General features: G+C 45.5%; 1 protein-coding gene across 2 annotated transcripts; it reads left to right on the forward strand.

The window, feature by feature from the left end:
- The first annotated feature begins 12,788 nt into the window (after positions 1 to 12,788).
- On the forward strand, positions 12,789 to 44,212 carry LOC120921737 (alpha-1,4-N-acetylglucosaminyltransferase-like). 2 transcript variants are annotated; one of them, XM_040334273.1, is made up of 3 exons: positions 12,789 to 13,126; positions 14,187 to 14,686; positions 43,220 to 44,212. In XM_040334273.1, exons 2-3 carry the CDS (start codon positions 14,216 to 14,218, stop codon positions 43,805 to 43,807), a joined length of 1,059 nt encoding a protein of 352 aa, XP_040190207.1. In that variant the 5' UTR covers positions 12,789 to 13,126; positions 14,187 to 14,215; the 3' UTR covers positions 43,808 to 44,212. The 2 variants fall into 2 exon arrangements, with proteins under 2 accessions (XP_040190207.1, XP_040190206.1); XM_040334272.1 differs by lacking the exon at positions 12,789 to 13,126 and having other exon boundaries at positions 13,813 to 14,686.
- Positions 44,213 to 72,089: the final 27,877 nt, after the last annotated feature.

Genomic DNA, 72,089 nt, shown 5'->3' on the forward strand with positions numbered 1-72,089 from the left:
CACCGGGTTTAGGAGGTCCACAGTTAGGGGTGGATGGCCTGGTATGGCGTCCGTATGGTAGGTGCTAAGGCGCACCATTCACTCAAACCTGGGCAGCTTTCTCGATGTTTATTCGAATCCTCAAAGCCCCGTGCTTAGCTTCGTCGTTCCTCGGCGTTCCCCTCACACACAGAGGACGTCACGTGACAAGGCCGGGTGGTGACGCCAACGCATTTCGCTTGGCAGATAGCGTAGCTTCATCTCGGACGTTATACTGGCCCCCAGTGGTCATACGTATATATGCACACTGAACGGCCAGTAATTGTCACCAGGGAGAAAGATGAGTGGGTGATCTAAAAAAGTAAATTGAGTCCCGTTGTAGGAGTAACATGGGTACTCCATGGTAGAGGTTCTTTTACCCTCCTCTTTTTAAGTTCAAAGTAATTGTAGATCCATTTAAGGCAGGGAGAGAGTCCAGGAGGAGGAAGAAAAGAGGTAGTCCGCCGAATTCAAAGCTGGCTCTGCTAATTTCAACAGTGCCATTATATCTATATAGCAAAGACATTTAAAGTTCATTCCTATTAGTTTAAATAAGGGAATGTGGCACATGCTGGGAATACAGAGGAATACAGAGGTAAATAACAGAGGGGAATGACAGGGGGAACACACATCCAGTGGCCATTGCAATCAATACAGGTATAGCCAGTAGATCATAGGTGTGCGCAGCCTTTGGCATTAGGGTGTGCACCCCAAAGCTCAAACACACTCTACCGATCACTCATGAAGTTGATTCAGAAAGGGAAGGGGTCAGTAAATGGCATATTTACTTGCCCCTTCCCCCACTCATCCTAAACAATCCACAGCAACACAACCAGTGGGAGAGGAGTGAAGCTGGCAGTGCTGTGGGGGGGAGCCAGGTCAGTAGGGGGGATCTGTTCTGCACAGGATGATTAGGGTGTGCCTGGGCACACCTGGCACACCCTGTGCACACGCCTATGCAGTGGATACTATGCATCAAGGAAACAGGAACAGAAAGGTCGGCATATTTTAATTATGATGTACGGTATTAGTTCAGGTGTATCAGTACTTATCGTACTGTTCATGACATGCTACAGCTGATCAGACAGAAAACCAGAGAGGAGCACACACAGTAAGGCAATAACGCAAAAAGCGCAATTAATGTAAAAACGGGGGGGGGGGGGAAATATGTGTGTAGATCTAAATAGATAGAGATATCAGGGATCAAGGAAAATCTGTAAATTGAGCTTAGTATTGAGGCCGGTGGGCACTGGTGCAAGGGACTGTACTTTGGGACATAGGTCCCCTTGCAACGACATCCTCGATCTGTCCGTCATGACAGCCGGGGACAGAGAAGATTTCCTTCCTCAATTGAAGAAACAGCAACCCGCAGAAGATCACAGCAATGGCGGTGCATCGATAGTGGGCACAGGAGCGCTGCCCCCTCTCTCCTGCACCGCCACTGAAACAATACATAGATTCATGCATTGCATGAATCTATGTATTGTCGCCGGCACCGCTGCCGTTGATGCCCAATATTCAGATGGCCGCCCCTCTGGTGAGCACCGACCATCTGAATAACAGCAGTTGGTTGGAGTTTGGAATTGTATATCAGAGCCAGCAATTGATGGGCACAGTGGCGACAATTGATGGCACAGTGGCTGCGTTTGATGGCATGGCACAGTGGCGACAATTGATGGCATGGCACAGTGGCGACAATTGATGGCATGGCACAGTGGCGACAGTTGATGACATGGCACAGTGGTGACAATTGATGGCACAGTGGCGACAATTGATGGCATGGCACAGTGGTGACAATTGATGGCACAGTGGCGACAATTGATGACATGGCACAGTGGTGACAATTGATGGTACAGTGGCGACAATTGATGGCATGGCACAGTGGTGACAATTGATGGTACAGTGGCGACAATTGATGGCATGGCACAGTGGCGACAATTGATGGGCACAGTGGCTGCGTTTGATGGGCACAGTGGCTGCAATTGATAGGCACAGTGGTGGCAATTGATGGGCATAGTATCTGCGTTTGATGGGCGAAGCACCCGACAACTTCAAACACTAGCCAACATGGCTCAGGTGGGCACTCCCTGTATCTCCTGGCAGCATACAGTCCAGCACAATCCTGGCAGTACAGCCTTCAGGAATGGTCTCCACTAGCAACAACTTGTATATGAGTATGAAGTGGCTCTCAGCATAGTGTCCTCACATCTTATTACAGGGGCAGAATGGCACCGTTGCAGGAAATGCATGATTTCTTGCCTGGACCTGCTGATCAGTTCAGCTGAATGAAATCCTTCCCCTGTCTGTAAATGAAAACACAGGAAGGGGAAGTGATGTCATCTCCCCTTGTGGAACTCTTTTCCGTTCCATTGAGAGGAGAGAGGACATCTAGCTGTAAGTCACACCAATACTACACTAACACCAGTATAGGTAGGTACACTTGTCACCCCCTGACCCCCCCCCCCAGTTAACCCCTTCACTCCCTGTCACTGTGTCACCAATGGCAGTTTTCAGATTTTTCACTGATCACTGCATTGTGACATTTGTGACTGTAATAAGTGGTAGGCCCAATTAGGACTAGGGCACCTCCTAAACCCCCTAATGAAGGTTTAACCCCTTGATTGCCCCCCAGTTAAATCATTTACCCCCTGTCACCAGTGTCACTAATAGATCTTTTTTCTGATCGCCGTATTAGTGTCAGGGTGACCCTAATTAGCCAGTTAGTTGACTAGTTTCACCATCAGGTTTTTAAAGCATCAGGGTACCCCTATATATTACCTAATAAAGTTTTTAACCCCCTGATTGCCCCCTAGTTAACCCTTTCAACCCTGTCACCAGTGATCATTGTATTAGTGTCATGGGTGACACTGGTTCGTTTTTTTATAGCGTCAGGGTACCCACCATATAATAAAGGTTTAACCCCCTGATCACCTGATGTGTTTAACCCCCTGATCACCTGATGGGTTTAACCCCCTGATCACCTGATGGGTTTAACCCCCTGATCACCTGATGGGTTTAACCCCTGATCAGTTTTAGCATCAGTTAGGGTCTGCGTCAGCCCCAGGCAGCATCAGATTAGTGCCAGTAGCGCTAAAACCCCCCCACACACACCATACACCTCCCTTAGTAGTATAGTGTCTGAATGGATCAATATCTTTGATCTGATCAGATCTATACTAGCATCCTCAGTAGTTTAGGTTTCCCAAAAATGTGGCGTTAGCGAGATCAGTCCAGACACCTACTAGCACTTCCCTCAGCAGACGGGGTAGCCTCGGGCAGGGGGGGGGGAATGTCTGGTTCGGGGGTCAGGTCATCACGTAGGTCAATCTCCAGGCCCTTTCTCACGGCGAAGTTGTGCAGCATGCAACATGCACCGATGATCTGGCACACAAAGTTTGGGGAATACAATAGGGTCCCCCGACTTATCCAGGCATCGGAAACGGGACTTCAGGAGGCCAAATGTACGTTCCACCACTGCACGGGTACGTGTGTGTGCATCATTGTATCTTCTCTCTCCTGTGGTTTCAGGAGTCATCGTATGGGGTCCCAGTGCATATGCAGAGTCACCTGGAAGGGAAAAGACAGGAGGATGTTAGTCGTGCATGTGCCCCTCGTGATGTCTGCATCATGGGGGGGAACAGTCATGCCTGACTCCCATGTCACTCACCAACCAGCCAGCTGTCCCCATACACGTTCTGTTCGAATTCTGTTGGGATGGGGCTTTGACGTTGATGGAATGCCAATGCTTCCGATTGCGGTATATGTGCTCTGTGTCACGGGGGGGCCGTAGTGCCACATGTGTGCAATCAATGGCCCCCACGGTGCGTGGCAATCCTGCATTTCTGACAAAATCCGCCATTGCCTTATTCCGCAGGTGCTCCTGGGTGGGTCTGATGATGTGGTGGGACATGCGTCTGAGGATTGCGGGGACAACCTGGTGCACACATCTGCAAATGGAGGATTGTGACATCCCAGCCACCAATCTACTTGTACGCTGGAATGAGCCACTGGCAAGGAAATGGAGTGTTGCCAGTACCTTGACCAGTGGCTCCACTGCTTGGGAGCGATGTGTTTGGCTGGTGATGTCATCTTTCAGGGTTGTGGTTAATTCCAGGATGGCAGCAGGGCTGAATCTGAAGATGCGATACACCTCCGAAGCCCCCATGCCAAAGACGTTTAGGCGCGGTCGGTATATCCTCTCCCGCGCCCTCCTCCTACGTGCCTGTGAAGCCAGTAGTATAGCTATGACCATGGCTGCCCCTGACATGCTGGCACACAGATTGTTGTCCTGCAAGTGTGGATGCTCAGCTCGTCCCTAACGGTGCTGCTGAAGCTGCTCTCTGGCTGACCTGTGCATGTCTGCTGCTGAGTTACAGCTGCTTTTATGAGGGGTAACTTTAGGCCGGACGTACAACTTAGGTGCGGCGCGCGTAGCCCGCGTCGGGCGCACGTACATTTGTGGATCGCCGTATCTCCCTCATTTGCATATTTGAATAGCAAATCAATGGTGCGTCCAGCGTATATATGCGCCCACGATGCGCCGGCGTAGAAAAGTTACATCGGTCGGAAAAAGACGCTTTTCAGGCGTATCTAGTTTTGTGGATACGGCGCATAGTTACACCGGCGTATATATACACTTACGCCGCGCATCTCGAGATACGCCGGCGTAAGTGCTTTGTGGATCTGCCCCTATATGTCTATATATACCTACCATTAGGAAGTGACCTTGGTGTCCTTCTCTTCAAAATATATTGGACCTCTTTTTGGTTTGTAGGTGGTGTGTCACCATATTTGTTTGTGTTCCTAGGCCCCTTTTATTAGCGGCCAATATGTTATATACGTTTTGAATTATTCTGTATGTTTTTTCTAAATAAATTTACATATCTTTTTAAATTTGTGTTATGCCTATAAAGTCCATCATCTGCCAACTTATTCTTACATAACCTAATTTATCGGGACGTGACACTGTCTTATCTTGTCCTCATATCCACAGTCCACTCTGTGATGATATGCTTTTTAGATAACATTGGCCCAGATTCAGCATAGCTTGCGCTATATTTGCGGGGGAGCAGGGCAACGATATTGCCCTGCGCCCCCGCAAATATTTTGCGCTGCCCTCGATTCACGTAGCTCCGTGAACTGCGAGGGCGCGCCGGCAAATTTGCCCGGCGTAAGCGCGCGCAAGTTAAATGATCCCGCCGAGCGTACAGCGCATTTCCCGACGTGCATTGCGGAAAATGATGTCGCAAGGACGTCATTTGCTTCAAAGTGAACGTGAATGGCGTCCAGCGCCATTCACGAATCACTTACGCAAACGCTGTGAAATTCAAATTTCACGGCGCGGGAAGGCCGGCTATACTTTAGCATTGGCCGGCTATACTTTAGCTATACTTTAGCATTGGCTAAACCTTGCGCTAAAGTTGCCGTACGGAAACTCCGTACCTGGCTTGCGCGGGGCCCGCGCAAGCTTGTGAATCAGTGGTAGTATGCAATTTGCATACTACACGCTGATCACAATGGGAGCGCCCCCTAGCGGCAAGCACAAGAATGCAGCCTAAAATCTGCGAGGCATAAGTGCCTTATGCCGCGCAGATTTTAGGCTGCAGTCGGTGTAACGAGGTTCCTGAATCAGGAGCACTCGTTACACCGGAGCAAGTAAGCAATTGCGCCGTGTAACTTATGGTTACACGGGCGCAATTGCTTCTTGAATCTGGGCCAGTGTATACTTGGCAGTCTGCAAAAGAAAACACATTTATTCCACAGAAAAACATGACATGCTCATAAATGTAAAAGATGATTATAAATATATAATAATTGTTATAGAATATGTGATTTCCAAAGAGTCTTCCTATAGCCAACACTTTTTAAATATTGGATAAAGTAAAAAAGGATCAGAAACTCTGTCAAGTTTTACTGCTATCTACGGCTCTATTAGAAAGATTTCTCCATACTAAGGCCGCGTACACACTATAGGATCGCCAGAGGACAATGGTCTGAAGGACCGTTTTCATCAGTCCAAACCGATCGTGTGTAGGCCCCATAGAACTTGCTTTAAAATTGAACCAATGGACGCTTAACCGATAGGTCAAAACCGATCGTTAGTATGCAAAAGCATCGGTTAAAAACCCGTGCATGCTCCGAATCAACTCGATGCATGCTTGGAAGCATTGAACTTTGTTTTTTTCAGCACATCGTTGTGTTTTTCGTCACCTCGTTCTGACACGATCGGTTTTTTAACTGATGGTGTGTAGGCGCGACAGACCATCAGTCAGCTTCAGCGGTTAACCGATGAGAACGGTCCTTCGTGTGTACGAGGCTTTAGTGTCCCCAGCAACCTTTTTGTTTTTTACTTTTATGTTTATTTAAGTATTTTGGTGGTACAGAGTCAGTAAAGCTTTTCATGGCAACAGGTAGTTAGAAAGCAGGTACACACGAAGCAAGCAGGTATACAAGGCATGTTATGGTAGTTTATGCTATTAAACAAATAAAGTAATACAACAAGAAAGTTGTAAAAAACGTGCAGAAATGTGTACTGCCTACAGGGTGTAGGACTGTTCACATGATGATGAGGGTAGAGGATCCTGGTAGGTTTTGAGGTTTGGCAGTAAAGAAAATAGAGAGTGAATCAAAGCAAGGGTGAACATTTAGGATGGGCAAGCCTGGAGTTCCACTTTTTTAGGAATGCATGGATTTGCAAGTGAACACTGGCATACATATATTCCATTAAACAGTTGTTGTTTAGTGATAGTATTACTTCCATGACAGATGGAGGTTTTAGGGATTTCCAGCTTCTGGCAATAGCCAGACGTATGGCAATGAAGATGTGTGATAGAATGGTGTGTGCCCGAGGGGGCCAGTGGTCTAAGTCTAGACGTAAAAGGAAGAAAATAGAGGGAGATAAGGAAATAGAGGTTGAAAGGATGAAAGGATAGAGGAGGTAAATCCAGTTAGGATAGACCAGAAGGCCTTTAATTGGGGGAAAGTCCACCAGATATGTAGAGGGGGTTCCACGATGTCCACAATCCCTCCAGCAGGTAGGTAATGTAGAGGGGTAGATCCTTGCCAGTTTTGTTGGTGTCATGTACCAATTATTTATTGTAACAGGAGTCACTTTTGGGCACAGATTGAGCCAGGAGATAAGGGACATATGTTGGATTGTTTAGCATGGACAGTAATCCACCATACATTCCTTAATGTCTGCAAAGAATATTTTGACCCAACCGGTCAATAGTGACTCATTTCTCTGTGTAGACTGTTGACATGCTAATTGAGCCTGCTTCTGAAAGAACTCTCAGGCCTCGCACACACGGCCGAGGAACTCGACGTGCCAAACACGTCGAGTTCCTCGGCGAGTTCAGCCCTGAAGCCGCCGAGGAGCTCGGCGGGCCGAGTTCTCCCATAGAACAACGAGAAAATAGAGAACATGTTCTCTATTTTCTCGACGAGTTCCTCGGCGGCTCCATCGGGCCGAAAGTGTACACACGACAGAGTTTCTCGGCAGAATCCGGCTCTGACCGAGTTTCTCGCTGAATTCTGCCGAGAAACTCTGTCGTGTGTACGAGGCCTCATTGTGTGATGCTGCTTTGTGTGAATTCTATTGACATAAGATGTGGAATGGAACTTGTCAAGCTGTATGCGGACACAGAACGTCTGTCTAAGATGTGGAATGTGACTTCTCAGGTGTAGTGATTAGGTCATGTTAATTATAGACCGGCGCCAAAATGTCTGGAATGTTTAGTAATTAGCCCATCTGAAGGTGTATTGAAGCCCCCCCCCCCCAGTGTGTGATGTGTGGGTGGAGAGTTTGATTGTTCCTGTGATTACTGTAACCTGTTGTACTGTATATAAGACTGAAAGTTACCATTAAATGTGTTCATACATTTGAAACCAGTAACAGAGCAAGTCTTGTTATTCTGGGAAATGGGATGTCTGATGTCTGTTGGATGGTTGGAGTGTCAGATAAGCTGTCGTGGTTGATGGAAGGTCGTAAACGGTGGTGACCGTTACATTTAGAATCTTATGTATGATTGACAAGTGCAGTATACATCTGGAGACTTTATGTTTTTTGAAGGGTTTGACGCCATTGTTGTGGTGCAAAGTTGTGGTTTATAAGGCTTTCCCAGTGTAGCATTGCAGAAGTTTTAGATTTGACTGCAGGGTCAGTGATGCACTTGTATATATAGGATATGCCTCTCTGGTGGGGGTTCTCCATGTCATAAAATTTCAGAAGGTGCCAGAAAAAGAGGTTCTCTGACCACGATGTGTGGGAGAGGGCAGAGCGAATTCTGAGGTCTTTTGAAGGGATGTGATGGCTCTTTTGCAGGTGTTAGAAAGAAAGAAGCATGGAATTCTGATAGAGCTCTCCAATTGTTTGGAGGCCAGCTGACAGCCAGTTTGATATTGGAATATCAGGCGTGATAGCCTGCATTGTGTTGAGGTGTATAAAGTTCAGAAGTTGGAATGGTATGCCTCCATATTGTTGGTAAGCTGCTCACCATGTTCTGGTGGTAGCATTGATAGTGCTGAAATAAGATTGTGGTCCATGTTGTTGCATAAGTAGAGCACTGAGGAGCCTCTTGGGGCAAGTAGCTAACGCAGTTGCTTCTATTTGGAGCCAGGTATGTTGTAGATCAGGCTTCCACCAGAATTTAGCTTAGTCAAGAATGGTTGTCTTAAAGTATGTTGAAAGTGTTTGGTGGACCCATTCCACCAATAGATGTTGGTGAGCACTCTTGGGTGTTTCCCTTTCCAGATAAAAGAGGTCAGTATGGCTTGTAAATTGTTTGAGGTGGGATTGCAGGAAGGTGATAGGTAACGTTCGAAATACGTATAGTACATGTGGTAGTAGGTACATTTTGGTTAGTGCAATGCACCAAGCACACGAGGCTTGGCTATTTTGCAAATTCAAAGTTATTTTTTGAAGTTTAGAGATTTAATGTGTGAATTAAGTAGGAGTAAATAAGAGGTAGGAGTAATCAGGTGTATGCCTAAATAGAAAAGGGTAGAGTCAGAAGCCCACGAAAAAAAGGTGTGTTGAGAAATGCTATGTTTAGTATTTATGTCTATAGTTGCTCCTATCATAGAGTACTAGGGATGAGCCAAATACACCCCAGTTTGGTTTGCAGCAGAACATGCGAACAGGCAAAAAAATTGTTCGAACATTCGAACACCGTTAAAGTCTATGGGACACGAACATGAAAAATCAAAAGTGCTAATTTTAAAGGTTAATGTGCAAGTTATTGTCATAAAAAGTGTTTGGGGACCCGGGTCCTGCTCCAGGGGACATGTATCAATGCAAAAAAAGTTATTAATGCTTAAAGTGAAACAATAAAAGTTAAATATTCCTTTAAATTTCGTACCTAGGGGGTGTCTATAGTATGCCTGTAAAGTAGCGCATGTTTCCCGTGTTTAGAACAGTCCCTGCACAAAATGACAATTCTAATGCCGCGTACACATGGCCGGAAAAACTCTGTCAGAATTTCAGACGGAAAAATAGAGAACCAGCTCTCTATCTAAGTCTGTCGGAAATTCCCACAGAAAAAGTCAGATGGGGCATATACACGGTTGGAATATTCGACGAAAAGCTCCCATCTGATTTTTTTTTATGGAAATTCCGACCGTGAGTACGCGGCATAAAGGAAAAAAAGTAATTTAAAACTGCCTGCGGCTATAATGAATTGTCGGGTTCCGGCAATACAGATAAAAGTCATTGAAAAAAATGGCATTGGTTCCCCCCCCCCAGTCCATTACCATGCCCTTTGGGTCTGGTATGAATATTAAGGGGAACCCCAAACCAAAATAAAAAAAAATGTTTGGGGGTCCCTCCTAATTCCATATCAGGCCCTTCAGGTCTGGTATGGATATTAAGGGTAACCCTGCGCCAATTTTTTAACAAAACATGGTGTAGGGGTCCCCCTCAAAATCCATACCAGACCTGAAGGGTTTTAAGAGAAACCCCACGCCAAAATGAAAAAAATGGCATGGGGTTCCCCCCAAAAATCCATACCAGACCCTTATCTGAGCAAGCAACCTGGCAGGCCGCAGGAAAAGAGGGGGGACGAGAGAGCACCACCCCTCCTGAACCATACCAGGCCACATGCCCTCAACATGTTGATGGGGACGAGGGCCGTTGCATCAGAGGGGGGCAGAGTCACCCAAGAACTGACGGGTGGCCCCACACTCAGCTATATAAGAGCTTTCAGGCTGGAGCGTGTCATTCGTCGGGTGCCTCCGTGGAGATATTAACATGAAACTTGGCACACATGTTACTTATATGTCAGCAACAAACATAGGATAGGTGGTTTAACCCTTACCCACCCCCATTTGCCATGGTCAGGGTTTTTCTTTAAAGTCCCATTCAACTCTATGGGAAATACATGTTACTTCATAACTTCCAAACGGCTGTACATATTTCGATAACACTTGGTCACATGTTACTTATATGTCCACTTAAACTATAGGATAGTTAATTTATCCCTTAACTACCCCCATTTGTGAGGGTCGGGTTTTTGTTTAAAGTCCCATGCAAATCAATGGGAAATGTATGTTCCCACATAACTTCTGTACGCCTGGAGATATTTCAATAATACCTGGTACACATATTACTTATATGCCAAATAAAAATATATGACAGTTAAATTAACCCTTACCTACACCCTTATAAAAAAGATGGGTATATTTATATTACTATGATTTTCCTCCCCAAAAGGTTAAGATAGGAAGACCGGGCAACGCCGGGTATTCAGCTAGTGTATATATGAAAAACGAACTATAAAGTGTTAACTAGATGGTACCTGGTGCCTGCCAAGATAGCTAAATATGTACCAAACTACTCAGGACATTGCTACAGGGGATGCCCTGAAATAGGTACATATTATCATACTTGGTGGACGTGTCCGAAAGCGCAAACGTTCTGGACAGGGATTTTTAACATAGCAAATAAATTGATCAAATTAAAAATCCCTCTGGACCCTAAATTAGCCCTATTGAATCTGAAACCCAATAATATATCACGCACACAATTCAAACTACTAATGCAACTCTTTACAGCTGCAAAACAGACCCTTGCAAAAGCGTGGAAAACCCCAAACCTTTCAGTCAAAGAAGTAAAGAATAGAATGAGCAATGCGATGACACATGCCAAAATGGAGGCGCCAGACTCAGACACGATCACCAACTTTGAGAAACTTTGGAAACCGTGGATTTCGTATACTGTACCGGATAGCTTTAATGACTGGGTGATGATGCCATGGTAGCTTGCCCATTATACACAACCATTGCACAATACAACTAGTGACAATGGACCCATCCCTGCAGACCCTTTTATTTTACCCCCCTTCCCCTTCCTTTTTCATCCCTTCCCCCTGTCAGTTAATATGTGCGATTTATTTTTCTCACCATATCTTTCATGATCAACATAGACAAGGTAGCATATATTAGATCCTTTATCCTCATATGTTTAAAAAGTGTATTAAACAAGAAACTTGAAGTTGTTAATATACTGTTAATTTGAATACGTGGCAACACAGGTAGATCTCCTGCATTACAAGTTTGAGCAATGAAAGTCCCCCCTGCTGTTGCCAAAATACTTTGGTCAAGTTCTTTTCTCTTTAATCTTGAATGTTAGAGCAAATACAATGTGACAAGAATACAAAATGTTAATCCTTTTTAAAAAATTGTATCAACCATATGCTACTTGTATAATTTCATGTTGCAATTACTAAATAAAATAATTTTGACAAGGAAAATTGTATTTATTTAAATACCATATCCCCCTAGGGGTTGTCCATAATATGAAAAAGATTGCAAACATTTAATTATATACCATAACATAATAAATAGGCAATCATACAAGATTTACAAAATAATCATGGTACTAAATGTTATACAAAACAATCAAAGGATATAATTTAACAATTTAATACACATATATACACAAGGAAATAAAACAAAACACAAATTCATGACAAAAAACAGCCGTTGTTAATAATTTTTATTTAAAATCTTAAATTATATAAAATTACACATCATACCCCTGATGATTGGTAGAAGCCAAGACATGCGTTGGGTTTACAACTCATGATGTTTGATCCAGTTTCTTTTCTTTAATATTTGGTTCTCAACCTATGATGTTCAGCTCAGTTTCCGTCCTTTTAATCATGAATTGTTATTATTCAGGTGTTTTTTGTCCTGAATTTGTGTTTTTTTTATTTCCTTGTGTATATATGTGTATAACATTGTTTAATTATGTCCTTTGATTGTTTTGTATAACATTTAGTACCATGATTATTTTGTAAATCTTGTATGATTGCCTATTTATTATGTTATGGTATATAATTAAATGTTTGCAATCTTTTTAATATTATGGACAACCCCTAGGGGGATATGGTATTTAAATAAATTACATTTTCATTAATAGTTCATTAATAGTTTGTTCACAGCGACATGCTTCATTTAAAGTCCCGTTTGCTCCCCCCCCCCCCCCCTATTTTCAGAGAAAAACCTCCAGACATGTCAGTACAGAGTTATCAGACTGGCTACAATTTTCCCTGGGGTGGCACCCCTCCCTGCCAGCTGGCATCACACACCACTGAAAAGTTTTAGACCTGAAACGTTTAGGAACTTTTCATTAGTGTGATGCCAACTGGCAGGGAGGGGCGCCACCCCAGGGAAGAGTTTCATTGTAACCAGTCTGATAACTCTGTACTGACATTTCTGGATGTTTTGGTGAATTGGGTTTTAAAGTCAACGTTTAATGGAGACACTGCACCTCTGAATCACATTATATGAGGCTAAATCCTGGACAGAATGATTGATTTCACCTTTAATTACAAACTTACCTGCCCCGTTCCACCCATCATGCATTCCTATTGACACCTCCCATTGATTTTATCCTGATTAGCTGATCTATAAAAGACTAAACAGATGGGACATCAGCTTTGACTAGTGTTCCTTCTGGGGCAGGAAGATAAACCCCCATCCTCAAGTTCTAAGAAAGCATGCAAGTATATCCCACAAGGAGAAACATCAATATAGAATACTAATTCACAGAATTGACTGTAAAAGTGGAAATAATAGCTTTCTAGTGATAGATGGTCAACAGGATTGGGTAAGCGCCCCTGTCATCTGAGGTGGTGGGTGTCACTGAAGGAGCTTCTACAGATTTTGTTGTTGGAATCCCTAATGAACAATATTTTTTGAAGAATTTCTACACTATTATTTTTTTCCACTTTTTTTATATTTTACTTTCTATTTATCTCTTATCACAATATTTGTACTGTTGTTTGGTCAATGTATATTGAGGTTTGTTCATTTTATTTTTAGTGAGCGTGGCTTTTTTTGCTATGATGGATTTGGGACTGTGGTGATCTATCACATGGTTTAGTTGCTGCTGTTACTCATGTATACTTAAAGACCCTAGCACGTTTTTTAAATTATTTTCAATATTTGATGCACATCTCCTACCGAACAGTAGGCAAAATGGGCTAAGAACCCATTGGCTCATCTCAAGTGCAGACATGGAGATCATGTTACTGTAGACCACTAGCTGGAGGTTCCACCATGTGAAGCAGCCAGGAAGTACCTACACCCTACCTAACTAATTAAAAAAATGTTTTACTTCTACCTGTGTTGCAGTTTGAGAGATCCCTCACGTTCTGTCTGGTTAAAAGGTTGCCGGGGACAGTAACAGGGGCGGCACGACTTCGGGGGCGACTCGGCAAGGCGACCCGAAGATGACTTCAGAGGCAACTTGCAAAATGACTTCTGTATAGAAGTCAATGCAAGTTGCCCGAGTTGCCCCCAAAGTCGTACAAGAACCTTTTTCTAAGTCGGAGCAACTTGCGTCGCTCATATTAGAACAATTCTATTGAACAAAGCGGGACGTGACTTGTGAGGCGGCTGTCGCCCCTCTGACGAGTCGCCCCTGACGAGTCACCCCTGTGTGAATGGGCTCTAAATATGGAAAAATCTTTCTAAAGGATCCGTAAATAGCAGTAAAATCTAAAAGAGGTTCTGATCCTTTTCCACTTTATCCAGCACTTAAAAAGTGTTGGCCATAGAGAGACTCTTTGGACAGCACATATTCTATAACAACTATGTACATACAAACAATTTGTAATCATCTTTTACGTTTATGAGCAGAAGAATAATCATGTTTTCTTTTGCAGACTGCCAAGCATACTTTTACTTTACAACAATGAAAAACACACAGAAGGTAGTGATCTTCCTCCTTCTTTTTTTAGCCGTTGGTTTCTTATACAAAGCCAACTTTCAAAATACATCTTTGTACCCTGTATCTTATTTGTATGAAAATTATATCAACAAAACTTTAAAGTCAAAATTGGTACCGCCCCAGAACAATTCTGAACCTGCAGAAAAAGATTTAAGCCCCTCTGATGTTTTAAACGGCGGTGATTCTATCATATATTTGGAGACTACCGATAAATTGCCGCCAACATCACTGGTGCTGTGTGCCATTGAGTCCGCAGCTCACCACTATCCTACCAGATCGGTGGTGTTTTTCATGAAAGGACTGACTGAAATAAATGCAGAGGAAGTTCAAAAGAAACACCTTTCAGTATTTTCATCTCTTCCGAATGTCTACTTCTTTCCCCTGCAAATGGAGATGATTTTATCGGACACACCACTTCTTTCCTGGTACCAAAAGGTCAGTTGTTTAGAACGTTGTTTCTACTGAATGGATAATATTTTATATGTTTATAGTTTTTTTTTCCAAAAGATTTTATTAGAGATTTACAATAACAGAAGCATGAATAGCCAGGTTACATTGTTGCAGGTACAATGAATCGATATTGTACAACAAAGCAGTAATAATAAAGCAGTGAAACAAAGTACTTGTATGTTGTAAATACTTATACACGTACCGTTTGTGTTTGTAACGCTCTGTAGACTTTTTTGCGTCCCTAAGGACAACTGTAACTGTATAGGGGGACAATTGTAAATGGGTGAGACTCCAATATCTCCAAGCCTACTGTGGTATGAGGGCTTTCCTGTATTTTTATGTACCAACGAGGCAATACAAGTTATATAGAGACAAACCCTAACCAGCCACCCCAGAACCTGCACATCCCTAAATGGAACTATCTGTGAGCGGGCAGGGGGCAATGAGATGCATTAAGTCTTTGGCTCACGTGGGGTTTGTGTGTAGTCAGGCAATGGCCCCTATGTAATGGATTTCTTCCCAAATCTGGGTGGTTATAGATAGGACCTTTGCAAGTCAGGATGGTGCAAAGCACCTTGTAGGATGGGTGGTGTGGACCTCAGACCTGTGGCCTCATTGTGGTGTATCAGGTTGGAGAGAAATATTGGGTAAGTGGGTATGACAGGGGGTGGTGGATTGTGTGCATGACCCAATAGGGTGTTGGTTATCCCTCCGTATGTAAGAAGTCAAGTGTCGATCTGGGTGTTTCCTGCGCTTGTAGTTAGTTTAAAATTCGTCCAACATGACCATGTGGTTAGAAATTTAGTGGGGTTTTCTTTGGCTTGGTGAATGAGTTTTTCCATTTCGGCCGTTTTATCAACACGGCTAATCCATTCGGCGAATGTAGGTATGTCAGTGTTTCAAAAAAGTTTTAACTGGACCTACTATTCTTCATGTTAATCTACAGCAGGGGTGTCCAAACTTTTTAACTTCCTGGGCCACATTGAAAGAAGAGGAATTGTCTTGGGCTACACATAAAAAACAATAAGGAGAGCTGATGTGCAGAAAAGTCGGGCAGATCACAAGTTCACAATCACTGATATAGATAAATATACCCATCTGAGTAATAAAACTTAATTTTTTTATAATTTTTTTTATCACAAAAGTAAAAGAGGGCAACATAAAAGGAGTGCGATATTTGGCACATCAATATGTGGTTTTGTGGATGTGGTGGAAATCCTCAATGAATTCTCAAGCTCATCAGATATTCTGGTTCTAATTTTGCCCTTCATGCCCTTCATCCTAAAGCCCTGTACACACGATCAGTCCATCCGATGAGAACGGTCCGAAGGAGCGTTCTCATCGGTTAACCGATGAAGCTGACTGATGGTCTGATGTGCCTACACACCATCAGTTAAAAAAACAATCGAGTCCAACGCGGTGACGTAAAACACAACGACGTGCTCAGAAAAATGAAGTTCAATGCTTTCAAGCATGCGTCGACTTGATTATGAGCATGCGCGGGTTTTTAACCGATGCTTTTGGATACTAACCAGTGTGGGTACCTGCCGGAGCATGATGGGACGGTGATGCCTATATAAATGGGATGCAAGGCGCGCTTCCATCATTGCAGTGACAAGATGCGACGAGTCAACATCGGAAGAGGGGAGAAGAACAGAAGAGAAGAACCTGACGTCACAGAAGACCGCGATGGCTGCCTGCTAGTAATTGAGCTAACACACGAAGATAGCAGGCAGCCAGCGCTGAAGGAGAAGGCACCGGACATCTGCAGAAGAACCGGGGTGCGCCGAGTCAACAGCGGAGAGCGGAGAAGATAGAAGAAGACCCCCGGAGAGCGGAGAAGCCCCCCCCCGGAGAGCGGAAGAAGAAACCCCCCCCGAAGAGCGGAGAAGACCCCCGGAGAGCGGAAGAAGAAGCCCCCCCTGGTATTAGAGCTAATAAAGAAGACAGGGGGGCCTCCGGAGCAGAATAATAAATTATTTTAAAAACCCTTGTGTTGTGTGTTTACTAACTTTTACTTTTTGCCTCCAGGTGAATGGGTAGGGGTACGATGTACCCCATATCCATTCACTTAGGGTGGGGGGCCGGTATCTGGGGGCCCCCTTATTAAAGGGGACTCCCAGATTCCGATAAGCCCCCGCCCGCAGACCCCGACAACCAACGGCAAGGGTTGTCGGGAAGAGGTCCTGTCCTCATCAACATGGGGACAGGGTGCTCTGGGGTGGGGGGGCCCGCAGTGCGCCCCCCTGCCCCAGAGCACCCAACCCCCCCATGTTGAGGGCATGCGGCCTGGCACGGCTCAGGAGGGGGGGGCGCTCGCTCGTCCCCACTCCCTTCCTGACCGGCCGGGTAGCGTGCTTTGGATACGGGTCTGGTATGGATTGTAGGGGGACCCCCTACGTCGATTTTTCGGCGTGGGGGGGTCTCCTTACAACCCATACCAGACCTAAGGGCCTGGTATGCTCCTGGGGGGGGGAACCCATGCCGGTTTTGAATTTAAAAATTGCCGTGGAGTTCTCCCTCGGGAATGCATACCAAATGCCGTCGCTTGAATGGGCCTTTACAAGGTGTGACTAACTTTCCACATTGTAAAACCAGCCCTAATTTTGCGCAGGCAAAATCGGAACTTACGCAGAAATCACAGTGCTGAAAAGCGTTGTGGATCTGCTTAAGTCCTCATTTGCATACTCAAAGCGGCATTTCAATGAGAAATGCCCCCAGCGGCAGATGCGGTACTGCATCCTAAGATCTGACCGTGTAAGTGTCTTACACATGTCAGATTTTCTGCCTAACTTTGGAAAAAGCCTTTTGAGGATCGTTTCCAAAGTTAGGCACAGACTGAACAGCAGTTAAGTCTGCGTATCTCTTTTGGGAATCAGGCCCTATGTTCTTTGATATTATTAAGTTTAATTTGAATATTTATAAGTTGTGCCCTTATATGTTATTTCTGTATATGTAGTGAGTCGTGTATTTAGAATTTTATAAGTAGCAGCATCTTTTAGCACATACTTTTTTTTGGTAGAGGGTAAGCGCAAATTTTTTTTTATATATATATGTAAATTGTATATGCACTGACATGTACCGCATTTAAAGTGGAATTAAAGCCTTACTATACCTATTCTTAAAAATGTACCCCCCCTCTTCCTACCTATCCTACCTAACCTGTTCAAAGCATACCTGTGTACTTATCTGTTTTCAATACGCTCAGCTCTGGCTGTGTCAATGAGTGGCTGCTGCCATCGAAAGGAGGGAGCGTTGACAATAGCCGCGTCATGGGAGCCTATGGGTGGTGACACAGCTCTTGGAATTTTAAAACTCATTTTGCAGTAATGTGGTCACACCAAACAGCCATAGGATCTTTAAGAAGAATAAAAGCTAATGACACTGGACTAAGGCAGTGTTTCTCAAACCTTTTTCCGTCAAGGCACGCTTTAAAATTATGAATAATCTCGAGGCACCCTTTAAAGTTATGGACAATCTCGAGACATACTAAAAATTATGGTCAATTTCGAGGCACCCTTTAAAATTATGGACAGCCTTGAGGCACTCTTTAAAGTTATGGACAATCTCGGGGCACCCTTTAAAGTTATGGACAATCTTTTTTTTTTTTTCAATACTTTTTATTGAACTTTTTCTCAATTTTACAAGAAAAGTAAAATACTGAAACAATAAAGAAAGAGATATACACAGCATCAGATATACATCCTTTCAATAAGTCATAGGTGTTTGGGCCAAATAGACCAACATTCATCAAATTTTTGGCATGTGAGTGAGTTAAAAGTCAGTAGTCGTTCAAACGAGTAGTTCCTATGAACTGCCTTTGTGACGTCAGATAAGTTAAGGGCTTTGTCGCTTTTCCAGTTGCGCAGTATCAACGCGCGTGTTTCCAAGAGAATATGGGATATGACCTGTCTGAAGTCGTGGTGGAATTTGTCAATGTTTAAATGGAGGAGTGCTAGCGCAGGGTCTGGCGAGGTGGGTATGCCTGTCAGTGAGGAGATTAGTCGGAAAACCTGTTTCCATAAACTGTTGACAGTAGGGCAGTGCCAAAACACGTTGTAACGGACCTATGAACTATTCTGCCTGGACATCTATAATCCTCATGCAGTGAGGCCTACAATGGACTGCATGACTTGTTACAATTGGATTTACCACATTATATTCTGAGCTCAAAGGGTTAATTATAGAAGGGACTCTTTCACTGCTAAATGCTAATATTCCCTTTCTCCAGCTAATTGACTCTCCTTTGTGTAGTAAACAGCCTCCTGTCAGGTGTATGCTGATGGGATTATGTGTGAGTGTGTAATTGTTCTAAAGGTTAATTGAATTATATTGATAAAGGAAGGTGTCTGATCAGGTCATGTTAAATGTAAGCTCGGAGCCGAACCGTCTAGAGACCGATTAGCTCAAGGGGATGTCATTATTTCAAAGTATCTGTATTGAAGCCCCCCCTGTGTGAGGGGGGGGCGGAGATTGTCATTGTTCCTGTACAGTTTGTAACCACATATAAGCTAGGTGAAATGTGCCATTAACCACTAGCCGACCGCCCACCGCCGTTCTACATCGGCAAGTTGGCTCGGCTGGGCGAGAGCACGTAGTATAACGTCCTCTCTCCCAGCCGCCACTAGGGGCGCGCGCGCGCCCCCCGCTCGCCCCCGACTCCCGTGCGTGTGCCCGGCGGGCGCGATCGCCGCCGGGCACACGCGATCGCTCGTTACAGAGCGGGGACCGGGAGCTGTGTGTGTAAACACACAGCTCCCGGTCCTGTCAGCAGGGGAAATGCTGATTTCGGTTCATACAATGTATGAACAGAGGATCAGTGTTTCCCCTAGTGAGGCCACCCCCCCCCACAGTAAGAACACACCCAGGCATACTTAACCCCTTCCCCGCCCCCTAGTGTTAACCCCTTCACTGCCAGTGGCATTTTTATAGTAATCCAATGCATTTTTATAGCACTGATCGCTATAAAAATGCCAATGGTCCCAAAAATTTGTCAAAAGTGTCCGAAGTGTCCGCCATAATGTCGCAATACCGAAAAAAAAATCGCTGATCGCCGCCATTACTAGTAAAAAAAATATAATAAAAATTACATAAAAATACCCCCTATTTTGTAAACGCTATAACTTTTGCGCAAACCAATCAATAAACGCTTATTGCGATTTTTTTTTACGAAAAATATGTAGAAGAAAACGTATCGGCCTAAACTGAGGGAAAAAAAAGTTTTTTTATATATTTTTGGGGGATATTTATTATAGCAAAATGTAAAAAATATTCATTTTTTTCAAAATTGTCTCTCTATTTTTGTTTATAGCGCAAAAACTAAAAACCGCAGAGGTGATCAAATACCACCAAAAGAAAGCTTTATTTGTAGGGAAAAAAAGGACGCCAATTTTGTTTGGGAGCCACGTCGCACGACCGCGCAATTGTCTGTTAAAGCGACGAAGTCCCGAATCGCAAAAAGTACTCTGGTCTTTGGGCAGCAATATGGTCCGGGGGTTAAGTGGTTAAACAGTCTACTTGACCCTTCAAATGTAGCCTCGTCTCGTTTTTGAAAGGGCGTTCGATGGGATATACCGGCTGTACCTGCATATCACAACTTGCCAGGGAAAAGGACGTCTCCAATGGCTGATACTCCCTCACTACCAGTGGGTAGCCGTTACATTGGTGGCAGCAGCGGGATGGTCCTTTTATCCAGACAGCAAGTTCTGAATGGAGTCTCACTACGCCAGGCTGAAAAGATCCACACTAAAAGATCTATTGGAGAGTCGTGGTAGGAGTGCCAGCAACAGACCACGGAGGGAGCTGATAGCTGACCTGCTGGAGCTGGACGAAATGGATGGATCCATGGAAGGAACTGAGCCCCTTGCACCTGTCAGCGAGGAAGATGTAATTACTGGGATTGTACAGCGGAGATTATCCTTGTATCCAGAAACGGCTGTGGAACTAATCAACCAGCTGTTCCGGGAAGCAAGGGAAGAGATACAAACTAAGAGGGGATAAGAACTGGAACAGGTAAGAGCGAGACAGCCCATTACACATGCAGCTCCTACCCCCCCATCAGCGGCTACAGGAAAGAAAATACCGTTCACTGCATTTAAAGCTTTTGTAGAAAGTGAGGAGGAAATCGATGGATATTTGGCGGACTTTGAGAGGCAGTGCTCACTACACCAGGTACCACCAGACCAATGGATCACTATTTTGTCTGGGAAATTGTCGGGCAAAGCCAATGAAGCCTTTCGGGCTCTCGCTCCAGAGGATATTTTACAATATCAGCAAGTTAAAAAGGCGCTGCTAACCCGATATGCCGTAACGCCAGAAGCCTACCGCCGTCGCTTCCGGGAGTCCAAGAAGAAGGCTGTGGACTCCCACATGGAATGGGCCAACCGGTTACAAAGGGTGGCATCCCTTTTGGTCCAAGGGTGCAAGGCCAACACCGGGGAGGAAGTATTGCAGCTGTTCCTAATGGAACATTTCTTCCAAGACCTGGTCGCAGACATACAAGACTGGATACGAGATCGCCGTCCCGCTAACTTAAACGAGGCGGCTCGGCTAGCAGATCAGTACGCGGAGACAAGGAAAGTAAGCCAGGGTACTACACGGCTGGCTCATAAGGTAGAACCGCGCACTCCAACCGTCACCCCACGCCCAGAGTTTCGGGCTCCAGTCCCACCACGCCCTCAGGGGCCTAACGACTACCCCCGGGATTTGTCGAGGGTGACGTGCCATCACTGCAGCAACACGGGACATATTGCTCGTTATTGCCCTTTGAGAGCTACAAATAACAACTGGAGACGCACAACACCCAACACAGAGGTCACTCCATCACGTCCCTCTGCGGCCCACTGCCTAGAGACCGAGGTGGGCCCTGAGGAATGTCTGGGGATTTTGTATGAGGCAGACCCAATACAAGCTGCCTCTCCAGATAACCGTCAGCATCACCGTCAGGAGGTACGGGTGAATGGACAAGTAGCACAAGGCCTAAGAGATACTGGGACTACTATTACTTTGATTCAAAAACATCTGGTAAAGCCAGAGAACGTGTCCACTCGCACAGTTGCCGTCCGGGTCGCAGGGGGTGCTGTATTTTGTGTACCCACCGCCCGGGTGCACTTAGACTGGGGAGCCGGGTCAGGAAAGACCACAGTTGGTATCATGGACAACCTACCTGCCGAGGTTGTGCTGGGCAATGACATTGGCCCTCTGACTTCGGCTTATTTACCTACACCTGCTGCTGCTTGTCCCGTGACCACCCACGTTGCTGCAATCAACCCGCTTGCTGCTGAGACCCGGGTAAGACTACCTTTCCCGACATGTACTGTAGATCCGGCACAATATCACAGTCTAAAATGGGAATGTGACAAGTTGGCCAGTGAGAAATCAGAGATGCAACGACACTACGTCATGTATTATGAGATGTCCCGTGGCTTGAACATTGAAATGCACAAACAGGCGGAAATTGTCAAAAGATTAAATGGGATTTGCATCCAGGTGGTGCCTTATCTGTCCCAAGAGCATCAGCAACAGGTTTTGGGAGCCATTGAGAGAGCAAAGCAAGTGACTGTTCCAGAACTGAATTGCATTATTCACCTTCACCCTCAGCTACCGACCTGGTAAGCCAATGTGAATGCCGACGGACTGTCCAGGCAAACGGAACTTTTACCCGACCGGACATCCCCAAGTTGACCCGAAAAGGATCAATCCGGGTCTGCCGGAGTGTTCCACAAAAGGGGAGCAGTGTAACAGACCTATGAACTATTCTGCCTGGACATCTATAATCCTCATGCAGTGAGGCCTACAAAGGACTGCATGACTTGTTGTTACAATTGGATTTACCACATTATATTCTGAGCTCAAAGGGTTAATTATAGAAGGGACTCTTTCACTGCTAAATGCTAATATTCCCTTTATCCAGCTAATTGACTCTCCTTTGTGTAGTTAAGAGCCTCCTGTCAGGTGTATGCTGATGGTATTATGTGTGAGTGTGTAATTGTTCTAAAGGTTAATTGAATTCTATTGATAAAGGAAGGTGTCTGATCAGGTCATGTTAAATGTAAGCTCGGAGCCAAACCGTCTAGAGACTGATTAGCTCAAGGGGATGTCATTATTTAAAAGTATCTGTATTGAAGCCCCCCCTGTGTGAGGGGGGGCGGAGATTGTCATTGTTCCTGTACAGTTTGTAACCACATATAAGCTAGGTGAAATGTGCCATTAAACAGTCTACTTGACCCCTCAAATGTAGCCTCGTCTCGCTTTTGAAAGGGCGTTCGATGGAATATACCGGCTGTACCTGCATATCACAACTTGCCAGGGAAAAGGATGTCTCCAACGGCTGATACCCCCTCACTACGAGTGGGTAGCCGTTACACACGTGTAGTAGGTTCCTCACTTGTCCACATTGTCTCCAACAATTAGATGATGTCCCAGGGAAGTATGTCGATAACCTAAAAGGGGTACAATGCCATCTGTTTGCCATCTTAATCCCCAACTCCCAGTGCTTGACACAGTGCGAAACCCCATGTAATGCCCTGAATGCACGTTTCCATTGGTCATCGGAAAAAGATGACCCTAAGTCCCCTCCCACTTGAGCATGGCTGCCGTTTTGGAAAACTTCAGCTTATCCTGGAACAAATTATAAAAGAACGAAGTGCCTTTCGTATTCTGCGTAGCTGTGGTATAGAAATGCCATACTGTACCCGGAAGGTCAACGTGAGGTGGGGGCCTCTGCCTAGTAAGATGTGTAATTTGCAGACACTTGAAGAAATGTGTAGTCTGTAGTCGGTATTGCGTCATAAGTGTTTGTGCAGATTTGTGTCGAACACCCTCATAAAGATCCGATAGGCGATAGATACCCCGTTCAGTCAAGTCCTGTACTTTTAGAGCAGGAATCTCGGCTTCCAAGAGTTGCAGGGGTAGTTCGAGGCCAGTGAGTTGTGTGTCGTGTTGTGTTCGTTCCAGAAGTAGCCTCCAAGTCTTGATGGAGGTTTGCATTGGTGGTGACAGTCCAGCTACATCCCAATGAGCCCAACCATCTCCTGAGAGTAACAGTGTTAGGTCTTTCAGCGGTGATATCTCCCTTTCAACATCTACCCACAGAGGAGCGTCTGCGTCTCTAAACCAGTATTTTATTTGGTCCAACCGAGTCGCCCACAGATAGTCATGGATGTCAACTACACCCGCTCCCCCCGCTGTTTTGTGGGAGATTAAATTGTTCCGCGAACACCTAGGTTTTTTACCATTCCAGATATACTTCCACCCAATTTCTGACAGACTCTTAATGTAAAAGTGAGGGATGTGGACTGTAAGAGGCCGGAACACATATAACGTTTGTGGCAGAATCATCATCTTGTAGGCCGCAATCCTACCCATCCAAGACACTTCCTTTTTGGCCATGTCCCTGAACTGGGCTTCCAGCTTGGCTATTAGAGGAGGCAAGTTAGCTCTGGCAAGTGTGGCGATCCTATTCGTGAGGACTAAACCTAAATAAGTAATGCTGCCCTTGCTCCATGTATAAGGGAGTTGGTTTTGCAATGCCACTCTAGTGTGTGTTTGGACTCCTAGGTCCAGTATCAGGGACTTAGAGAAATTAATTTTGTAGTCGGAGATCTCCTCAAATTCAGTGAGGACATCGTGTGCCGCTTTCAGTGAAACGATTGGATTAGACAAGATTAAGATAACATCGTCTGCGAATAAGTTGATGGAATGCTCGCGAGAGCCAAACTGGAAGCCCGAGACCAGAGGGTGAGAGCGGATAGCCTCCGCTAGAGGTTCTATAATGCCTGGTACCGTTCGAGATCGGGAAGGATGAAGACAGAAACCCAGCAGCATAGACTTGTGCGGATGGAGAAGAATAAAGGGCCAGGATAGCATGTAGTATATTCCCTTGGAAACCAAACTTACTTAAGACATGGCCCATATAATTCCAGTGAACTCTATCAAACGCCTTCTCTGCGTCTATGGAGAGCAGCAGAGAAGGCGTTCGGGTTACCTCAGCTCGGTGGATCACATTTATGATACGTCTTGTGGCGTCTGAGGTTTGTCTCCCCCTCACAAACCCCATTTGGTCGCGTCGGATGAGTGTAGGTATAATGTTAGTAAGCCTTTTAGCCAATAGTTTAGCATATATTTTGGTATCTGTGTTGAGAAGGGATATAGGCCTAAAGTTTGCAGGGGTGTTGGGGTCTTTACCCAGTTTTGGCAGTGTCACTATGTGTGCTCTTAACATCTCATGGGGAAGGGTTGCAGATTCTGTAGCCTTGTTGAAAACACCTGACATGTGGGGCAATAGGACAGATCGAAATACTTTGAAGTATTCGTTCGTGAACCCATCCGGGCCTGGTGATTTTCCATTAGGGAGGGAGATAATAATTTTTTCTATTTCCTGGAGAGTGACTGGGGCATTGAGTTCTCTAAGCTGCTCTTCCGAGAGAGAGGGAAGTTGTATGTTCTTCAAGAACTTTTGGATTTTGTCAGTATTTGGTTGTGGCGTGTCGGGATCTGAGTGCAGATTGTACAGTGAACTATAATAGTCAGCAAATTGGTTCGCAATCTCTTGGGGGTTGATAACCTTATGCTGTGAAGTAGGGTGTTTCAGGTAAGCTATCCTTACTTTGGTACGGGCAGCTTTAAGCCTGTTCGCTAGGTACTTTCCTGCCCTATTGGCGTTAGAATAGTAATTTAGTTTTAGACGGCTGAAATGTCTGTCGTATTGCTGGGTCAATAGCTCCCTAAGGTCTTCTCTAAGAGAGCACAGTTTAGTGGCTAAGGAAGGTGATGGTGAGTTTTTGTTTTGCGATTCGAGGTCTCTCAAATCCAGAAGGATTTTATTGAACCGTTGGGCCTTCTTTTTCTTTTCTGTGGCGCCCAGTTGAATTAGTATGCCCCTCACATAGGCTTTGTGTGCATTCCACACTACATAAGGGTCAATAACCGAGGTAGCGTTATCTAAGAAGTAGTTTTGGATGTGTAGGGAGATATGTTTTTGACAATGTTGTTCTTGTAGAAGTGTTGTGTTACAACGCCAGATGGGTGGTGAGGAAGAGACTCCCCTTTCCACTACCGACATGGATATGGCAGCGTGGTCTGACCACGCAATGTCATGAATTGTCACTGTGTCCACATTTTGCAGAAGCCACTTGTCCATCAGGAACATGTCTATACGAGAGTAAGAGTTGTGTCTACTCGAGAAATAGGTATAGTCTCTCTCAGTAGGGTGTAGACACCTCCACACATCAAACAGTTCTTCAGCGTGTGTCAGAGCCTGAAGTGATTGCACTCTCTTGGATGTGCCAGAGGTCGTGTCCATTCTAGGGTCTGAAGTAATGTTAAAATCGCCACACATCACAAGATTTCCATGCTTCATGGGATGCACTTTTTTTAGAACTTTTTTCAGGAAACTAAGTTGGTGCCCATTGGGTGCGTACACCGATACGATCGTGTAAGGTTTAGAGTTTATGTCCCCAGTGACGATAATAAATCTGCCGCCTTCGTCAATAAATGTGTCTTTAGGCTGGAAGGAGAGGGAATTCTTGAGGGCAAGCAGTACACCCCCTTTCTTGCCATCTGGAGTGCAGGCCGTGTATACAAACGGAAAGTCCCTATGGGAGCAAGGAGGGGATTTATGCAATTGGAAATGTGTTTCTTGAACACAGAGAATGTCTGCACCCTGTTTTGTGGCTTCCGACCACATAGAAAAACGCTTCGCAGGGTGATTCAAACCCCGGGCATTAAGAGATAAAAATGTGATCGTCATTGCATACGGGGTATGAACGAGTTCGCATAAGTGCCGTGCTTCTATTCACTGTTCCCCAGGGGGCCTTCCGGGCATGTTGACGTACCGTGCAGGAACAGGCACCGGGTATAACGTCCTCCACATCGGCGGTTCTGACAACGTCTCTGGATCTGTGTACATCAAAAAAACTGAAAAAAGAAACGAGAACAAAAAACAAATTCAATCAAAAAATGGTAAGAAACGGATCCATGAACGGATCCCCGTGCAGACGTAGCTGCTATAGGTAGAAGAGGGGTGAACAAGAGAATTGAACTGAAACTCTCTTCTCCGGAGATCCTTAAGAACTGTGGTGGGACGAGATTAGGCGATACCACCGGTTTTCTTCTTAGAGGAGCGCTTGTGAGACACCACCTGCCAATCATTCTGCATGGGTCGCACGCGCGGACGGAGTGAATGTGGAGCCGGTTGGTCAGGGAGAATGCCCCATTGCTGCAAGATACCCAATCCGTCTTCCAGTTTGGACACAGACACCGAGGTCCCATTATGAGTAATGACAAGTGTGGCAGGATACTTCCACTTGTGGAGGATATTATGGTTCCTCAGCGCCTTAGTGATAGTAAGCAGGTTGCAAAGGCGTTGCAAAGTGTGCCTGGACAAGTCAGCATCCGAAGTGTAGCGTACTGCTGAGGGAGCCCCCCTGGTTTGCGGGAAGCCTGGAGGATTTGGTCCTTGATGTGATAGAAATGGACCTTCAGCAGGACATCTCTGGGTGTATCATCAGGGAGGAAGGATGGTTTAGGGAGCCTATGGATCCTATCCACAAGCAGATCATATGCTGTCGCCTCAGGAAGCAGTGAGGAGAACAGGGTTTGGGCATACTGCAGGAGCTGGTTGGGAGGGACTGATTCAGGGATGCCCAGCAACTTGAGATTGTTCCTCCTGGACCTGTCCTCGAGGTCCGAGAGCTTGTCCTTAATCCATTCTATGTCTTCACCCTGAGCTGTATGTGCTTCCACCATTGTGTTGTAGGATGAGGTGAAGTCCTCCATTTTGGATTCTACTGTGTGCACCCTGTGTCCCAGTCCCTGCACTTCTCTGTGCATTCATTCAGCCCCTTAATCAGATCAGACTGCAGAGAGGATCTTAGGGAGAGCAGCATCTCCTTCAACATGGTATCAGAGACTGGGCCATCTGCAGTGGGAAATTCTGCTATGGGATCCCTTCCCTGCTTGTGCGTGTCAGCTGAGGAGATGTGAGGGCCTGTAACGTCCATACCTTCATTAGTTTGGCTCGGGTGGACTGTGATGTGAGCCGGATCGCCGCCGTGAAGCTGGATATTGTCCTGCCTGGCATTCCCCGCGCCGCCGCCATTTTGCTGCTGTGTGCGCCGTGCGTGGATGAAGAAGCCATCCAGCTTTTGCGGCTGCTGGGGCTTCTTCCTGCTTCTCCCCATGGTCGATCGATGCCTCCATAGGTCAGCGGTCGAATGCCTGCAAGTGGAGCTATGAGTGGCACCGGCGGTCGCTGCTGTGCGCTGATATCTCCGGTGAACGAGCGGAGCTCCTGGGCTAAGCGTCCATGTTAGAGCCCGGTCGCCACGCCCCCAAGTTATGGACAATCTTGAGGCACCCTTTAAAGTTATGGACAATCTCAGGGGAACCCTTTAAAGTTCTGGACAATCTCGGGGCACCCTATAAAGTTATGGAAAATCTTGAGGCACCCTTTAAAATTAAGGACAATCTCAAGACACCCTTTAAAGCTATGGACAATCTCGGGGGACCCTTTGAAGTTATGGACAATCTTGAGGCACCCTTTAAAATTAAGCACAATCTCAAGACACCCTTTAAAGTTATAGACAATCTCGGGGCACCCTTTAAAATTATTGACTGCCTCGGGGCATGCTTTAAAATTATGGGCAATCTCGAGGCACCCTTTAAAATTATGGACAAATTTAAGGCACCCTTTAAATTATGGACAAATTCAAGGCACCCTTTATAATTATGGACAAATTAAAGGCACCCTTTAAAATTATGGGCAATCTTGATGCACCCTTTAAAATTATGGGCAATCTTGATGCACCCTTTAAAATTATGGACAATCTTGAGGCACCCTTTAAAATTATTGACTGCCTCGGGGCATGCTTTAAAATTATGGGCAATCTCGAGGGACCCTTTATAATTATGGACAAATTCAAGGCACCCCATTCTAAAATGTAAAAACTATTCTAATAGTTTTACATAATGCGGAAACATCCACACAGGTAGGACACCCAATGTTAGAGGTGATTTATTCTTCCAAATCAAATAGACTTTTGTAAACTGGTACAGACTAGTATTCCAATGTTTCTCTTCTCCCTCAGTTTTTCTCTATCACTCAGTAAATGTGACCTCAGCACTGATGGAGAGGGGCAGGAGAGACTCAAACATGGGTGCTATGCAGGTGACGGACATCCTCCTTATCAAATGATGATGTCATTGGTTGGTTGGATGATGATGGCTAGAAGGTTGTAATGGCGACAATGAAAACCAGAGGCTTTGTGTAACTAAAAGGCTTCATCCACCCTGCGGCTTGTATATGGTTTTTGGGGAATTTTTAGGCATTTTGCCACGGCAGACCTGAAAAAAACTCAAGGCACCCCTTTGTGTCTTGGCACCCTTGTAGAAAGAGGCTGGTCTAAGGCTTAGGGGCCTAAATGTTAAATGTGTTTTGCCAAATAAAGAATGAAAAATGTTGGTGTTGCAAGGGTTAATGTTGATTGCTGTGGTGTCCCTTCCCCTGAATGTGTCACTTTCTGTATCTGAGGTGATATATGCAGCAGGAGATCAGACCTCATGACCTGTCCATGTATGGGAGGTGATCAGTGAGGACGATTTGTGTCAGGATTAAGGATGGGCTTGTGTGGGATTGCAGCTCCACGTGCCCGATCCCACCAGGAAACTGACAGCATACAGCGCCAATCACAGGCAGTGAGATATTTCCTGATCTCTGCAGCTGCGGACCGAGAAAATGTCTCGCTGCCTGTGATTGGCGCTGCACGCTGTCAGCTTCCTGGAAAGGATCGAACACGCTCAAGCCCGTCCTTAGTCAGGATGTGATCCGGAGTAATGGCGATAAGTCTACCCGTACAGTAAGACCTTGGATTGTGAGCATAATTTGTTCCAGAAACATGCTTGTAATCCAAAGTACTTGTATATCAAAGCAAATTTCCCCATAAGAAATGATGGAAACTCAAATGATTTGTTCCACAACTATTTATTCATAGGTCCCTCAGTTTATAGTCTTTATAAAAAGATTATAGCGATGTGACAGGTTGTGTAACCATAAAATGTTCCTCCACAAAGGGGATTAGAAGCAAAATCCAACAGGAGCTACAGAGTATAAAAGAGAAGAGAGGCGCCTCTAAGTGTAGCAATATGGTTACATTTAATGAAGGTGCAACATTTCGCAACTCACATGGTTGATGATTAAAAGAGGCACATCTAAGTATGAAGGCATCCGGGGTAAGGCTGACCACATAGACCGTCCCCCGCACCGCCGGCTCTCACCACTATCAGTCTGCATTCATGACCGGGAAGACTACCCTGCAGTAGAGCGATCTGAAAGCGAGGCTTGAAGTGCTCGTGGAGTGCAGCATGGAAGAGACAATGTGAATGGTGGTGAGGAGGACGGTCTATGTGGACATCTTTACCCCGGATCCCTGCATTTATATGTGTCTGTTTTAATCATCAACCATGTGAGTTACTAAATGTTGTACCTTCATTAAATGTAATCATATTGCTACACTTAGGCCCCGTACAGAGGACCAAACATGTCTGCTGAAACTGGTCTGCGGGCCAGTTTCAGCAGACATGTTCGGTCGTGTGTAGGCCCGAGCGTGCAGAATTCCAGCAAACATTTGCCCGCCGGGCCTTTTCCCAGCAGACAAATATTCCTGGACGTGTTTTAAAACCGTCCGCTGGAATCCTGCCCGCTCGGACATGTTCGGTCGTCAGTACAGACCTACCGTACATGTCCGAGCGCCCGCCATCCCTCGCATGCGTCGAATGACTTCGACGCATGCGTGGAAGCATTTAACTGGCAGGCCCGCCCACGTCGTCGCGGCGACACCGCGGACACGCCCCGCGTATTGTTTACGCGCAGATTTCTGTACGATGGTTAGTACAGCCACCGTACAGAAATCCCCGGCCAGACATGTACGGTGAAAACGGTCCGGCGGACCGGTTTCATCGTACATGTTTGCTCGTGTGTACACGGCCTTAGAGGCGCCTCTCTTCTCTTTTATACGCTACTTGTATATCAAGACATCGCTAGTATATCAAGTAAATTTTTATTTAAACATTTTGCTTGTCTTGCAAAACGCTCTCAAACCAAGTTATTCTCAAACCAAGGTTTTACTGTATACACATCAATCCTTTGGGTTGTAGAGTGAAGAGAGTAAGAAGGAGGAGCAGCCAGTTTGGGAGACGGAGCGATGGTGGCCGGTGATGAAGGTTGCTTAGGAAGGGGTATAGCCTGGCACTTGGCATACCCTACTCTGTGGCTGGGTCCCTATCTTAGGGCCTTCTGTGGGATGGAACCCTCCTAGGGACTGGGATTGGAATCATCTGCATACAAAGCCTTATAAATGAAGCTGGTGGCTCCACTCTTTGCCTTGGGGACGGACACAATGGAGGTAAGATAAGATTTATTGTCATTGCAGAAAATATCGTCACAATGAAATTACATTTCTACGCCACACATTATTCATACGTCACAATTATTAACAATGAATTTACCACACAGGATCATACCAAAAATATAAAAAGTGACCACAGATTAAAAACTAGACAATAAAATACGACTATGTGACCTCTTTCATTTCATTCCTGCATTGATGGCCACTAATAGTCCTGGGAAAGAAGTTCTCTTTAAAGTGGAGGTCCATCGGGGAAAAAAAAAACATTTAAAGTCAGTAGCTACAAACACTATAGCTGCTGACATTTAATAAGCACACTTACCTGTCCAGGGTGCCCGCGATGTCGACCGCGCCAAGGCCGATCCATCCTCCGGATCATGTGGCGGAGCTGCCATTCTCACTAAGGGAAACAGGCATTGAAGCCACCCGTTTCCTACTGCGCATGTGCGAGTCGCGTGGCGCTCTGTGAATGGACGGCTGTCCTCGGGGACACACACAGTTCCCAGAAGACAGCGCGCCCCATTTCCCAGGAGGCAATGCGAGGGGGAGAAGTGAGAAGATCACCGCGGAAGAGGAAGTGGCAGATTAGGAAGTTTTGCCTAGCTACAGCCATTCTGGTGGTAAGTATAATTTATTTTATATTTTTATTAATTTTTGGAGTCTTTTTGGCTATTTTTTTTAGGGTGGACCTCCACTTTAAATCTATGTGTCCTTGTTTCAATTACCCTAGAATGTCTCCCAGATGGCAATAATTCAAAGAAATGACAACCAGGATGAGTCTGGTCTCTCACTATTTTTCCTGCCTTACAACAAGTCTCATATATTTCTTCTAGAGAGACAAGTTCACACCTTACAATTTTCTGCGCTTTTCAAACTTTTTACTTGCCTGTGCACAGTGTACAGAGTGAGAAGAGCAGGTAGAGGGACATCAGCGATCAACGCTATTCCCCTCCAAATGGCTCTGTGCTCAGCATCAGGACAGGTTTCACTGGTGTGTGTATAATCAGTGCCGGGACAAGGTCATCCAGTGCCGGGACAAGTTCATCCAGTGCCGGGACAAGGTCATCCAGTGTCCAGGGCTCCCACTCGGATAGGGATAATAATCAGTGCCAGGACAAGGTCATCCAGTGTAGGGACAAGGTCATCCAGTGCCGGGACAAGGTCATCCAGTGCCCAGGGCTCCCACTCGGATAGGGATAATAATCAGTGCCAGGACAAGGTCATCCAGTGTCGGGACAAGGTCATCCAGTGCCGGGACAAGGTCATCCAGTGCCCAGGGCTCCCACTCGGATAGGGATAATAATCAGTGCCAGGACAAGGTCATCCAGTGTCGGGACAAGGTCATCCAGTGCCCAGGGCTCCCACTCAGATAGGGATAATAATCAGTGCCGGGACAAGGTCATCCAGTGCCGGGACAAGGTCATCCAGTGCCAGGACAAGGTCATCCAGTGCCCAGGGCTCCCACTCGGATAGGGATAATAATCAGTGCCAGGACGAGGTCATCCAGTGTCGGGACAAGGTCATCCAGTGTCCAGGGCTCCCACTCGGATAGGGATAATAATCAGTTCCAGGACAAGGTCATCCAGTGTCGGGACAAGGTCATCCAGTGCCGGGACAAAGGTCATCCAGTGCCCAGGGCCCCCATTTGAATAGGTCTAATAATCAGTGCCGGGACAAGGCCATCCAGTGCCAGGACAAGGTCATCCAGTGCCCAGGGCCCCCACTCGGATAGGGCTAATAATCAGTGCCAGGACCAGGTCATCCAGTCCCAGGAAAAGGTCATCCAGTTCTGGGACAAGGTTATCCAGTGCCCAGGGCCCCCATTCAGATAGGGCTAATAATCAGTGCCAAGACAAGGTCATCTAGTGCCAGGACAAGTTCATCCAGTGCCAGGACAAGGTCATCCAGTGTCGGGACAAGGTCATCCAGTGCCCCCATTCAGATAGGGCTAATAATCAGTGCCAAGACAAGGTCATCCAGTGCCAGGACAAGGTCATCCACTGCCCAAGGCCCCCACTCAGATAGGGCTAATAATCAGTGGCAGGACAAGGTCATACAGTGCCCAGTGCTCCCACTCGGATAGGGATAATAATCAGTGCCAGAACAAGGTCATCAAGTGTCGGGACAAGGTCATCCAGTGCCGGGACAAGGTCATCCTTTCCCCCCATTTGAATAGGGCTAATAATCAGTGCCGGGACAAGGTCATCAAGTGTCGGGACAAGGTCATCCAGTGCCCCCATTTGAATAGGGCTAATAATCAGTGCCGGGACAAGGTCATCCAATGCCGGGACAAGGTCATCCAGGGCCCCCATTCAGATAGGGCTAATAATCAGTGCCAAGACAAGGTCATCCAGTGCCAGGACAAGGTCATCCAGTGCCAGGACAGGGTCATCCAGTGCCCAGGGCTCCCACTCGGATAGGGATAATAATCAGTGCCGGGACAAGGTCATCCAGTGTCGGGACAAGGTCATCCAGTGACGGGACAAGGTCATCCAGTGCCAGGACAAGGTCATCCAGTGCCCAGGGCTCCCACTCGGATAGGGATAATAATCAGTGCCAGGACGAGGTCATCCAGTGCCGGGACAAGGTCATCCAGTGCCGGGACAAGGTCATCCAGTGCCAGGACAGGGTCATCCAGTGCCCAGGGCCCCCACTCGGATAGGGATAATAATCAGTGCCAGGACAAGGTCATCCAGTGCCGGGACAAGGTCATCCAGTGCCGGGACAAGGTCATCCAGTGCCGGGACAAGGTCATCCAGTGCCAGGACAAGGTCATCCAGTGCCCAGGGCTCCCACTCGGATAGGGATAATAATCAGTGCCAGGACGAGGTCATCCAGTGTCGGGACAAGGTCATCCAGTGCCCAGGGCGAACATGGAAAACTGTGCCCCCCACACAGATAGGACTAATAATGGTGGAAGTATTGTCATGCATGTAATGTTGGGGACATGCATTGAAATAGTACTAACATATCATCCAACTTTTGAAGTTGAAATGAGGAACATTTCAGGGAGAACGTGGCATGTGACATGCGTAGCGCTGCAGTGATGAGTGGGTGTGGTTACATTATGATGGCCAGGAGGGGGCAAACTGGCACCCCCTGGGTGCCTCAACCTCTAAACCCTTTAGCTGCAGAGGGAGTGTCTGGGGATACACACATCCTGTGGCTGAGATGTTTTCCTTCACTGCTGCAGTATAAATGATATCCCTGGGTGCAGCATGCTAGGGCAGGGTTGGAGGGGTTAAAGCAGGCAGTAAGGAGGCAATACAATACCACCTACCAAATGCTCTCTGAAGAGCAATCTGAGTGCTGATCGCTCTTTATAGACCAAAACATGTGAACAAGCCCATAAATATTTATTTTTAAAAACATTTGTTATATTGTTTTGAGAATTAGATTATTTTATTTCAGCTTTGGTGAAATATCAGGGCTCTACTCTATCAGACCCCTGATGTTTAACTTCTGAGACAGGGACACCTTGTGGTTTGGTGTGTGTGATAATGCATGTTAGTAGATGTGTGGGGGTACCATTAACAATGAATGGCACTGCCACACATCTACTAATGGACAGGAAGACCTCCTTCACATTGAATGTGGCTTTAACCACTTGCCGCCCGCCAATGACAGATTGACGTCGGCAAAGTGGTTTCAATATCCTGACTGGATGTCATATGACGTCCTCAGGATATCGCCCCGGGGGCACCCATCGCGGCGATTGTTGTTGCAGGGTGTCAGTCTGAGATGCCGTTGGAGACTCTTTACCATGTGATCAGCCGTGTCCAATCACGGCTGATCACGATGTAAACAGGAAAAGCCGGTAATCGGCTGCTCCTCTGACAGAGGGGGTTTGCGCTGATCGATTATCAGCGCAGCCCCCCACTGGACCACCAGGGATGCCACTAGACCACCAGGGATGCCCACCACAGATGCCAAAAGGGATGCCCACCTAGACCACCAGGGATGACAAACACAAATAATGGATGCCAATCAGTGCCCACAATGGATGTCAATCATCCTTTAGTACAACACATACATTAGTGCAACACATTAAAGTGCCCATCTATGCCGCCTATCAGTGCCCATCCATGCTGCCTATCCGTGCCCATCCATGCCGCCTATACGTGCCCATCCATGCTGCCTATCCGTGCCCATCCATGCTGCCTATCCGTGCCCATCCGTGTCGCCTATCCGTGCCCATCCATGCCGCCTACCTGTGCCCATCCATGTCACCTCTCTGTGCCCATCTGTGTCGCCTATCCGTGCCCATCCATGCCGCCTATCCGTGCCCATCCATGCCGCCTATCTGTGCCCATCTGTGTCGCCTATCCATGCCCATCCATGCCGCCTATCCGTGCCCATCTGTGCCGCCTATCAGTGCCACATATTAGTGCCCATCATCAGTGCCCATCAATGCCACCACATCAGTGCCACCTCATCGGTGCCCGTCAGTGCAGTACCATCAGTGCCCATCAGTAAAGGAGAAAACGTACTTATTTACAATGTTTTATAACAGAAACAAAAAAATACTTTTTTCTTTCTAAATTTTCGGTCATTTTTGTTTTGTTTTTGCAGAAAATAAATATCCCAAAGGAGATCAAATACCACCAAAAGAAAGCTCCATTTGTGGGAACAAAATGATAACAATTTAGTTTGGGTACAGTGTAGCACGACCGCGCAATTGTCATTCAAAGTGCAACAGCGCTGAAAGCTGAAAATGAGTCTGGGCGGGAAGGTGTATAAGTGCCCCCCCCCGGTATGGAAGGGGTTAAGATCCTGTGATTTTCGCCTGAAATCGCACAATTTTAGAACCACATCTCAGTGCAATTGAGGTGCGACTATAAAGACATGTGTGGCTTCATGCACAGATGCCTATGCAAGTTGCACCCGAAATCGCCGAAAGTAGTGCAGGAACTACTTTTTCATATCAATACGGAACAGCAAAGTGGGTGTCTCATAGATTTGAACGGTGCCATTGCTGACAATAGGGTGCGACGTAACCGGTCACATCACATGACAAGTTGCTCCAATGAGAAACAGGACTGACGTTGGCAACTCGCCATGCTTTCGTCGTGAACGTAAATTACGTCCAGCCGTATTCGCGAACGACTTACGCAAACGACGTAAATATTTGAAAAATCGGCGCGGGAACGACGGCCATACTTAACATAGGATACGCCGCACTTACCCCTCATATAATGTCAGGAAATGTACAATTTTGTGTCTGACATGGAAAGGTGTAAACCCTCGCCTTCTAGAGGGGCTCACACCGATGCGCTGCGGTTTGGTCACAATGTGAGCGTATGTGCGGTTTTAGGTGCGTCCCAATTAATTATTTTACACGTTTTGCGTTTTCTAAAAATGCATCAAAGATGCAGCATGCCATTTTTTTTTTGTGGTTCGGCACTGCGTCACTTTAACTGACAATTGCGTGGTCACGTGAGGCTGCACACAAACACAATTGATGTTTTTTTCCACAAATAGAGATTTCTTTTGGTGGTATTTGATCACCTCTGCAGCTTTTATTTTTTGCGATATAAACAAAAATAGAGCGACAATTTTGAAAAAAAAAAATCTAAATTAGGTGTAATACATATCCAACAAAATATATATATATATATAAAAAAATATGTATTCATCAGTTTAGGCCGATATATATTCTACCGTAATAAGTGTATATTGATTGGTTTGCATAAAAGTTATCGCGTCTACAAACTATGGGATAGATTTAGGGACTTTTCATTTTTTTTAATTGTTTTTACTAGTAATGGCAGTAATCAGCAATTTTTAGTGGGACTGCGACATTGTGGTGGACAAATTTGACCCTAATGCCTCGTACACACGACCAGTTTTACATTGGGAAATCTGCCATGACAGCCTTTTAGGTAGATTCAGGTATATAGGATTAAAGTTACGGCGGCGTAGCTTAGCGTGTTTAGGCTACGCCGCCGTAAATTAGCTAGGCTAGTAATGATTCTCAAAATAATTGCCTGCTAATATACGTCGGCGTAGCCTAAAGCGGACGGGCGTAAGGGCGCCTAATTCAAATGTGTTGGAGGGGGGCGTGTTTAATGGTAATGAGGCTTGACCTCACGTTTTTTACGTTTTTTTTTAACTGCGCATGTGCCGGGCGCCTACATTTCCCAGTGTGCATTGCGGCTACGTACGCCGCACAGGCCTATTGATTTCGACGTGGACGTAAACAAAGTAAATCCCGATTCGCAGACGACTTACACAAACGACGTAAAAAATTTTAATCTCGCGGCGGGAACGGCGGCCATACTTTAACATTGTTATTCCACCTAATAGGTGGAATAACTTTAGGCCTGCTAATGCCTTACGGAAACGGCGTAAATCGACTGCGGCGTTCGGGCGTACGTTCGTGAATCGGCGTATCCCCTCATTTACATATTCTACGCCGACCGCAATGGAACCGCCACCTAGCGGCCATCTGAAATATTGCAATCTAAGATAGGGTGGCGCAAGCCGTCGTATCTTAGATATGTTTAAGTGTATCTCTGTTTGAGCATACACTTAAACATAAGTCGGCGTAGATTCTGAGTTAGGTCGGCTTATCTAATAATAAGCCGGCCTAACTCTTACTGAATCTACCTAATTGTGTGTATGCTCCATGGCAGTTTTCCCAACAGGAAAACCCCCAGGAATCCTGGCAGGAAAAATGAGAACATATTATCTTATTTCCTGCCACGATTCCCGGTGGTCTTTTTCCCGGCAGTTTTCCTATGGGAAACACTGCGGTGGAGCATACACGCGACCAGGATTCCCGGCCAAAGCTCTCATCACAGTTTTCCCAACGGGAAAACCTCTGGTGGGTACACAGGGAAAGTTACAGAGCAGGTTCTCGGTTTTCCCCCAGGATTCCTGGCGGGCTTTTTACCGATGGAAATCGTGGTCATGTGTACAGGGCTTAAGTGACACTTATTGGGGACCAGTGACATTATTACATTGATCAGTGCTATAAAAATGCGCTGATTACTGTATAAATGTCACTGGCAGGGAAGGTGTTAACACTAGGGGGCGATCAAAGGGTTAAAGGGTTTGTAAAGGATTTTTTTTTTATCTTAATAGCTTCCTTTACCTTAATGCAGTGCTGTTTTCATGTCCTCATTGTTCACTTTTGCTCTCAAGTTGCTGTAATTCTTCTCTGATCTCCACACTTCCTGGTTGTCTGTTTCCTGATGACCACAGTGCTGGGAGCTTTCTCTCTGTGGTCACTAATCAAGGAGGTGTGATTACTGTGTGTCTAAAACCCCTCAACACCAATCAGTTTTGTTTTACCAACCATCACTGCCCTGTATTGGCTCTGTGGCTCTGTACATCACAGAAGCAGGAAACAACATGCAAAAACGAAACTGAAACTGCAGGCACATTATATGATTGATTTTTATCTATTTTTAATCATTTTTAAAAGGAATCAGTTAACTATTATGTCTCCATACCCTGTAAACAGTCATTTCAGCAAAAAAAAATTTTCCTTTACAACTCCTTTAACTGTATTCCCTCAGTGTGTTCTATCTGTGTGGGGGATGGGATCACTGGCACAACACAGAGATCACTGTTCCTGATCACTAGGAACAGCAGATCTCCATGTTGTCCCCTTTCAGAACGGTGATCCGCCTTGTTTACATAGACAGATCCCTGTTCTGCCTCTCTGTGGAACGATTGTGGGTGGGCGGTGGACATCAAGTGGCGGGGTCCCACAGTATTTATTGCATGAAAAGTCGTACAGGTATGTCGTTTTGCACAATAGAGCCGACCTGCTGCGGTATATGTACTGTGAGTGGTCGGCAAGTGGTTAAAGTTTAAACATGTTTTGCACTATTGCATAATGATGTGTATGGGGGATCTACTAAGCTGCTGAAAGGCGGGAATTTCATACGTTGCTTTGTGCACACCAGCCATTCTGCCGACATATATCTACTGGTGGAGGTCGGCAAGTGGTTAGGAACTGTGAAGGACTTGTATGCAATTGCCTATATACTTCAGTCTAATTCTCTCCCTGCTAGTTTAATGCTGTGTGTGTTAGGTGTAAAAGGTGATTTCATGTGTGACTCATTCCTCTGCATAACAGACTGTTGAAATGTTAATGTCCCTTCCCCAGCCAGATCTCTATTTTAAAGGGTAATTGATCTATTGTGTGTGTGAAGAAGACCTGTGTTTACCCTTAAGAAATGTGTCTGTCAGGTTCGGTCCCAAAGTGTCTGCCTATAATCTGTATGGGAGCCCCAGTGTGTGGAAAGGGGGTGGAGATTTCATTGTTCTTTGATTGAGGATTAGCTTGTAAACTGGATATAACTAGCTGAATGCTGCCATTAAAGTGTCTCTTGTTCCAGCAGTAAGCCTTGGCTCATGTGTGGATTATTGGGCGATTCCAGGGATTTCTACTCATGGAATACTGGGTGATTTTCTTTTATGGGAAGAAGGGAATGCTTGACGGGGATATTTTCTACTACCGTCACAGGAACAAATATAAGAAAGGCCCTTTTCTTACATTTTTTCTTTTTCGGCAGCTTAGTAGATCCCCCATACATATCCTTATGCAATAGTGCAATACATGTTTAAACTTTAATCACTTGCTGACCACTCACAGCCGCGAGCTCCGTGACCGTGCCAGCGGGACCCGTGATCATGTCACAGAGGGGCAGAACTGGGAATGGCATTGTAAACAAGGTCACTGATCATCTGTTCCCTCTCATCGGGAGCAGTGATCAGTGTTGTGTCACAGGAAGCCCAGCCCCCACACAGTTAGAATCACTCCCTAGGACACAGTTAACACCTTCCTTGCCCCCTAGTGGTTAAACCCCTTCCCTGCCATTGTCATTTACACAGTAATCAGTGCATTTTTATAGCACTGATTGCTGTATAAATGTGAATGGTCCCAAAATTGTGTCAAAAGTGTCCGATGTGTCCGCCAATTTTGTCGCAGCCACGATAAAAAATCCCAGATTGCCACCATTACTAGTGAAAAAATATGTAGAAGAATACATATTGGCCTAAAAAAATTATATATATATTTTTGGGGGATATTTATTACAGCAAAAGGTAAAAAATATTGTTTTTTTTTTTTCAAAATTGTCGCTGTTTTTTTTGTTTATAGCACAAAAGGGGACATCCTCACTTAGGGCCCTTTCACACGGAGCGGATCAGTAAAGATCTGCTCCGTGTGTCCGCAAAGCTCAGCAGGGATCCTCCGTAAAATTCCTGCTGAGCTGGCAGCTGACAGGGTGGGTCCACGCACACTGTGCAGGGAACGCCCTGTTATTCCTCCGCCCTCCCCTATGGGGGATCGGATGAACTCGGAACGTATGTCCGTGTTCATCTGATCCGATCTGGCAGACGGAAGAAAAATAGGATTTCTTCCGTCTGCAAATGCGGATCTTTGCGGAGGCGGACAAATTACGGGTGTCAGCGGATGTTAATCCGCTGACACCCGTAATCACATAGGGACCCATGTATGTCCCGTTTTCATCCGCAAACGGACGGATGAAAATGCGGACATACGGTCCGCTAGTGTGAAAGGGCCCTTACTCTGAAGAAAACACCGGAAATCAATCCCTTCTTTCACGGCACTTTGGCATCTACACCAGCACTTTTACTTTGGATTTTCCTGCTGTTATGTTTACAGTTATCTGCTGTATGGACATTTATTTATTTTAGTCACTGTTGTGTGTTGTATTTTGCACGTTATACACTTTTGTGTATCAGTACATTTGCTACTAATTTATCTCACTTTATGACACTAGCACTGTTTTATTACTCCACATTCTGTCAGCTAGCCTTGGCTGCACTATAGCACGTTTAGTTTGAATTTTGTTTGTTATGGTATACCAGTATCATTTTTTACTTTTGCTATTTATGATCATTAGTCAGAATTTATTTTTCCATATATAAGGTTTTTTGCCATACTTCCTCTGCACGTTACTTAATCCCCCACTCACAGCGCAGCACTACCCCTTTTATTCTACATTTGTTCCTGGTTTGATACACCATTCACTGCAGCAGCTGTACCCCTTCCTTTTTTCCCCCTCCCCCACTCTTGTGGTAAGCGCGGTAATACTCACCCCATCAATATTCCCTCCCAATCCAAGTCCTGGAGAGCAGCCCTCATCCTTGGAAAATTTGCTCTCTTGAAATGTAGTGTTTTAATATTTCCTTTGTGTATTTCTTGCTTATAGTTAACATTAAATGAAATCATGTTATGATCACTGCTACCCAGGTGTTCCTTTATCTGAACATTAGTAATAAGCTCTGCATGGTTTGAGATTATCAGGTCCAACAGGGCATCATTCCTAGTTGGGGCCTCAATAAACTGCACCATAAAATTGTCCTGCAATAGGTTTTTACATTTTTGTCCTTTAACTGTCCCAGCAATGCCATTATTCCAGTCAATTTCTGGGTAGTTAAAATCCCCCATTATTATCACCGTCCCAGACCTTGCAGCCCTTTCCATCTGTGCAAGGAGCTGAGTCTCCACCTCCTCATTAACATTGGGTGGTCTATAACAATGTCCAATGATTAACTTTGAACTACGCACATCTGTATGCAGTTCCACCCATAATGCTTCAGCCTCATCACACTCTCCATCAACCAGGTCCTCTTTCACGCTTGCTTTGAGGTCACTTCTCACATAGAGACAGACCCCTCCACCTTTCCTTTTTACCCTGTCTTTCCGAAAGAGAGCATAGCCAGGAATATTAATAGCCCAGTCATGTGAGGATTGAAGCCAAGTTTCAGCAATACCGATTACATCATATCTCTCCTCATGCACCAGAGCTTCCAACTCACCTGTTTTGCTTGGCAGACTTCTGGCATTGGTGAACAAACACTTAAATGTATTGTTACATTTTTCTCTGGTGTTTTTCATATAATTTTTAGTAGTAAAAATGTCACTTAAATTTTCAATGGCTGTTTGCAACATGGGAACTTTAATGTCACCTGCCATAACCCTCCCCCCATCTATCCCCATTCCACTCTCCATTAATGTCTGACCCCTAGCTGACCTGTGTGCCCAATGTAATTCTAGTTCACCCTCCCCCCTCAAGACTAGTTTAAATACTCCTCCAACATTCCCATAAACCTCTCCCCAGCACAGCAGACCCCCTTCCATTCAAGTGCAAACCGTCTTTAGCATATAGGTTGCACCCCAATGAAAAGTCAGCCCAGTGCTCTAGAAACCTAAATCCCTCCTTCCTACACCAGGTCTTTAGCCATGCATTCAGCTCTCTAATCTCCCCCTGCCTTTCCTGTGTTTTGCATGGCACAGGCAATATTTCAGATACTATCACCTTGGAGGTCCTTCCCTTCAAGTCCTTTAATAAAAAAAATTCCAGCGCCGTGATCCTTCTATGAGTTCGACCTGCCGCTACAAACAGTACCGCCTCCACAGGAGGCACCCAGCTAAATGATGATGTGCGAGCCATCTGACAGCTCTTAAGTACCCGAGGGCGGGGCCACCCATGATGTGGACAGGTGCCCCCACCCCCCTCTGATGCATCACAAGAAATCCCCGTTGCATCAGAGGGGGTGCGGTCACCCGTGACACTACGGGGAAGCTGCCGGAAACCCCATTGCGTTAGAGGGGGCGGGGTCACCTATCCACATCACGGGGTGGCCCTGCCCTCAGTTACTTATGAGCTGTCAGACGGCTTGTGCGTCATTCGCCTATGGAGGTGGTATCGTTCGTAGCGGCGGGTCGGACTCGTATAAGGATTACGGGGGTGGAATGTTAATTTTTGTTCTTAAAGGACTTCTCCCATTGAGTCCGTGGGCGGAGTCACGGAGCTCGCATTGGGCGGGCACGCATCCACAATGCCACTTCTTAAAGGGGATGTATATATATATATATATATATATGTATATATATATATATATATATACACGTCCTTTTGCGCAGCCGTGTTATTCTGCCGACGTACAGTATATCGTCGTGCGACGGTCGGCAAGCAGTTAAAAACAAATGAGGGGATGAACTTGGTCACAACTAAAAAGTGCAAAGATAAAAAAAAAATTGTCTGTGAATCTATTTCAATTACTGGAAAACTGTTATTTATCTATTTATTTTTACTTATTTCTAATTGGCTCTCAATTTTACTTGCAGGTTAATCCAGCAAAAGAAATCTACTGGGCCCACGTCAGTTCTGATGCCTGCAGACTAGCTTTGCTTTGGAAATATGGTGGCATTTACATGGACACTAATTTCATATCACTTCGACCCAACCCACATCACAACTTTCTGGCTGCAGAGTCAAAGCAGTATTCCAGCAATGCTGTTCTGGGTTTCTCTTCCCAACATGAGTTCATCTGGAAATGTATGGAAGACTTTGTTAAAAATTATCATGGTGAAATTTGGGGCTACCAAGGGACACTTTTGTTTACTCGTATTCGAAATCAGTTTTGTACTATGGCTTCCTTTACTGGTAAAGAGGATTTTATGTGTGGCAATATCACTATCTTGAATCCTGGTCATTTTTATCCTATTGAACCCGGATCATTTAAACGGTACTATGAGGTCTGGGACAAAGAACCGACCTTTGACACTTGTTATGCTCTGCACCTTTGGAATTATGCAAATCGAGGGGATCATAGGGCAATGGTCCCAGGAAGTAATACACTGGTGGAGCATCTCTACCAAAAGAATTGCCCTTCGGTATATGCGGAATTAGCTAGAAATGGGACCTCATTATGAAGTGCCCCTACTTTCAAACATCCAACTTACAAACAACTCCTACTTGCAAACAGAAGGAGACAACAGGAAGTGAGAGGAAATCTACCCCTGTCTTTTCATGTGTTAGTGATATAAATATGCAAATCACAAGTACACCTTGGTGAAAAAGATTTTTTCTTACCACCCTCCCCACCACCACTCTAGCACAAATCTATCTCTCTTTAACAACGGGCAATACTTACCTTTATCTACCATCTCTTAATCTTCCACCTCCTCCTCATAACAACTGGTTGAGTATGATCCCTCTGCATGCTGCTTTCTGATTGCTCTTGCTAATGCTGTCAGAACATTTGGGATTAAAAGAATATACATATAGGCCTTTATATTATGCATATTATGTATTTTTCATATTTTTCCTATTCATATATATATATATGAAAAATACTAAAGTCATTTTGGATCTTATTTTCTCTCTAAGGCCCCGTACACACTGCCGAGGAACTCGACGTGCCAAGCACGTCGAGTTCCTCGTCGAGTTCTGGGATGAAGCCGCCGAGGAGCTCGGCGGGCCGCCTTCTCCCATAGAACTACGAGAAAATAGAGAACATGTTCTCTATTTTCTCGTCGAGCTCCTCGGCGGCTCCATCGAGCCAAAACTGTACAGACGACAGAGTTTCTCGGCAGAATCCGGGTTTTGACCGAGTTTCTCGGTGAATTCTGCCGAGAAACTCTGTCGTGTGTACGGGGCCTCAGAGGTTAAAATCAAATCCAAAATCTCTACAGCAGTTTTCTGCCTTACAAGAAGGCATTGTTTTTCTGTATCTTTATCCCAGACCATGAATTTGAAGATTTGACATCTGTAGACATGGGGAGATTAGTACAGGCTGTGTAGGGTGCTCTTTGTATAATGAGACCAAAGGGCTTATTCACAATTCCGGTGGAATTATATATATATATCTTAATTGTTTCTTTCTAATATCTTAACAATATATTAGTAATTTATATATAAACCCGTTTAATACATATATATTATTATTCTTACAAATGTGAAATCCTAAGTGTCAGAGATATTGAGAACCTTTATTTGTGGAGTGTTTTGCTTAGAGTTACTTTTCAAATGATCTCACTTTCCTAGGAATGTTAACTACTCATTAGCAAAATGTGGGATACGTTTTCCCAAGACATAAATTTAAACAGTTGCCGGTGTGTCTGGGTTTATTGTCATTTCTTTGACATCGTTTAACAAGTACTTGTTTTCTACCCAGCTAGGTCACGTCAGTCAACATTAGAATCATTATTCCTTATACACCACTGCCCCTACAGGTTAAAAGTGGCATTACTCAAAATGGCTGCATAGTTGGTTGCTATGACAGCCTACCTAACATAGCATCATTTGACATTGTCAATGACGTAGTAATGTGAGATACACACCCACTTCTTGGGTGTGTTAAAAAGTAATTGCAGAGAACACAAGGGGGGTCAATCTTTGAGGGTCACTGATTGGGCTCTCGAGCTCTAGACGAACTCTCTCTCTGAGAGGATCTCTGAAGGAAGCTGGAAGGGAGAGATTGAATGCAGAAATGTAGCAATGGTAAAAGAAGTCCCTCTTGGGACTTTGCTTTTCAAACAAAAAGAACTCTTAAATACTGGTGTAGCGCCTGGGTACTTTATGGTACCGATGCTAGTTAAATTTAGAGGTAGATCAGAGTGTAGTTAAACTCTGATCCAGATTGTTAAGTGCAAAACACGTTCTCTGTCTCAGCTGGGCTGTGCTGTGGGCTATTCTGTTGCGCTGGGGTGTTCTTCCAACCCCAGTGCTGCAGGTGGCAGCAGTGGAATCAGGGTTTGGGTGCTCTTTCCCAGCAGCCAATCAGGAGGGTTTGACCTCGCTGTGCATGCAGGGGAGGGGTATTAATGAGGCAGACGCCATTGGTTCTGGGTCTACTTCTTCGAGTGTGGCACCCACCTTTAGGGTCACCACATCATGGCCACCCCCGGCGATATGGCCTACCTGGCCGGGGCGTGCGGGCCACGCGTTGTTCCTGGTTCCGGGACCATGTTGGCCCGGAGCATCTGAACAGTGACGGGACACAGTGAGTGACTGGGTTCCCACCTTTGAGGATCCTAAGCTGTACTGCTGTTTGGTGGGGAGTCCGTCTGAGGAGCACCATTGAGAGGCTGACAATCCAAAAGGGCCTCGACAAACCACCGGGGATCAAGGTAGCCAGACACTGAGGCATTGATCACCTGTCAGTCGGTACCTGAGCGACAAGTTGAAGGAGATCCAGGCATAATTCATCTAGGGAGGGATATCTCTGTGATTACAATCCAGAGAGGACCTGTGGCAGAGGTATCTTTCTGAGGCTCACCAAGGAGGGTCTGTGGCAGAGACTTATCCTACAATTGTCAGAGTGATACTCCGGCTGCCAGGTCAGTGAGAGAGGCCTGTCTGGGTACACTAAACCCACTCAGGCAGGAGTAGCGCAGAGAAGTGTTATGTTTGGGAGCAGGACTGTTTCCCTATCATCACGCCTGAATCTGCTGTTCTCTCTTCTTCAACTTTACTTTCCTCACCACAAGTTTACAGAGCACAGCAAAGAACACCTGTTGTGGACATTCCTTTACTTCTACCAAATGCAATACGCATCATTTACCCCTAGGAATTCGGGGGAGCCATGAGATAAATGTGCCACCCAAAACAACCAGCAGCTCCTCCGGGGGTAATGCTACACTGGTCTTGTATAAATTTGTTTATTTACCTTTTGGTAATTGAATGTTTTTTTGCATACACATAACTAAAACCATTTAAATATATTTGGCAAGGCAATTTGGAGTTATCTTATTTTTAACTGCAGTATGAAATAATTACCGCATTTATAGGGGTATTGCGCGCACCCCTAAAGTGGACCCGCATTCCTGTAAAAAAAACATTTTAGTACTTACAGTTTTGGTGTCTTGCGCGGCGTCCATCGGCGGCCTCGTCGGGTCCGGCTGCGGCTTCGGTGGTGTCCTCCTCGTTGGGTCTGGCGTCTTTCTGCGGTGTCCTCCCCACTCGATCCCCGCTTCCCGTGCTGAGTTTGAACTACTGCGCCGGCATATACCGAGCGCAGTACACTCGTGTATAGTCGGGCAGGCTCGGCTCCTCTCGCGGTCACGTCCTGTACGTCCAGGACGTGACTGCGAGAGGAACCGAGCCTACACGAGTGTACTGCGCTCGGTATATGCCGGCGCAGTAGTTCTAACTCAGCGCGGGAAGCGGGTATCGGCGTATATCTCGCACCCGCGATTTTGCCCTGAATTTCAGGGCAAAAAAAGTGAGCGGTATACACCGATAAATACGGTATATTCCAAATATTAAGAGACATACACAATTTTTGTTTGTCTTTAAAAAGCTAAATGCCAACAGTTGTACAATGGTTTTAGGGTGATGTGTGTATAAAATAAATTCTCTCTAAACTTAAAATAAGCTTGTATTTATTGTCAAGCGTGTGTAAAATATGTCCTTTGATATGTACACATATAAGAAGTAAATAAGGAGATCAATGCAATTTGTGTAACCAGTGTTCCATTTATTTTATGCCCAGTAAATATTTTACCACTGGTTAAGCTATATCTGTGTGGGACTCTGTCTATTGCAGCTGAGTGGCAGGTGACCAACATCAAGGTAACAATAATTAACTTCATTTATTATTGTGTGGTATCATTGAGGTCCCCCCATTGCCATTTGGGTTCCACAATCATATTATTGTCCAGTTGTGCCAATTGTTGCATTGTGTTGAGAAGAGATAACATAATGTAAACAAGAGTATTTACATGAAGCCGTGAAGTCACGGAAGGTTATTTTACGAGTTACCAGGTTTTAAATATACAAGGGTGATTTAAGTAAGATCTGTGAATATACCTTGTCCTATAATGCAAATATTATCTGAACATTTAACCATCATGTATCTCTGATTGTAGAAGTATATCAATTATTTGTTCTATCACAAACTATACCTGATTTTAATTTTGCACTATATCTTTAGTTAATAAATAATATATATATATATATATATATATATTAAGCAATATTCATTTGTGTTACTTGTCTTCAAAATAGCACGATAAAAGAATTTTGGATTTCTTGTTTGATATTGTAGGAAGATGTGATTCTCCCAAAGCACAGATTTACATATTTCCATTAATACAATAATATTTTCATATTTCAGTATAGACGTTTTGACAGTATATGGAGGCGCTATGCTGCGATACGTCAATGGTTCTGACAATGCTATTGTTCTGTCTCTAGGACAGACAGCTAAACCTTCCTGCTCCATAAACTTCAGATACCATGGGGCAAATCCACAAAAAACATGCCTAACTTAACTTTTAGCAGTTAAGTTACACTGGCGGAAAATTTCTACCTAAGTGCCCGATCCACAAAGCACTTACCTAGAAATTTTCGGCTGTGTAACCTAAGTGCCTCCGTCGCAAGGCGGTCTTCTCATCCAGGGGGCGATGACAATTTAAATGAGGCGCGCTCCCGCGCCGGACATTCTGCGCATGCGTGTGACGTAATTTTTCCCAACGGACAGCGCGCAAAATTACGTTACGTCGGGCTTTGTGGATTGCGACGGGACAATAAAGTTGCGTCGGGTAAAAAAAAAGTTACGCGGCGAAAAATAAAATTTGAAATTTAAAAAAAATAGCGGCGATCGAAAAAAAGGTATGTTTTTACAAGGTGTAAACAGTTTACACCTTGTAAAAGCATCCCTAATTTTACGCATGCAAAACGTAACTTACACAGAAAACACAAAGCTAAAAAGTACTCATTTGCATATGCAAAGCGGCATTTCGACTCGAAATGCCCCCAGCGGCGGATGCGGTACTGCATCTTAAGATCTGACAGTGTAAGTGTCTTACAGATGTCAGATCTTATGCCTATCTTTGGAAAAATCCTTCTGTGGATCAGTTCCAAAGATAGACACAGGGATACGCAGGCTGAACAGCAGTTCCGCCTGCGTATCTCTTTTGAGGATTTGGCCCCATATTTCTTTTGATCGTAAATTTATAGGAACAAGCTAGGTGAAACTAAAAATTGATAAAATAAACATCAGTACAAATTTTCATATGTAGCACTACCCCCGAAGGAGCTGCTGGTTTAGATTTGGGCCTGCACTCTGCTTGTCAACCCCTGAAGTTTGGCTCAATCCCCACCTTGGCACAACTGGACAATAATATGATTGTGGAACCCAAATGGCAATGAGGGGACCTCAATGATACCACACAATAATAAATGCAGTTAATTATTGTTACCTTGATGTTGGTCACCTGCCACTCAGCTGCAATAGACAGAGTCCCACACAGATATAGCTTAACCAGTGGTAAAATATTTACTGGGCATAAAATAAATGGAACACTGGTTACACAAATTGCATTGACTACCCACAGCTCCCTGTAAAAGTCAATGGGACACAACTGGTTCAGAATTTCTTTGTCATAGGACCCAAATAACATAACCTGGAATCAGACCTGAGTGAGTGTATGGTAAAGGAATCTCCCAATGCATTGACATCAGCACTGGGACAGCTCTCCACCAAATCCCACACAACTCTCCCGAACAGTAAAATAATAAATGATGCAAGCAGTTATATCAAACGCCATAAGTTCACAACTGTATGGCTCCCTCTAGTGAACAACTCAACTGGTGTGTGTCCCGCCGTGGCAACTCCTGGGAACAGAGAAACTGATGACAGTTCCTTCTTTTGTGTCAGTCAATCTTCTGCTAGCTCAGTTGGTGCACTTATCTATTTGTATTCCAATAAACAGGGTGAAAAGAGAAAATGATCACTTGATGAGAATAATGTAGTGATAAAAGGAACGCTAGTTCTCCCAAGTCGTTGTTTTCTGCTCATGTGTCTCTACTTGCGGCACTGCAGACGCCAGCAAGTATCAGTAAAACTATAGTAGCCTCGCTCCTGCAACACAGTTAACTATGTTGGTAGGCAAGTGCCCTCTCACCACATGAGACCTCGCCTTGCCGGTGTTCTCAGTACGGAACTTCCCTATGGTTCTCAGTCTCTCTGTAACACAAGGTCCCTGGTCCTCCACGCGGTCTCTCGCTGGATCCCACTGGATAAGTGGCTCCGGATGTTGTGAGGTGTGGACCCGTCCCTCTCTGGTTCGGTCGTCAAGGCCTGTCCACAGGGATCCCTCCCTGGCTAGGCGATCCGCTCTCTCTCTTACTCTAGGCCCAGGCTTCTCCGGCCTAGACACACCTGCAGCAGGCCTCTTGCCTGTTGAAAGATGGCGTCCTGAGAGAGTGGGGTGAGGCCTCGCTGGTCTTAAATAAGTTCTCCCAGCAGGCTGTGCGTGGCGCACTGCATTTCTGGTAGCACCGTGACCTTGTGGGTAATGCAGTCTCAGTCCAACCCTCGGCCATAGAGTCTCTGTCTCTTGTACCACAATGCCCATAATGCTTTGTCCTTGATATAACTGAACCAAACAAACTTCAATAATATAGAACACACCCAACACCAGAGGGAGCCAAATTTATATTCAAGCACAAAATTGCAGTCTGTTAAATGCATGCATGGTAACACCTTACTACCCATCTAATAGACAATAAAGTGCAGGTTGGTCTAGGCAGATGTGTCTGTGAAGAGCTTCTGCAGTCCAGAGGCACATCCACGATTTTTGCACTCCCCAGCAGCCCTGCCTTGCTCTCTCCACAGACTCCTGAGTCCCCCAGTCTATCAGGGAGCCACCTGAGGCCATTAGCGCGGCGCTCCTCTCTGCTCTAGCCATCTGAGGGACAGTCTGCGGCTCCGGCCTGTGCATGAGAAGCGGTGCCCATCTTTCTTCACCTGGCAGCTGTGCTATAGCTGTCTTTTGGCTTTCCTGCACCATCCTTGCATGATCAGTGGGGCTGTCCAGGTACTGGCGCCCCCCGTGGTACCACTCCTGTGTGCTACCCTGATAGATCATTGGGGGATCCAGCAGGTGAGTCACAGGTATCTTGCTACACCCAGGCGGATGCCCGCGGCCTCCCCATCTCTTCTGTACCCGACCAAGACCCCACCGCACAACTGGAACATCCCGGCCGGACAGAGTGCGGCCCTAGTTGGGGATTGCAGTGGGTTCCTTCTCCATTTGTGGCATGGTTATCGGCCGTGGCCCTGTCCCCAGAATAATGTGTGGCGGCCATCTTTCTCTACCCGGCTGCAGTGTTACTGGGGTTTCCCTAACCCCTCTGAGTGTGAATCACCCTCTGCACTATTGTCATAGATGCCCAGCCTGTCCTACTGCCACCTGCAGTCCTCATCGGGAGAACTCCTCTGATTTCACAGCTGCCTGAAGAGCAGTTCTCAGCATCAATCCTGTGAGTAGCGGCCATCTTTCTACACCCCAACAACTTTGTAAAGGGTGTGGGTTGAGTGTCCTTATAAGATCCGACACCTCATCCCTTATTTTGGTAAAATGCAAAGAAGGGAGGTTGAATAGGCATTATAACGGTGCCTAGTGTATAGAAGCTACAGTTTTTACTTAAAAAATATAAATGTTATTACATAAATATACAGCAAACAACAAACATAAGGTGCATAAAATAGAGGCAGAGTGATATACAGACCGTAGTACTGGCCAAAGTATCCATATGCTTGGAATGGTCACTGATGCATGTCAAGTCCCTATATGTTTCGCCAAACAATGGCTTCTTCAGGAGATTATATAATAATCAGTGTTTATAGTGGTTCTGGTAACACCAACATGAAAATAATAATACCTGCATGCAAACCCAGTAGTTATACTTAGCCTTGATATCCACAAGGCCTTTGATAGTATCAGTTGTTCCTACTTGTAACTATTACTCCCCAAATATGGTCTTTGCAATGAACTCATGCATGGTTTTAGAGCTTTATATAAAACCCCTCAAACTAGAATTAAACTTCCAGGTGAAAATTCTGAGTTCTTTGCTTTAGGTAGAGGAACTAGACAGGGGTGCCCCCTTCCCCCTCTCCTTTTTGCCCTGGCCATCAAACTAGGGTGACCACATTTCCAAAATACCATTTAGGGACACCCCCCTTCCCAAAAATCAGCGCGTGCTGTAACGAATCACAGCACAGTGATTGGACACAAGTAGGGGGCGGGGACTGTGTTCCTCCAAGCATTCCCGGCCAGGGAAAGTACTGTCAGTGAGTAAAGCAGCGATGTGGCGGCCATTTTTGGGGGCATCAGATTGGCATGGGGGGTGGCTGTGTCAGTTTCATTCTGGGACACTGTATTGTCCTGGAATGAAGGTGCCCGGGACAGACCTGCAAAATGCGGGACTGTCCCAGGCTATCCGGGACACGTGGTCACCCTTCATCAAACCCCTCGCTTGTGCCATTCAAAATGTTAATATTAAAGGCCTAAAGGACTTTAAACTGAGACTAAATGCCAATGTTTTATTGTTCCTTTCAGACCTCTTAATACCCCTTCCAAGCCTCATCAAGGAACTAGAAATATTCCAAGATCTCACCGGCCTAGGGGGGTTAACTTATCCAAATGTACTGTAATGCCTATAAATATTCCATCAGTGTTGATGGCATCTTTGCAGGAGAGATTTTCATTCACCTGGACTTCACACTTGTTTTTTAATATTTGGGCATCCTCCTTACCCCCTCTTATAAAACTCTTTATCAATAGAGTTGAACGGACACCTGGATGTTCGGGTTCGGACCCGAACCCGGACTTTGAAAAAAATGTTTGGGTTCGGGACCTAACCCGAACTTTGACCCGGACCCGAACCCCATTGAAGTCAATGGGGACCCGGACTTTTGACTACAAAAATGTCTCTAAAAAACTAAGGGAAAGGGCTGGAGGGCTGCAAATGGCAGCAAAATGTCGGGAAGAGCATGGCAAGTACTCTGGAAATAAATGTTGGCAGGGAAATAACTTAAAATAACATAAAAAAAAATATATAATGATTTTGACCTTGGAGGACGAGGTCCATACAGTTTTGTTCAAAATTATTCAACCCCCCAATGCTGTAAAGGGTTTTAGGGAATTTAGTGTACATTTATAATTGTATTCAGAATGAAATCCTACAAGGACTTCATAAAGAACCATATGCAACTAATATGACATCAATTGGTTTTGTAATACAGTAGTAAATGCAAAATTCAAGGCAAAGGGCACTGTTGAAACGCTACCTGGTCGTGGCAGAAAGAAGATGCTGACTTTGACTGCTGTGTGCTACCTGAAGCGTAGAGTGGAGAAAAGTCCCTGTGTGACTGCTGAGGAACTGAGAAAATATTTGTCAGATGTGGGTACTGAAGTTTCTGCTCAGACAATACGGCGCACACTGCGTAATGAAGGCCTCCATGCCAGAACTCCCAGGCGCACCCCCTTGCTGTCTCCAAAGAATAAGAAGAGTCGACCGCAGTATGCCAAAAGTCATGTGGGCAAACCACACAAGTTTTGGGATTGTGTTCTGTGGACTGATGAAACAAAATTAGAACTGTTGGTCCATGGATCAACGCTATGTTTGGAGGAGGAAGAACAAGGCCTATGATGAAAAGAACACCTTGCCTACTGTGAAGCATGGCGGGGGGTCAATCATGCTTTGGGGCTGTTTTGCTTCTGCAGGTACAGGGAAGCTTCAGCGTGTGCAAGGTACCATGAATTCTCTTCAGTACCAGGAGATATTGGATGACAATGTGATGCAGTCCGTCACAAACCTGAGGCTTGGGAGACGTTGGACCTTTCAACAGGACAATGATCCCAAGCATACCTCCAAGTTCACTAGAGCATGGTTGCAGATTAAAGACTGGAACATCGCAGTCACCAGACTTAAATCCAATTGAGAACCTCTGGTGGGACTTAAAGAAAGCAGTTGCAGTGCGCAAGCCTAAGAATGTGACTGAAGGTGGAAGCGGCGGTGGAGAAGGAGGAGGAGGAGGTAGCCAACACAGCAGGTTTTGGTTTTTAATTGATTTATTTTTTAAATTAGGGTAAACCTCAAAATAGTGAGACAGATCTAGGGTTGCTACCTCATCCCTTTAAACCTGATAACAGAGTTACACAGGTTCTGGGGCTAATTTAATGTCGATAAGGCACCAAGTGAGTTTAATTAGCAGCACCTTAATCAGCCAGAGAACCTGTGTAATTAATATGTTTTTGCTTTGAAAGGGATGAGATGGCAACCCTAGAAAGCTCAGAAAAAAACAATGGCTGGGTAAGGGCGGCCCGGTGTCTATTCTGCACAAGGTACGGACAACTCCTCTGGGATCCATGCCTGGTTCATTTAATGAACGTGAGCTTGTCCACATTGGCTCTGGACAGGCGGCTGCGCTTGTCTGTGATAACGCCCCCTGCCGTGCTAAATACACGTTCAGACAATACACTGGCCGCAGGGCAGGCCAGCACCTCCAAGGCGTAAAGGGCAAGCTCAGGCCATGTGCCCAATTTGGAGACCCAGAAGTTTAAGGGGGCATAGCCGTCATTCAGTACGTGTAGGGGTGTGCTCACATACTGCTCCAGCATGTTGCTGAAATGCTGCCTCCTGCTAAAACGTTCCATATCAGCTGGTGGTGCTGTTTGTTGTGGCGTGCTGACAAAGCTTTTCCACATTTCGGCCATGCTAACCCTGCCTTCTGAGGTGCTGGCGGTGCCCCTGCTGCGTTGGCGACCTCTTCCTCCTCCTCTGCTTCCACTGTGCCCCCGCTGCCAGGTGGGAATTGCACCAGCAGCGCGTCTACCAGCGTGCGCTTGTACTCGCGCATCTTGCGTTCACGCTCCAGTGAGGGGATTAAAGACGGTACATTGTCCTTGTAACGGGGATCCAGCAGCGTGGCCACCCAGTAATCAGCACCAGTTATAATGTGCGAAACACGCCGGTCGTTGCGGAGACACTGCAGCATGTAATTGCTCATGTGTGCCAGGCTGCCCAGAGGCAACGAACAGCTGTCCTCTGTGGGAGGTGTATCATCTGTATCCCCCCAGCCACGCACCAGTAATGGCCATGAGCTGGTCTGGATGCCATCCTGCTGTGAACATGGTTCCTCCTCCTCCTCCATCAGAACTGTGCCCTTGCTGGACAATTGTGTACCTGGACTTTGTTGGTGCAGGAACCCACCCTCGGAGCCACTTGTGAATGACTGCCCTGAAAGCCTTGGAAATTATCCTGATTCCTCCTCCTCCTCCTGTGCCACATCCTCTTCCATCATCGCATCGCATCATCGTAGCGTTTTTTCAAGGAGGCATAGAACTGGGATAGTCACGCTGAGAGCGGCGTCATCGGCACTGGCCATGTTGGTGGAGTACTCAAAACAGCGCAACAAGGCACACAGGTCTTGCATGGAGGCCCAGTTATTGGTGGTGAAGTGGTTCTGTTCCGCAGAGCGACCCACGCGTGCGTGCTGCAGCTGAAACTCCACTATCGCCTGCTGCTGCTTGCACAGTCTGGCCAGCATGTGCAAGGTGGAGTTCCACCTTGTGGGCACGTCACATATGAGGCGGTGAGCGGGAAGGCCAAAGTTACGCTGCAGCGCTGCCAGGCGAGCAGCAGCAGGGTGAGAACGCCGAAAGTGCACACAGACGGACCGCACTTTCTGCAGAAGCTGTGGCATATCGGGGTAAGTTTTCAGGAACCTCTGCACCACCAAATTCAGCACATGTGCCAGGCAAGGGATGTGCGAGAGCTGCTACGAGATTTCGCCCGTTGTCGCACACCACCAGGCCAGGCTTTAGGCTCACTGACACCAACCACTCATCGGTCTGTTGTTCCATGTCCCTCCACAACTCCTGCACGGTGTGGGTTTTTTCCCCCAAACAGGAACGTTTTAAAACTGCCTGCTGTCGTTTACCCATGGCTGTGCTGAAGTTGGTGGTGATTGTGTTACGCTGACCAGATGAGGAGGCTGTAAAATGCCGGGGGGCAAGGGGGAAGAGGTGACAGAGATAGAACAGAGGACATAGTGGACATATGCCTCTAACACGTGTCATGTGTCAAAAACCTCTCCCTTCTCCAGGCGTTCTCTTGGTTCCAAAATATTCAGACATAACTTCATTATATGATGGTTTATTCTCCCAACGATATGACAGCAAACAGTTTATGCTTACATTGTTACGTTGTTACAGACATCATGGCAGGTAGGCATCACAAAGTTACAGAAGGAGGAAATGGATGTTACATCTTCTCTGCTGGAAAGAGCCCCTTATGATCTTTCTCCTGGGTGAGGGTCCCATCCCCACCCTGAGGCTTCCGTAGGGCCGGGATGACCCTCGAGATTCCCGTGGGTCAGATGACCCTGAGGTTTCCTCCCCCCTATGCTCACCATGTGTACATTTATACAGGTTTAACAGCTAACTAAGAACAATTGGCTCGTTTCCAAAGAAGGTTGCGATGAGCTTTAACGCCCACTCATGTATATTTAAGTATCATCTCCTCCCCTATCCTTGACATAGGACTTTAAGAATAGATATGGCCCAACCTACACCAGTTGTTCTGTCGTCATACACTGACCTTCGTTTGTCTTTAACAAACCTTCAAATGCTACCATGTTTAAGCATTGATTCAGAGACCTTTAGAACATAATATCAATACATTTAAAATCTAACAGAGGCGGTAGAGGATGAGGAAGCGGAGTAGGAGGAGTTAGCAACAGGAGGCAAACTGAAGCGCCCTGCAATCCTCGGTGGTGAAAGGACATGCGCCAAACTGCTATCCGCCTCAGGCCCAGCCGCCACTGCATTTACCCAGTGCGCTGTTAGGGAGATATAACGTCCCTGGCCGTGCTTACTGGTCCACGTATCCGTAGTTAGGTGGACCTTTCCACAGATGGTGTTGCGCAGTGCACACCTGATTTTGTCCCCCACTTGGTTGTGCAGGGAAGGGATGGCTCGCCTGGAAAAGTAGTGGCGGCTGGGCACGACGTACTGTGGGACAGTGTAAAATGCCGGGGGGCAGGGGAAGAGTGACAGAGATAGAACAGAGAGGACATATGCCTCTAACACGTGTCATGCAATGTGTCAAAACCTCTCCCTTCTCCAGGCGTGTTCTTGGTTCCAAATTATTCAGACATAGGTTTATTTCATTATACGATGTTTTATTCTTCCAACGATATGACAGCAAACAGATTAATGCTTACGTTGTTACAGCTTAATCAAACATCATGGCAGGTAGGCATCACAGAAAGTTACAGAAGGAGGAAATAGATGTTAAGATGATTTGATCTTTCTTGGGAGAGGGTCCTCCCTCCCCCCATCTCTCCTGCAGAGTCCGATGACCCTGAGGCTTCCGTCGGGCCTGGGTGACCCTGGATTTTCCTAACCACTACACTTACCCACGTGTTCTTATATACAAGTTTAACAGCTAACTAAGCACAAATCTAGCTTTCCAAAGAAGGTTGTGATGAGCTTTAACGTTCACTTATGTATATTTAAGTAACATCTCCACCCTCTTTCTTGACGTAGACTTTCAAGAATAGATGTGGCCTACGCTATAACAGCTGTTCTGTCGTCCTTTATTGACCTTCGTTTGTCTTTAACAAACCTTCAAATGCTACCATGTTTAAACCAATAATTCAGAGACATTTATAACATAATATAAATACATTTAAAATCTAACAGACAGCCAATGCCATCAGGCTTTTAAAACTCTGCGTCTCCACCAGGCGGAATGACAACATTTCAAAGACCAGGAATTTTGAAATGCTGGCATTCAGGGCCATGGATCGCAGGTGGGTAGGGGGGGTAGTTTCTCTTCCGCTCCAGTGTTTGGGAGATAGAGAGCTGAATGCTTCCATGGGACATTGTGGAGATATTTGGTGACCCAGGTGGTAGTGTTGCTTGCCGGTCCTCTAATTGCGGGGTGGCAGGTGGCACTGTCACTACAGAGGTGGATGAAGAGGCAGAGACTAAAGCAGAAGAGGAAGCAGGAGGAGCCAGAAATTTCTTGGTTTTTGAGGTGTCTACTCCACTGCAGCTCGTGCTTTGCACTTAGATGCCTAGTCATGCAGGTTGTGCTCAGGTTGAGAACGTTTATTCCTCGCTTCAGGCTCTGATTGCACAGCGTGCAAACCACTCGTGTCTTGTCATCAGCACATTGTGTGAAGAACTGCCACGCTAGGGAACTCCTTGGACCTGGCTTTGGTGTGCTCGGTCCACTTTTGCACCCTGCTCCCTCTTCTGCTCTGCTGGTGGCTCTGTGCGACCACCGCCTCTTCCTCCAAACTACACAGGTCACCTGCATGACGTTGATTCCATGTGGGGTCAAGGACCTCATCGTCCTCCACATCATCTTCCACCCAGTCTTCACCACTGCCCTCCTTGTCAGTCTGCACAATTGCGAAAGCAGCAGCAGTTGGCAACTGTGTTTCTTCATCATCCGAGACGTGCTGTGATGGTCTTCCCCATGTACTCATCTTGAAACATAAGTGGTTGGGCATTGGTGCACTCAATCTTTTCCACCTCTGGGGCAGGGCTAGGTGGATGGCCCTGGGAAAACATGCTAACAGAGTCATCAAAAAGCAGAAGAGCCTGCTGCATGCTTTGGGGCTCAGACTGCTTGGCTGATTTGCAAGGGGTGAGGTGAAAGACTGATGGACATCGGCTGCAGGTGCAAACTCTGATCTTTCAGTACAAGACTGGTTGGGAGACAATGTGAAGGAACTGGAGGCACTGTCAGCAACCCAATCTACTACCGCCTATTCTGCTCCTGGCCTCAACATTCGTAGAGCTGGATTAGGCCCGATCAAATACCGCTGCAGGCTCTGTCACCTACTCGCACCTGAGGAAGGTGTTTCACTTGTACGTGTAGCTGGCACAGATCGACCACGTCCTCTCCCTGCAACAGGAGCTCCACCAGCAGCACCACGACCACGGCCACGTCCCTTATTTGACGTTCTCATATGTAGGATCTTCCCCTAAATGGGTGTTTTTTTTTAATAGCACAATAGAAAAACAGTATCTAAAGGGTGTATCTCACACCTACAGATATGTAGGAAACGCACCAAAAAAATAATATTTGCCCAAAAAAATATTTTTTTTTAATAGCACAATAGAAAAACAGTATCTAAAGGGTGTATCTCACACGTACAGATATGCAGGAAAACGCACCAACAAAAAATGATATGCCCTAAATGGGTGTTTTTTGAATAGCACAATAGAAGAACAGTAGCTAAAGTGTTTATCTCACACGTACAGATATGGAGGAAACACTGCAAACACTGGAGGAAACACTGCAAAAATATATATTTTTGCCCTAAATGGGTGTTTTTTGAATAGCACAATAGAAGAACAGTATCTAAAGGGTCTTTCTCACACGTACAGATATGGAGGAAACACTGCAAAAAAAATGTTGTTGCCCTAAATGGATGTTTTTTAAATAGCACAATAGAAGAAAAGTATATAAAGGGTGTATCTCACAGGAACATATGCAGTGCTGGTGTAATTTAATTTCTGAAGCAGGACAGTCTGACTCCTATCTAATTCTCTCCCTCGGAGCAGCAGCAGCAGCCTTTCCCTACACTATCTAAAGCAGAGTGACGTGCTGTGCTATGTGCCTCTAGCTTATATAGAGGCTGGGTCACATGCTGCACTGGCCAATCACAGCCATGCCATTAGTAGGCATGGCTGTGATGGCTTCTAAGTCACACGAGTAAAACAAATGGTGATTGGCTGCCCTGCAGCGCGACATTACATTGCCGAACACCGAACTCGAACTTACAGAAAATTCTTCGGGTCCGGGTACCAAAAACCCAAAAGTTCGGGTTCGCTCAACCCTAGTTATAAACACTGGGTTAGATTCAGAGAGCAATTACGCCGGCGTATCCATAGATACGCCGCGTAATTGCTAAGCTTTGCCAGCGTATCTACTTTCTGTATTCAGAAAGCTAGATACGCCGACATTACCCTAAGATACGACTGGCATAAGTATCTTAAGCCGTCGTATCCTAGGGTGCATTCTCACGTTGGCCGCTAGGTGGCACTCCCGTAGTTTTCAGCGTAGAGTATGCAAATTACCTACTTACGCCGATTCACAAACATACGTGCGCCCGGCGGTAGTTTTTTACATCGTTTGCGTAAGTCGTTTTCGTCGTAACATTGCTCCTGCTATTAGGAGGCGCAGCCAATGTTAAGTATGGACGTCGTTCCCGCTTCGAAATTTGAATTATTTACGTTGTTTGCGTAAGTCGTTCGCAAATAGGGCTGGACGTAATTTACGTTCACGTCGAAACCAATATGTCGTTGCACCGTACTTGGAAGCAATGCACACTGGGATATGTACACGGACGGCGCATGCGTCAATCACGTCAGGTCATCATACATTTACATAAAACACGCCCCCCTTCCACATTTGAATTACGACTTACGGAGCAAGTGCTTTGTGAATACTGTACTTGCTCCTGTAAGTTACGGCGGCGTAGTGTAAATACGATACGCTGCGTCGCCGTATCATTGCGCGCCCCTACCTGAATCTACCCCAATTACATGAAAGTGAAGATAAAACAGCATATCGATCAATATGTCAATGGCAGCAGTGGAATCACCCGACACGTTTCACAAAAACTTGCTTCGTCTGGAGTGTGACTTGCGTCAAACTTCCGACGCTACCAGAAGACTGATAAATGTAATACATAGTGTGAATTTGACATTTCATTAGACGCAGAGAAGGCGCTTGACAGGGTTAATTGGAACTACCTGACTCTGACACTTCAAAAATTTTATGGGACCTATTCTTGACGCCTCATTGGCCATTTACACCACTCCCACAGCACGAGTCTTCACTTCTAATCTTCTTTCTAAACCATTCCACATTTCCAACGGTACCCGACAGGGCTGCCCATTATCCCCCCTGATTTTCAATATGATGATAGAACCCCTAGCTGAACATATCAGATCAAATATCAAAATATCTGGAGTTACTATAGAAAACCAAGTCCATAAAATTAGTTTATTTGGGGACGATGTGATCTTAATGTTATCCAGTCCTTTTTCTTCTCTACTGAAAGTCCAAAAAGTTTTATCCTGGTTTGGAAAGGTCTCATTCTACAAGGCGAATACCTTCAAACCATCCATTCTTGACATTGGAATTGACGCTGTGACTAGTAATTTACTTCAACACCAGTTTCCTTACATTTGGGCGGACACTAGTATCCCGTATTTAGGCATCCCCCTCACCAGGACTACTAAATCATTATACGAATACAATTACATCACCCTTAGGAACAAGTTACAGACTGATCTTCACAAACTGAGTAAACACAAATTTTCTTGGTGGGGCAGACTATCTGCTTTCAAAATGATTCATCTTCCACAAGTTCTATACTTTTTCGGAAATGTACCCATTCCTATTCCCGCTATTTTTTTTTTAATCCATGCAATCACTTTTGTCCAGATTTGTCTGGAATGGGAAAAAATCCAGGTGTACTCATAACAAATTAATTAAACATAGACTCTACGGGGAAGTAGGCAACATAGATTTCCAGGATTATTATTATGCCTCCATTTTGACACAAATGAAGGAATGGTTTAACTCTACTCCTACTACACAATGGGGACTTATTGAATCCAGTTACTGCAAATACGGTCCAGCCAATCTATGGTTATTTGGGGCCATATTGGGAGTTAAAATCCCAACGCATTTGCCTCCCACAATGGTCATTTCCATTAAAACGTGGCTTAAATTTTTTGCACCCACTAAACTCACAGGGCCAGATTCAGAGAGAGAGTACGCTGGCGTATCTACTGATACGCCACCGTACTTTCAAATTACCCACGTCGTATCTTTAGTTTGAATCCTCAAACCAAGATACAACGGCATCTGAGTTCGATCCGACAGGCGTACGGCTTCGTACGCCTTCGGATTGTAGATGCAATACTTCGGCGTCCGCTGGGTGGAGTTTGCGTCGTTTTCCGCGTCGGGTATGCAAATTAGCTTTTTCCGACGATCCACAAACGTACGTGCAGCCGTCGCATTCTCTTATGTCGTCTCTAGTCGGCTTTTTCCGGTGTATAGTAAAGCTGCTATTTTGCGGCGTATAGATAGACTTGCCATGCTAAGTATGGCCATCGTTCCCGCGTCGAAATTAGAATTTTTTTTATTTTTTGCGCAAGTCGTCCGTGAATAGGGATGGACGTAAGTCACGTCTAAGTTCAAAAAATTACGTTGTTGCAAAGTCATTTCGCGCAAAGCACGGCGGGAAACTTCGAAACGGAGCATGCGCAGTTCAATCACCACGGGGACGCGCTTTATTTAAATGAATCACGCCCCCTAATCGCCAATTTGAATTCCGCCGCCAGAAATACACTACGCCGCCGTAACTTTCGGCGCGCAATCTTTCAGGATTCAAACCAAAGCCGGAAACGTTACGGCAGCGTAGCGTATCTCTGATACACTGCGCCGATCCATTTCTACGTGAATCTGGCCCACAGATCCTAACGTCAGTGTTAAGATCCCTTTCCAAGCGTTGCACCTTATCATTGAACATGTTCCGATTGCTTCTTGGAGCGGAAGGGGCATCACTTATATACACGAGTTATACTCGAACGGTAGGCTTAAATCCTTCCAATCTGTACAGTCCGAATTTGACCTACCTCACACCAGCTACTTCCAATATGCACAGATAGTACATTATTTACAAAAATTGGGCAATTTATGTCAGTACATTCACTCATTGGCTTGGGCCTTCTTGACCTCTCCAGTGCAACAGAAAAAAGGCATTTCCTTATTTTATAATCTGTTACAACAAAAGCGTATCTTCACTAAATCTTCTTCCCATCTACTTTGGGAAAGAGACCTACAGTGTTCTTTTACAGATGACCAATGGCACATGGCTTGTAAAGCCAATCAATCTGCTTCTAACTGCACCTCCCTATGGGAATTATCGACCAAAATTACCCTGCGTTGGTATCTTACACCAGTGGTAATGTCCAAATTCGATTCCCAAACCCCTAAGGCCCCATACACACGATAGAATCCATCCGCTGAAAAATCCCAGCGAATGGGTTTCAGCGGATAGATCCTATGGTGTGTACACTCCAGCGGATCTGTTTCCGCGCATATTTATCCCCTGGGATGGATTCCAGCAGATCAAATATTTGCTGACATGCTAAACAAATCTATCTGCTGGAATCCATCCCAACGGATGGATCCGCTGGTCTGTATAGACTCACCGGATCCATCCGTCCGAAGGGATCCCAGCATGCGTCGTAATGATTCGACGCATGCGTGGAATTCCTTATATGACAGCGTTGCGCACGTCGCCACGTCATAATCGCGGCGACGGCGCGACACGTCATCGCGGCGACGGCGCGACACGTCATCGCCAGAGGATTTCGGCGCGGATTTCAATGCGATGGTGAGTACACGCCATCGCATGGAAATCCGCTGAAATCCTCGAGAGGATTTATCCGCGGAAACGGTCCGCTGGACCGTATTCGCGGATAAATCCTCTCGTGTGTATGGGGCCTAACACATGTTGGAGGCTATGCCACGCCAAAGGAGACATATTGAATATATTGTGGAGTTGCCTCAAACTCACCACCTATTGGGCAAAAATTGTCACTATAATTTCTGATTTGACGCAGGTAACACCTGATCCAGCCTTAGCACTCCTATCTCTGGGGATTGACAAATTCCCAGCCAATCTATGGAGAACTATAACTCACTTACTCTTGGCGGCTATACTATCGATCACGAGAAAGTGGAAAGACTCTAATCTCCCAATGATGCTATTGACCTGACCAACCTTCATAACGCGTATGAGAAAATTTTAGCATCATCCCTAGGTTCTCTACATACATATACGATCCACTGGGCTCCATGGAATCTCTGGTATGATAACTTGGCACGATTTACTTCACTTATTTGTTTATAGAATAGTTACTACTCATTGAAGGGAAGGACACCTCCCGGACACTACGAGTCCCCTTGGGGGTGTTCGGGAGGATTGAGTTCTCCAATTTACTGTTGTTGTTGCAATTTTGAATTGACTCTACAATTCTCTAGGAGTTTTTCTATCATATGTGCGAATGTTTGCTGTGTTCATTTTATCTACCTGGCACTTTATCTATGTACTTGCAAATGTATACTATTTCACCTCATGTATAATGTACCGCACTGTCTTATTATCTACTACTGTATAACTTTAAAATTATTAATAAAAATCTATTGAATTAAGAAAAAAAGATCAGCCATGGAGTATATCTGAGGTGTATATCAGGGTGTGCTTCTTCCCCACATGAGAGCTGTGATGTCCAGCAACATTTACATACAAGACATTTCCCGCACTCACTAATAGACCTCAAGGGTTGTGTGGGATCCCTGATGTACAGGAAGACAGGACTTCAGTGAGGAACATTTCCCTCACTCAGGACAGGAATACGGCTTCTCCCCCGTGTGAGATCTCTGATGTCTATAAAGATGGGACTTCCGTGAGAAACATTTCCCGCACTCAGGACAGGAATGCGGCTTCTCCCCCGTGTGAGATCTCTGATGTGTGTAAAGATGGGACTTCCGTGAGAAACATTTCCCGCACTCAGGACAGGAATGCGGCTTCTCCCCCGTGTGAGATCTCTGATGTGTGGAAAGAGTGGACCTATCTGAAAAACATTTCCCACACTCAGGACAGGAATACGGCTTCTCCCCCGTGTGTGATCTCTGATGTGTGGAAAGAATAACCTTCTGTGAAAAACATTTCCCGCACTCAGGACAGCAATACGGCTTCTGCCCTGTGTGAGATCTTTCATGTGTGTAAAGATGGGACTTATCTGAAAAACATTTCCCGCACTCAGGACAGGAATGCGGCTTCTCCCCCGTGTGAGATCTTTGATGTATGGAAAGACTAGACTTCACTGAAAAACATTTACCACACTCAGGACAGGAATACGGCTTCTCCCCCGTGTGAGATCGCTGATGTATGGAAAGATAGGACTTCTGTGAAAAACATTTGCCACACTCAGGACAGGAATATGGCTTCTCCCCAGTGTGAGATCTCTGATGTGTGGAAAGATAGGACTTCTGTGAAAAACATTTCCCGCACTCAGGACAGGAATACGCATTCTGCTCTGTGTGAGATCTCTGATGTCTGTAAAGATGGAACTTCCTTGAGAAACATTTACCGCACTCAGGACAGGAAAACGGCTTCTCCCCTGTGTGAGATCTCTGATGTCTGTAAAGATGGGACTTCTGTGAAAAACATTTCCCGCACTCAGGACAGGAATACGGCTTCTCTCCTGTGTGAGATATTTTATGCTTATTAAGATTGGATTTAGAAGGGAAACACTTTCCGCACTCAGTACAGAAAAAGCCCTTCTCTGTTGGAAGGACGGCACCGTCCCGCACAGTCTGAGGTTCCTCAGGATAAGAGGAATACGATGGTGCGGCACTGTCCCGCACAGTCTGAGGTTCCTCAGGATAAGAGAAATACGATGGTCCGGCACCGTCCCGCACAGTCTGAGGTTCCTCAGGATAGGAGGAATACGATGGTTCGGCACCGTCCCGCACAGTCTGAGGTTCCTCAGGATAAGAGGAGTACGATGGTCCATCTACACTGTGTGGTGCCGGATGGACATTTGAGGTAGTCGGGTTTTCTCCTGGACTATACTGTGTGATGTCCTCATCTTCTACTTTACAGTCTGGAGACAAAGTGAGACAATTCTCTGAAGTTTTCCTCATCTCCCGTCCATCTACTAAAATAGAAATAAAAAGATTATTACTAGACATGAGCTGATTGGTTCCCCTAAACCAGGACTCCGCCCACATCAGGCAGCTTTGTCTCTGAGGATCTTACAATTCCTCCCTCAAGGTAACTAGTAAATGGGTCCTCTGATCTCCTACCAGATCATTTCTTTATTCATGGACCTTAGTCAGAGAGTGAGGAAACAACGAGAACTGTCTTTTATAGGAGCGACAGTGATGAGGGGATTATAGGATGAGTGTCCCCACCCCCTCTATCACTCATTTCCATCTTCCCAACACAAGAAGTCCTGCACTTCCTTATTTAGTCCACGATTTAGTCATGAATAACAGCGAGGCTGAGCCCCTCCAGAGGTCAGAGAGTGAGGATGGGGGAGAACAACCAAGATGAAGACTGGACTGATCCTGAAGACCACCATCATTGGGTTATTGACTCCTCCCCCTCATTATCACTTTCTGTTTAAGGTTGTTAGTCTGAGGATGTTATCACATTATTATCACCATGTAAAAGTCTGTGCTCCAATCTCATCATCAGATATATCATTTTCAGCTGGTAGGAAATGGGTGCAAAAGAATTCAGGATTATGTAATGTACAATTTATTATGTAGAATACAACAGTTAGGATTTTATAGTATCAGAATGATGTAATGTACAACATATAGTGTAGGGGTCAAGAGTATGTAATGTACAATATAAATTATATAGTGCAGGGATTAGGACTCATAATATTGGTATTCAGTAATCAGTGGTAGATACATTTTTTACACGAGACAAGTTGCAGAGATCTCACACCGCTGCCTCCCATCTCCTGAGACTGCACTCAGTGACTTGGGTCTGAGACTATACAGACATATCCCTCCACCCGGCACAGCCAGCAGACAACAGAGAGCAAGTAACCCCCGGGAGAATTGTTCTGTCAGACATCTTGCCATACCCGGGTATGGGGCAGAAGACCTAAAACACATACCCCAGATCGAGTAACGCCTATGGTGAAAATGAACAATTTGCTGCCAGCTGAACCCAAGAATCTCCATAAATCCAGTCTAGAGACATAAATTGTGTCTGCAGCACAGACAAGGAAGATTATCCGAGAGAAATACAGGAATACCGGACGGGGAACACAGCTCAGGAAAGTGACCAGGGGATTACAGGCTGATATCACCCAGTCCCCGCCCTACTCTGGACCAATCAGTGAGCAGTATGGGTGGAGGAATGGATTTAGTGTTAATGACCCACCTGTGCTGATCTCTGTAGGAGTGTCCTCCTCTATAAATGTCCCCGTTATTCCATCCTCCTCCATAGACTGCTCATCATCCCTCACATACGTCTCTTCTTCTTCTTCTGATTTCACCTCAAATTCTATATCGATTGGATCTCCACTCTAAACCAAGAGAATGAGAGAGAATATCATCTGTAAGATATAAGCTTTATTACTGTGACATCACATAAAAAATCCAAACATTGTTTCCACATGTCCATGTTCTAGATGCTCCGTCCTACCAACCTTGCAAAATGGAGGGATGGTGTGACCTTCCTGTGTGGAATCCCGGGAATACAGAGGACGGGGACATCTCTCTGGGGGGTTCCTGGTATTAGGTGGCTCCATCATATCCTTGTGTCCTTCTGAAAACTCCTCCATCACTCCATACTCCTTATCCTCCTCTTTATACTCTTCTTTAACATCAATATTATCATCCCTGAGGTTTCCACTCTGAAATATATAATAAAACATTCATTGTAACAAACATGCTGTGTATAGGGGCGTGTCAAGCTGCAGACCAAGATGGCCGCTCGGCTCTAGAACTCCCTGCCACAACCGGGTCTATATCTCGGCTCACAGCGCACTAGACAGCCACTTTTAACATTGGGGAACTACCAGGCTATGTACCACAGAAGAAATCAGATACCAGGACCGTGCCACATAACAGATTTCTTCATGCAGACGACCAGCAAGCATGCACAAGATGGCACCCGGGAGAAAGGCCACTCTTCTCTTCTTCCTCACACAGAGCCTTTACCTCCTACAGCCTCAAACGATCTCTCTGACATGGAGGACTCCTCACAGCAGCAATACAACCCCACAGCTTCTAATAGAGGTAAGAGAGCTGTAGAATCACCTGCACACTCTCCACAGAAACTTCCCAAAGCTAAGAAGCATCACTGGGATGACATCCCTGAGTCAGCAGCAGACACTCCAGCAAAGCACACAGCAACCCCAGCTGCCTTTTCTGCTTAAAAGGGGTGTTCCGGGCAAAAATAATTAAAAGCCAGCAGCTACACATACATTCCTGAAAGTGGGAAAGGATACCTGTCTTTGACATCCTGTCCCCCCTCCCCTGAAAGGTGCCAATTGTGACACCGGAGGGGGGGAGGAATCCGATGAGTGGAAGTTCCACTTTAGGGTGGAGCTTCGCTTTAAGACTCCCCTGCCTCTGAAAACACCATTACAGCTATGTTATTATCTCTCCAGGCTGGTCTGCATTATGAGCTACGCTCCTCAGTGTCCCACCTTACTCACAGAATAGATGGCATTGAAGACCGCACAGATCACCTACAATCAGTTAGGAGTGATCATAAAAAGCACATGGATGAAATGGTGGATGCTCATGTGGAACAGACAACGGACATGAACTACAAATTGAAAGTTGCAGATTTAGAGGATCGCTCCCGCCGCAATAATTTAAAAATAAGAGGGATCCCTGAAGCTGTTAAACCACAAGATTTCATACCTTACTTGCAGCAGATTTTCCTAAAGCTTATCCCAGATCTCACACCTAAAGATTTACTAATGGATAGAGCACACAGGATTCCCAAACCAACACATCTGCCTGACACAGTCCCTAGAGATGTGCTAACGAGGATCCATTTTTATCATATCAAAGAACGCCTACTCAGAGCGAGCAGATCCTCCTGCGCACTCTCCCCTCCACACACGGGGATAGCCCTGTACCAGGACCTGTCTGCAGCAACCTCAAAATTGAGAAAAGAATATACCCCCAGCACTGCGATTTTGAGAGACCACAATATAATTTGCCGCTGGGACTTCCCCACCAAATTGCTGGTCACATATCAGAGCCAACAAATCACCATCACGTCCCCTAAAGATGGCTACAAGATGCTCCATAACTGGGGCCCAAAACCTTCATCATCTACAAGTCACCCAAGTAACAACGCAATCCATAAATCATGAGAAATATGCTGCATAGCAATCTAAAACCTACCTGATTCTCTCATGATCACAAAGTCTACCTACCCCCCCTCAGACACAATGTCTAGTTCCTCATTACCCACTTGATCGGAGGCCCAGAATGTGAATGAAAATGTTATAACTTGTTCATCTGTTTAATGTTTTTCTGGTTATCACGCACCCTGGCACGAAGTATGATACGCACACAGCCTACATTCACTGCAATTGTTTCTATTATATTTTGTGCTAATTATGTCTGTTTAATCATAACCTACTGCTTATGATAATACTAACCTGAGTCCAGGTAACGTTCCTTACTCTCCCATGCACCTACAACTCGGTGGTACTTCTACATGTCAATATGTCCATCTGTATTACCACTATCAATGCAAATGGCCATAATAGCCCCTACAAAAAGGTCTAGAATGTGGCGAGAAGCCATTACTCAAAAAACAGACATACTTTGCGTTTGAAAAACACACAAAAAAACTCCCTCATGTCAACACCACCTCATACTTAGTTTCCACATGCTAACAAAAAAATTAGGGGTGTCATGATTGCTATACATAAATCCCTAGCTTTCCAGCTCCGTCACCTGGAGGCTGATCCCTATGGCAAATACCTAATCCTAGATGCCCTCTTTGACAATATACCATATGTTATAGCCAACATATATGCTTCTACTTCTCATAAAAAACAATAATGCATAATCCCATTACCTCATTACCCAAAGGAACGCATCATTTTATGCATTAAAAGTCAGCAGCTCCAGTGTTTGTAGTGGCTGACTTAAAAAAAAAAAAAATTCCGGCTGGAGCACCGATTTAAGAAACTACAGGATATCGGCACCTCCCTCCGAACCACCCGGGCTTCCGGGGCTGGGAAGATGGCACTATCCAAAATGTTCCTCTTGCCTCACCTGCTATATATGTTCCGAACTCTCCCAGTACCGATACTCTCTTCTCAACAGGACACGCTACAACGCACCATCAACAACTATATCTGGGATGGCAGACGCCCCAGAGTTAAACACTCCAACCATATGCACTGCAGAGGCCAAAGCAGGAATGGGAGCTCCTAACCTCAAGAACTACGACTAAGCAGTTCTCCTAAACCAATCCCAACATTGGTGGTCACAATTATCTCACACTCTGTGGGTGCAAATAGAAGGGTACCCCCACCAAATCTCTGCTAGCAGCCATATGGCTACAACATCGACTAACGCCATCTTTCTTAAGCACAGTAAACGCAACCCTCAAAGTCTGGAGTTCAATTCATCGCCAAAATAACGGTCTCTCGGAAAAAGCAATGGAATCTCTCCCTCTGGCTGCGCTGGAAATAATATGGTCTGATGTGTCCCTAGCCTCCTGGATAACAGCGGGCATTACCACAATTGGAAACATTCTACATGAAGGGAAGCTTCCAACACCCACATGAAGATTACAACATTCCCAATAAGGACTTCTTCAAGTACCTAAGAGTGCGACACGCTCTGTCCTCTCTCACAAAATAAGATCAACCCATCATGATGGGTCCATGGTACGTGTCTGGTGGTCCTGCCCTCTGCTCCTTCCCTTCTGGCAATCTGTTCAAACACTCATCACCAACATCCCCGGCAACTCTACAAAAATCACACCCAACTGGCATTGCTAGGCATGGGAATGGGAACATGGGATTCTTCTCATCATGTCATCCTTACTCACATCCTAATTGCAGCTAGACTTTCCATAACAAGTGGAATATCATATTGTCACCTTCTTCTCTACTAGTCTCCCAACTCCTATCTACAGATTGAACTTATGTTTGCCAAAGCAAACCTGACCCTACCTAAATTCCAGAGTGAATGGACCCCATGGCTCAATTACTTCAATATTAACACCACCGCCTTACTTTGTTGATTACACAGTACTGCTCTATGTTGTACCTGATGATGTCTATCCTATTTGCTGAACACAACCCTCTTTCTCTGCCGAATCCCTAAGTATAAAGTTGTCCACTACCTCATCATAACACCCCCCCCCCCCCATTTACCTGGATCTGAAATCTGTACTCCATAACATATTGTCATAAGAATTCTGCTTTGATATATTTGTATTCACAAACGTTTTCTTGATTGTCATATTGTATATTGTATCACCTATGCCTTACGATGCACTCATAAGTGAAAATCTGTAAAATTTGCAATACTTTAATAAAAAAACATGTTGTGTATAAATTGTCACTCATCTACCTGATGATGGTGGGGGATGGTGTGACCTTCCTGTGTGGAATCCCGGGAATACAGAGGACGGGGACATCTCTCTGGTGGGTTCCTGGTATTAGGTGGCTCCATCATATCCTTGTGTCCTTCTGAAAACTCCTCCATCACTCCATACTCCTCATCCTCCTCTTTATACTCTACTTTAACATCAATATTATCATCCCCAAGGTTTCCACTCTGAATATATAATAAAACATTCATTGTAACAAACATGCTGTGTATTAATCAGAACTACCAATAATTGTCACTCATCTACCTGATGATGATGGGGGATGGTGTGACCTTCCTGTGTGGAATCCCGGGAATACAGAGGACGGGGACATCTCTCTGGGGGGTTCCCATTACTGGATCCATCTGTAGGAAACACACACACTGACTGAATACATTGTTTCTATGTGTTTATCAGATGATGGGGGATCTAGGTGGATCCTCCGTACTGCTCTCTCCTTTACAATAAAGTCTCCTCTTACCCGGTGATGTGAGGGGCGGCTGATTGTCCATCATGACGTCCTTGTAGAGATCCTTGTGTCCTTCTAAATACTCCCACTCCTCCATGGAGAAATAGACAGTGACATCCTGACACCTTATAGGAACCTGACACACACAATGATACAGTCACCATCCAGACACACCCCTTGTCTGTTACTGGATAATGTCCCAGAATTCCCGGCACCGCTCACCTCTCCACCATCATCTCTCTGGTGACTTCTAGAATCTTCTTTGTATTTCTCTATTCTATCAGGGAGGGAGGTGGAGGGGAGGCAATGTGATGGTCATATGATCTCCAGTAAATGTGTATATAGACTGCGCTGCCAAAAATATAAATAAAGATTATTAAACAGTTTGTCACATGTAAAGAATAAAGAAATGAATGACACCAGAAAACACAACTAATGTCCAAAGAATCAAAAATTCCCCTTCAAATATTAGTTGCTTGAAAAACAAGAGGTAGGTGATCAGGTGCTGTGCCATTAGTAACAGATAAACACGTGACCACTTCCAGGGGACCCCACATGGATGACACTCACCACAATGGATGGACCTTCTATTACTAGATAGGTCTCACTGTGCATTTTGGTTGGACCCGCTGTGTATCTTGTCACCAACTTGTCCATTCACATGTACCTGGATGTGATTTCTTCCAATGATATACACTGCAACTCCCCCCACTAATAAAAGTGGTATAATCTGTTT

Source organism: Rana temporaria (genome assembly GCF_905171775.1).
Source record: "Rana temporaria chromosome 4 unlocalized genomic scaffold, aRanTem1.1 chr4a, whole genome shotgun sequence".
Lineage (NCBI taxonomy): Eukaryota > Metazoa > Chordata > Amphibia > Anura > Ranidae > Rana > Rana temporaria.

Excerpts from the sequence above, each read along its gene's own strand:
- LOC120921737 (XM_040334272.1), top strand. The coding sequence starts at position 14,153 with ATGAGCAGAAGAATAATCATGTTTTCTTTTGCAGACTGCCAAGCATAC. Across the intron at positions 14,687-43,219 it reads TTCTTTCCTGGTACCAAAAG|GTTAATCCAGCAAAAGAAAT; the intron begins GTCAGTTGTTTA and ends TTTTACTTGCAG.